Source organism: Kogia breviceps, chromosome 3, assembly GCF_026419965.1.
Source record: "Kogia breviceps isolate mKogBre1 chromosome 3, mKogBre1 haplotype 1, whole genome shotgun sequence".
Classification (NCBI taxonomy): domain Eukaryota; kingdom Metazoa; phylum Chordata; class Mammalia; order Artiodactyla; family Physeteridae; genus Kogia; species Kogia breviceps.
The window spans coordinates 60,412,808-60,484,896 of NC_081312.1; the positions used below are offsets into that span (position 1 = coordinate 60,412,808).

Consider the following 72,089-nt stretch of genomic DNA (forward strand, 5'->3'; position numbering starts at 1 on the left):
CTAGCTTCCCCTAATGTCAACATCTAATATAACTATTACAATGATCAAAAATATGAAATTAACATTAGCACAAAACATTAAACTATAGACTTTATTGGGATTTCCCTTTTTTTGTCCAGGGATCAAATCTAGTATACTACATGGTATTTAGTTGTCATGTCTCCTCAATCTTCTATGACAATCTTCTGTAACAGTCTCTTATTCTTTCCTTGTCTTTCATGATCTGGACACTTTCAAATATCCCTAGTTTGAGTTTGTCTGATGCTTTCTCATGTTTAGACCATGGTTGTAGATTTGGGGGGAAGAATAACACAGAGTAGTGTGCTCTTCTCATCACAGTCTATCAGAGGGCACACATGATATCAATCTGTCTAGTTACTGGTATTGTTAACCCTGATTATTTGGATAAGGTGGTCTCTACCAGGTGTCTCCAATGTAAAGTTACTGTTTTTCTCTTCCATACTCTATTCATTTGAAGGGAGTTACTAAGTCTAGCCTACTTTCAAGAGAGGGGAATTTAGCTCTACCTCCTGGAGGGAGGAGTATCAAAGAACTCAACAGTAAGTTCAACTGTAAGAACCTCATTATCTGCAATATATTTACTTATATGTTCGACCCTAGTATATATGCCAAGTAGTTCTAAAATTAGTAATCCATACCCTGTGATAAATGAATTTACCAATCAGACTTAGATGTTTGTGTACAAGTCTTTTGTCTATGGCCTTACAGTATCTAATCAAAACACTTTTTTCAAAGTTATTTAGGTGAGCTCCTTTCTTCCCCATCCTCATCAGTATGGTTATGTTATACATTTGCAATACAGTTAGATTTATTTGCCATAGCCTACATTCCATCTTGGGCTCGCCTGCCATTCAAGCTGATTTTTAAAAATTTGCGTGCAGTAAAAGTAATTATTTGTGGCATACCGTTCTATGGGTTTTGACAAATGCATAGTCATGTATCCATGACTATGGTACCACTGTACCATACAAAACAGTTCAAAATCATTTTAAAGTTAACATTTAAGCCAAAAACTTATTTTATCTGAATTATGTGGAGAACTCTTTTTTTTATTTTTAAATTTTATTTAGTTTTGGCCATGCCAAGTGGCTTGTGGGATCTTAGTTCCCTGGCCAGGGATTGAACCCACACCCTCGGCAGTGAAAGTGTAGATTCCTAACCACTGGACCATCAGGGAATTCCCTATGTGTAGAATTCTTAACTTTACCAATTCCATTCATGAGGCTTATTAATCTTTTAGCAAACTAGAAAGATACTGAAATATATAAGACCATTGAAAGCAAAATAAATATCTTTTAATCTTTGCAAAACAAAACTCCAATAAAGGTTACCTTTGAGACTTTCTACAAGTCCAAAGTTAAGAATGCTTAAACAGATGTATCCCTTGTGACTTTTTTTCTTTAGTCAGGGATTAAATCGATCACACAAATCTGACATTGAGTATACAAAAAGAAATGCAGAATCAAAATGAATTATAAGACTCATCAAATTTAATTAAAATACATTTGAAAACAAAGTAACTGAATTTTAAAATATTGTTTCTCACAAAAGTAATTTCCATGACCCATTCTAGCTCAAATACACTGCCAAACAACCTCACCTGCTTTTACATAACTGTCCTTCAACTAGGCTTGTCTCCTGATGAAGTGGTGGCATAAAGTTGAAGGAGGGAAGGAAGAGAGAAACAACAGGAAGGTTAAGAAGTGGGGGGAAGGGACTTCCCTGGTGGCGCAGTGTTTAAGAACCTGCCAGCCAATGAAGGGGTCACGGGTTCGAGCCCTGGTCTGGGAAGATCCCACATGCAGCGGAGCAACTAAGCCCATGCGCCACAGCTACTGAGCCTGCGCTCTAGAGCCTGAAAGCCACAACTACTGAAGCCCTCGTGCCTAGAGCCCATGCTCTGCAACAAGAGAAGCCACCGCAATGAGAAGCCCGCACACCGCAATGAAGAATAGCCCCCGCTCGCCGCAACTAGAGAAAGCCCGTGAGCTGCAGCGAAGACCCAACGCAGCCAAAAATAAAGTAAATACATTTTTAAAAAGAAGTGGGGGAAAAGCAGAAGCGTCAGTCTCTGCAGCTTCAGGTGAGGGCTGAATGAGGTGAGGTGGGTGTAGCCTGGCTCTGGGCCATGAATACTGGCCTCATCTGCCCCATGGCCTCATGGAGCAGAAGGACTAGAGATGGAATGGATCCAACAGGCGGTGCCCTAATTCAAGCACACATGTCTATCCTTCTACTAAGTCTGTATCTACAGGATAACACTCAGTGACTCACCACATACAAGCCTACTATTTAGTTTAAAAAACAACAGCACGGACTTACCTGGTGGTCCAGTGGTTAGGACTCTGAGCTCCCACTGCAGGGGGCACAGGTTCGTTCCCAGGTCGGGGATCCTGCACGCTGAGTGGCCAAAAAAATAAAGAATGAACAAGAACAACTACAAAAATGTACAGTCTAACCTCAAGAATAAGCGGATGGTACCATTTTAATTTATCAAACTCTATTAACAATGTACAGGGCTTCCCTGGTGGCACAGTGGTTAAGAATCCGCCTGCCAATGCAGGGGACACGGGTTTGAGCCCTGGTCCGGGAAGATCCCACATGCCGCAGAGCAACTAAGCCCGTGGGCCATAACTACTGAGCCTGTGAGCCACAACTACTGAAGCCCGCGTACCACAGCAAGAGAAGCCACCTCAATGAGAAGCCCGCGCATCTCAACGGAGACCCAGTGCAGCCAAAAATAAATAAAATTTTAAAAACAAACAAACAAACAATGTATAGCTGCTGATGAAAACAACAAGAAATCATCTGAGAAGGTTCTTTCCAAGACTTTGCCCACCAACCAGAATTAATCCACTAAATCCACTACAATTCTACTTCTAAATATACCCATCCTTTTAGCCTCAGGAGTCACCATGACTTGAGCTCACCTTAGCTTCATAGAAAGCAATCACATAACAAATGCCTCAAACATTTTGTATTACTATCACTTTAGAAGTTTATTTTACATTTCCTAAAGACAAACTATTTTCAAACACTGTTTACCATCTATGATTTATATGAGTCTACATTTTTCATTACAGCAGGATTTCACAGAACAACCTTCTTAAGTATATGTTTCCTCCACCAAATAATATTTTACTTTACATCAAATCAATAGGATCCAGGGCAATTTTTACTGATTTATAAAGCTTTTGTGGGGCAAGGTTGCTAGTTGAGATCCCAGAAATATGTGGCATGATGTCATCCAGGCCAGTGGATCTGAGAAGCCTGATAACTTGTGATTTTTTCCTGGATCATGTGGGATTATGTTTTGTTTGTTTCTTTATCTCCTACAATGTGATGAAAGAGATACTGGGAATTCATCTTCACATGTCACTCTATTTTGGAAATTTCTGGAATTATTTGAATGTTGTGATTATTATGGTTGGTTTATAATGACAAATTTTCTTTCTAGTTATAAAATTTAAAAGCGTGTTAATTATGTCCTTGTTCACTTCACAACATTGTACATCTTGATACCTCTGAAGGAAACTCCAAAGGGTCTCCACTATTATATCAACTTTACTGTTCTTAATAATTGTTTCATTCTACATGAGTTACCCCTCTGGACTAACCAGTCTTCTATAACTGGAGGAACATCTGATATCAACTCTCAGTCAACTTCATTAACAATGAGAATAATTGAGTAACAGATATTTGTATTTGGAACATATTATAAGATCCTGGGAAATAATTGCCATCACTTTTCTAGGGACATTTTTCTTGAACTTATATTAAAATGAATTTATATTCCTTTACACATGTGTGAACTGATGGCAAAAAGAACTATCTTGAAAGTAATTTTGGGGGCAAGCAAAATTTGGCTGGGATATTAAGTTTCCTGCAAATAACTACAAAAGTAAAAATTCACTTTACAACCATTAAGTACTATGACTAACCTTGATTCTATTTTAACTTCTAATATTTTCAAGATCTCATACCTATGCCATCTTAAATATCTCTTTTTTTTCTATTTTTTCTTTTATTCTCGCCATCTAAAATATCTCATTCCCAAAGGCAGCAGTGCAGAAATTTTGCACCTTTGCACATTTCAGCATTAGAAGCCCTTGTGACCCTTGAACTTTTAAGCATGTGCATTTTTAGAAACAACATTATGGGAGACCATGACATTGTCACTAATGTAACTATGAGGTGTATGATTCTGTGTCTCAGCTGGACAAGACAAAGTTCAAAGATATCCCTCTGAACTCTTGGGAGAGTAATGAATCACTCTACAAATGTCTTCTGTTTGATTATCATTCTTCATGGCCTTTATCCTTCCTCTTACCCTCACCCCACTTCCTCCTTCAAAAAAGTACAACTTTGGCTTTGTGATTCACTCACTGGTAGCCTTGATATGAATCTAGAATTCAAGACCAAATGTCATTTCTCACTACAGTTGGGTGATTACAATTCAAAAAAGGGTTTTTGTTTGTGTGTTCATAAAGAATTTTTTAAAAGAATAGCAGCTAACCAGTGGTTACACCATCTGGAATATGAGGTATCCAAGGCCTCAGTGATGGGAGAAAAGAGCTGGAGAGCTACATTCGATGCTGTTAAAGACCAGGTATGGGGCTTCCCTGGTGGTGCAGTGGTTGGGAGTCTGCCTGCCGATGCAGAGGACACGGGTTCGTGCCCCGGTCCAGGAAGATCCCACATGCCGCGGAGCGGCTGGGCCCGTGAGCCATGGCCGCTGAGCCTGTGCATCCGGAGCCTGCGCTCCGCAAAGGGAGAGGCCACAACAGTGAGAGGCCCGCGTACCGGAAAAAAAAAAAAAAAAAAAAAAGACCAGGTCTGCAAGTGGTTTATATTATTCCTTTTTACATTTTTTTGGCCAGAACTAAATACATGGCTCCACCTAACGGCAAGTGGGAGGAGGGGGGTAAAATTTCATCTACCTGTCAGCTCAGGAATAATGATTACACAGCATTGCCTCTGACAGAGAGAGAGAGAGCTTCTCACACACCAAAGTTCCTCAACAGAGACATGGACTGCTGGGTGATAACCTTACAGAGTCTGAATTCTGCGAGGCTCATGAAGCTTTCTTTACCATTCTCAAGGGGCAGTTTTTACTATCCTGGCCCCCTCTCACTTGACTATTTTTCTAATGTGTACTAATTTTTCATTTTATTTTCAATTGAAAATATGGGTCGGAGGTTAAAAACCATTCATTCAAACCTACAGAAACAAGGAAAATACTGAGGGAACAAACTGAAATCATAAAGATTTGTGATGGATAAGGTAGTGTTCCCTTAAGCCCTCCAGCCCAGTGCCTACAATAGTTATGTTTACTTTATACTGTAGTCTACTAAGTGTGCAATAGCATATTATGTCTAAAAACAATGTACATACCTTAACTAAAACTACTTTCTTGCTAGAAAATGCTAACCATCATCTGAGCCTTCAGCAAGTCATAATCTTTTTGCTGGTAAAGGGTCTTACCTCAGTGTTGATGGCTGCTGACTGATCAGGGTGAAGGTTGCTGAAGGTTGTGGGTGCCTGGGGCAATTTCTTAAAAATAAGAAAACAGTGAAGTTTGCTGCATCAAATGAATTTTCCTTAAGATTTCTCTGTAGTATGCAATGCTGTTTGATAGCATTTTACCCACAGTCGAACTTCCTTCAAAATTGGAGTCAATCCTCTCAAACGCTGCTGCTGCTTAATCAACTAAGTTTATGTAATACTCTAAATCCTTTGTTGTCATTTCAACAATCTTCACAGCATCTCTGCCAGGAATAGACTCTATCTCAAGAAATCAATTTCTTTGCTCCTCCGTAAAAACCAAGACCTCATCCATTCAGGTTTTATCATGAGATTGCTGCAATTCAGTCACATCTTCAGGCTCCATTTCTAATTCTAGTTCTTGAGCTGTTTCCACTACATCTGCAGTGACTTCTTCCACCGAAGTGTTGAACCCCTCACATTCATCCGTGAGGGTTGGAATCAACTTCTTCCAAACTCCTGTTAAGGTTGATAATTTGATGTCTTCCCATGAGTCAGGCATGTTCTTAATGGCAGCTAGAACGGTGAAGGTTTTCAATTTACTTTGCCCAGATTCATCAGAGGAATCACTATCTATGGCAGCTATGGCCTTACTAAATGTATTTCTTAAATAATAAGACTTGATGGGAAATTCCCTGGCAGTCCAGTGGTTAGGGCTCTGCTCTTTCACTGTCGAGGGCCCAGGTTCAATCCCTTGTGGGGGAACTAAGATCCCACAAGCTGCGCTGAGCAGCCAAAAAAAAAAAAAAAAGACTTGAAAGTTGAAGTTACCCCTTTTTTGGTGGGGGGGCGTGCCTTGTGGTATGTGGGATCTTAGTTTCCCGACCAGGGATCGAACCCCTGCCCCTTGCATTGGAAGCCCGCTTAACCACTTGGACCGCCAAGGAAGTCCCTGAAATTATGCCTTGATTCATGGGCTGCAGAATGGATGTTGTGTTAGCAGGGATGAAAACAACATGAATTTCATTGTCCATCTCCATCAGAGCTCTTGGGTGATCAGGTGCATTTTCAAACAGCAGTAATATATTGAAAGGACTCTTTTTCTGAGCAGTAGGTCTCAACAATGGGCTTAAAACATTCAGTAAGCCATGTGGTAAACAGATGTGCTGTCATCCAGGCTGTGTAGTTCCATTTATAGAGCACAGGCAGAGTGGATTTAGCATAATTCTTAAGGACCCTAGGATTTTCAGAATGGTAAATGAGCATTAGCGTCAAATTAAAGTCACCAGCTGCATTAGCCCCTAACACGAAAGCCAGCCAGTCCTTTGAAGCTTTGAAGCCAGGTACTGAATTCTCCTCTCTACCTATGAAAGTTCTTGATAGCATCTTCTTCCAAGAGAAGGTTGTTTCATCTACACTGAAAATCTGTTGTTTAATGTAGCCACCTTCATCAATTATCCTAGCTAGATCTTCTAGTGTTTCTACATCAGCACTTGCTGCTTAACCCTGCATTTTGATGTTATGGAGACAGTTTCTTTCCTTAAACCACATGAACCAACTTCTGCTAGCTTCAAACTTTTTTTCTTCTTCACCTCTCTCAGCCTTCCTAGAATTGAAGAAAGTTAGGGCCTTGCTCTGGATTAGCAGAAGGAAATGTTGTAGCAGGTTTGATCTTCTGTCCAGACCACTAAAACTCTCTCCATTACAACAGTCAGGCTGTTTTGCTTTCTTATCATTCTTGTGTTCCCTGGAGTAGCACTTTTAATTTTCTTCAAGAATTTTTCCTTTGCCTTCACAACTTGGCTGTTTGTTGCCAAGAGACCTAGCTTTTGGCCTGTCTTGGCTTTTGACAAGCCTTGTTCACAAAGCTTTTGATTTAAAGTGAGAGTTGTGGGACTCTTCCTTTCACTTGAAGACTTAGAGACCATTGTAGGGCTATTAACTGGCCTAATTTCAATATTGTTGTGTCTCCGGGAATAGGAAGGAGAGGAGAGAGACAGGGGAACGGCCAGCAGGTGTAGCAATCAGAACACACACATTTATTGGTTAAGTTCGCCATCTTAAATAGGCACGGGTTCGTGGTGCCCCAAAACAATTACAATAGTAACATCAAAGATCACAGATCACAGATCACCACAACAAATATAATAATAATGAAAAAGTTTGGATTATTGTGAGAATTACCTAAACGTGACACAGAGACATGGAGTGAGCAAATGCTGTTGCAAAAATTGTTCCAATAGAATTACTTGACGCAGGGTTGCCACAAACCTTCAATTTGTAAAAAGCACAGTATCTGCAAAGCGCAATTAAGCAAAGCACAATAAAATGAGGTATGCCTGTATACGTTATGCTTTATACATTGCAGTATTCAAGGCTCAAATTGTCCCAAATCTGGCCAATGTGAACTCCTTGAAGTTGACCCCTGTATCCACACAATCCCAGTGGTATTGATAGCATTCCTGCTTTCTGGCATAGCAAGAGGTATCAAGCTCATCTGGTACATTTCCTGCTCCAGACCTAGAATCAGCCATTTTTTTTCAAGGAATCCTTCTTCCTTTTGTTGAGAAATGGCTTTTAGAGACTATGATCAGCACTGGGGATGCTCACTTCTACCAGACTGTCATTATTTCTATGCCCTCTCAGTAAATAAAACTAGGAAATATGTAAATTTCAGAAAGAAAAATAAATCATGCATTCATATGGATATTTCCAATTCAAGTGAAAAATTAAATCATCAATTATTGGGCTTCCCTGGTGGCGCAGTGGTTGAGAATCCGCCTGCCGATGCAGGGGACACGGGTTCGTGCCCCGGTCTGGGAAGATCCCACGTGCCGCGGAGTGGCTGGGCCCGTGAGCCGTGGCTGCTGAGCTTGCGCGTCCGGAGCCTGTGCTCCGCAACGGGAGAGGCCACAACAGTGAGGCCCGCATACCACAAAAAAAAAAAAAAAAAAAAAAAATCATCAATTATTATATTTGTATCTCTTTGCTTCCACACTGAAAATCTTGGTTTTAATGACATTAACATGATTACATATTTGATTATGCATATACATAACATATATATATAATGTATATTATGCGTAAAGTAGTTTCAAAGCAACAATACTAGTATTACTACTAACAATAGAACTATCAATTGTGGGAATTCCCTGGAGGTCCAGTGGTTAGGGCTCCAAGCTTTCACTTGCATGCTTTCACTTGCACAAGCTGTGTGGTCAAAAAAAAAGGGCTTCCCTGGTGGCACAGTGGTTGAGAAACTGCCTGCCGATGCAGGGGACACAGGTTCGTGCCCCGGTCCAGGAAGATCCCACATGCCGCGGAGTGGCTAGGCCTGTGAGCCATGGCTGCTGAGCCTACGCGTTCAGAGCCTGTGCTCCGCAACGGGAGAGGCCACAGCAGTGAGAGGTCCGCATACCACAAAAGCAAAAAAAAAAAGAACTACGAATTGCAACTGAATATTTCAATGTGGTTCTTTTTGCTCTTTGGGATATATCTCACCATGGAGCTACATTAAAATTTGAGTTTTAATGTCATTTGAAATTTTTTTTTTTCTGTGTGGTTTATACTATCAATTTTATATACTCCTAGTTTCATTTGTATCCATTTGTTTCAGATTTGTAGGAGTTTTTTTTTCCTTTTTGATCCAAGTTTTTTAATTATATGAAATGTTCACATGGTTCCAAAATCAAAACTATAAAACAAGGTGCAGTCAGAGAAGCTTTTTAAACACTTTTTGTCCCTCCTTTTCACAATAAAGGTGTTTTTTCAAGGTTATGAAATTGGACTGAATTGTTAAAGAGAACCTGATACCAGAGAGAGATTCAACAGAGCACATTGTTAGTAACAGTTACAGGGGGGAAATTACATGTTAATGAAATAAGCCTTATTCAAATCAGTAAACATATTATAGATCCAAAATAAATTTTACACAAAAATAAATTTTCTTGTCTTACTGGTGAAGTACCTTTCCTGATCTTTTCAGCTAGGATCCAATCAACTATGGGGTGGGGGAGGGACTGGGGGGGTGTGGACAGAGACACAGAAGTCTCTACTTCAACAAGAGGAAAACAAAAGAGCTTCCTGCAAATTGGAAACAAAATTCCAAAATTTCCTATATACAACAACTAAGTGGAAATACAGAAAAGGGAAAAATTATTATTAAAAAGGATACCTGCACACAAATCCTGTGGCTAAACCTAATAAAAATGTGCAGGACCTGTATAAAAAAAAACTATAAAATTTTACTAAAATAGATGACAGAATAAATGGAGAGGCATACTAGTTTCTGTTTAGACAGACCCAATATTCCAAAGTTGTTGATTATTCCTAAATTATAAAGTCAGTGCAATCACAATCAAATTACAACTTTGGGGGGAACTTGAAAAGTGATTCTAAAGTTTTCATTAAAAATAAATATATATTTTGAGAAATTTGGAAAAGCATAATTGGGGGCACCCCATGAGTGTCCCTAATCCCAGCTGGTCTGCCTGAGACCCCCTGAGCGCCAGACCTGGCCCCCCCACAGGGCCCCATTTCCACTCCACAAGATGAAAGAAACTATCATGAACCAAAAGAAATTCATAGAACTGCAAGCACAAGTGAACATTGGTGGGAAAGGAACTGCTCACAGAAAGAAGTTGGTTCATAGAACAGCTACAACAGATGATTTAAAACAAACAAACAAACAAACAAACAAGCTTCTCCTTAAAGAACTTAAAGAAACTTAGGGGTAAACAACATCTCTAGTATTGAAAAGTTAGTGTGATGCACATTAACAACCATAAATTTCAAGTATCACTGGCAGCCAACACTTTCACTGTTATTGACCATGCTGGAACAAAGCAGCTGACAGAAATGTTACCTGGCATCTTAAACCAGCTTGATGCAGACAGTCTGACTAGTTTAAAACAACTGGCTGAAGCACTGCCAAAATAATCTGTGGATGGAAAAGCACTGCTTACTACTGGAGGGGATGGTGATGATGAAATTCCAGATTTTACGGAGAATTTTGCTGAGGCTTTCAAGAATGAGACAAACTGAATTGAGTCAACTTCTGAAGATGAAACTTGAAGTTACTGGGTGCTGCTATTTTACATTAAGACTACTTTTTAAAACTTTGTCCCTGGGTCTGATAAAATATAGATTTCTAATATTTTAAAGCCCAAGCCCCTTGGACACTGCAGCTCTTTTCAGTTTTTGCTTATACACAATTCATTCTTTGCAGCTAATTAAGTTGTAGAAGCCTGGTAATTAAGTTTGAAACAAAAGTGAATAAAGTTCGTCACTTAGTTTTTAAAAAATGCATAATTGGGGGAGGATTTACCATAGATAAAAGATATTAAAACCTACTATAAAATAACTTTAAGTAATATAATACAGCACTCAGTTGAATAGACTAGGGTCCATAAATAGATCCAGGAACACATGGTCATTTGCTATATGAGTGCATTTCAATATAGGGAAGACAAAGGTTATCCAATCAATTATACTGGGACAACTAACAGAAACTTGGGGAAAAAAAGTAGTTGATCCCCACCTGTTTTTTTAACAATGAAATAAATTTCAGATAAATTAAAAGTTAAATGTAATATATACAGTGGAATATTACTCAGCCATAAAAAAGTATGAAATAATGCCATTTGCAGCAACATGGATGGACCTAGAGATTATCATACTAACTGAAGTAAGCCAGACAGAGAAAGACAAATATCATATGATATCGCTTACATGTGGAATCTAAAAAAAAATGATACAGGGAGTTCCCTGGTTGCCTAGTGGTTAGGATTCCAGGCTTTCACTGCTGTGGCCTGGGTTCAATCCCTGGTTGGGGAACTGAGATCCTGCAAGCCATGTGGCATGGCCAAAAAAAACTAAAAAATAAAAAAAATTTTAAGATAAAAATAAAAAAACAATACAAATGAACTTATTTACAAAACAGAAATAGAGACACAGGCATAGAAAACAAACTTATGGTTACCAGAGGTGGGAGGATAAATTAGAAGTTTGGGATTAAAATATACATACTACTATATATAAAACAGATAACCAATAAGGACTTACTGTATAGCACAGGGAACTATACTCAATATCTTGTAATAACCTATAATAGAAGAGAATGTTAAAAAAGTATATATTTATATAGATTGATAACTGAATCACTTTGCTGTACACCTGAAACTAACACAACATTGTAAATCAACTATATTTCAATAAAAATTAAAAAAAATTAAAAACAGAACTACCATATGAAAATATATTAAATGTTAAATAAATTCCCCAATTATAAATGTACTAGAAAATATGTTTCACTCTTTATATTAAAGAAATACAAATCAGTACAAGGTTTTTATTAATGAGATTGCCAAAAAAAAAAAAAAGAATATAGTTGACAAATCTCAGAATTGATATGGATATAAGGAGAAAAACAATTTCATATATAGTTGGTAGGGGTATAAATTTGTTTAATTTTCCAATATGCCTCAAAGGTCTCATTGACCCATCAATTTTACGTATATGAATTTACTTAAGGTCAGTTTCGACACTGCCTGAGAAAACGGGTGAGGTTCACATAATAGTGGAGAAAATTTGTTTAATCATTGAGATGAATTAATTTGGGGTCACTCAATGACAGGCAAGCTGAGAAAGTGCCCTTGTTAAAAGATATTATAAAGTGATGAATCTTAACATGCTCAAAAAATATATTTTAAAAACTTAGTAAAAAACTTAAAACTTGACTCTTGGTAGTGGGAGAAGGGAAATTAGGAACACATTTTATTAGCTAGATAATAAGTTCACAGGTATTTGTTATGATTTTCGCTATTTTTTTAAATGTCTGCAGCATCATTACATAGTAAAAGGTATTTTAACTGGATGAGAGAAGGGATTAAGTGAATTCTTCTTTTTGGATAAAATTACACACTGCACTGACTTTTTGATTATTTATTCCTTGTTTGCCATATTTGATTTGATGATATCTAAGACATTTATTTTCAAAGTGAAGAAACTTTTAACAAGATATATGAAAATTTTGTGAACTTGGAGTCAACCAGAAAAAAATGCGTAGTTATAGCCAAACCTACTACAAGTAAAACTTCAGTGGTAGCTGGCAATGAGGCTGCTGTGTACTTGTCACACAAGCATATGCAGCTTATGTAACATTCTCTAGGAATACTTCTTATCATGAGTGAGAATACATATTCATACATCATTTAAATATTTTAAATTGGATTTTTAACAGATCGATTATAGATATATGTGTGTGTTTGCACACATATGCACATATATATGTACATAATAAACAAAATAAAATAATAGTGATTTGAACATCTGTATTTATAAAAGTTGATTCACTGAGGGGGAAAACATGTGATTCCATTACATGAATTAATGAACTAGAAGATTTATCTGAAGAAATTATCCATAATTCAGGATGGAGACACAGAGATGCAAAAGGTAGGTTCAAAGATACTGAGGAAAGACTGACGTCTAACATACATTTAAGCTGAACACAAGGAGAAAAGGGAGAAAAGGACAGAAGGAATATTTGTAGAGATATTGGTTAGGAATGTAGGCCCCATGAAGGTAGAGATTTTGTCTGTTTTTTTAAATACCATATCCCTAAACCTAGAAGACAGCCTGATATATAGTAAGTGATTAGTAAATGTATGTTAAATTCTATTTCCAGTAGTATGGGAAGGTAAACACCTAGGCCAACAATCCCACTGAAAGCCTTCAAAATGCCTGGGTAGGGGCTTCCCTGGTGGCACAGTGGTTAAGAATCCGCCTGACAATGCAGGAGACTTGGGTTTGAGCCCTGGTTGGGGAATATCCCACATGCCATGGAGCAACTAAGCCCTTGCGCCACAATTACTGAGCCTGCACTCTAGAGCCCGTGAGCCATAACTACTGAGCCCATATGCCACAACTACTGAAGCTCACGCGCCTAGAGCCCATGCTCCACAACAAGAGAAGCCACTGCAATGAGAAGCCCACGCACCGCAATGAAGAGTAGCCCCCGCTCGTCACAACTAGAGAAAGCCCGCGTGCAGCAACAAAGACCCAACACAGCCATAAATAAATAAAAAAATAAATAAAATAAAATAATAATTTTAAAAATGCCTGGCTAAAATATCAAATCTTAAAAGTATTTATGAGATCCCAAGGGACTTTTTGTTAAATGAGAGGCAGAAGATGAGATGGGTTTTTGCAGGGACAAATACCAAACAACTCAAACATTACATCTGAGAAAGGAACCAAAGAAAAAGAAATGAGGTCCAGAAAAATACCCCTTAGGAGAAATAAGCATTATATACATGATAGAGTTGATGGTTTGTTGGACCAGTAGAGTTGATGGACTGTTGGACCAGAAGAGGAAGAAGTCACCGGCACAGCACTTTCCATTTTAACTTAAAGATCAGGTGGCTTATATACACTACAAGAAATGTGAACATATGTATATCAAAAGACATGAACAAGTATGTTGTTAACAGTACTGTTCATACTGACTTCAAACTGTGTGGAAACCACACAAACGACCATCAACAATAGAATGAATGCAGAAATTATGGGATATTCATTCATGCAATGGAATAATACACAGCAATAAAAAAGCTACAGTTACAAGCAACAAAATTAACAAACATCACAAACCTAATATTGAACAAGTATAAAATAATCCATTTATATAAAACACAAAACAGGCAATAACCATTATCCTGATTTCTAACAATGTGTCATATTCATGGATTGAAAGACTCAGTATTTTATAGGGACCTAATTGACGTACAGATTCAAAGCAATTCAAATCAAAATCCCAGCAAGTTTTTTGTGGATATTCAAAGACTGACTCTAAGATTAATATGAAAATGCAGGTGGGCAGGAGAGTCAATTAAAACACGGTGGGAGAATCTGCTCTTCCTGATATGAAGTGTTAATATGAAGCTATGATATTAAGACAGTGGTACTGGCTCAAAGATAGAATCATAGACCAATGCATGAAGAACCTAGGGGCAGGATGGGAATAAAGACACAGACCTACTGGAGAATGGACTTAAGGACATGGGGAAGGGGAAGGGTAGGCTGGGACAAAGTGAGAGAGTGGCATGGACATATATACACTACCAAATGTAAAACCGATAGCTAGTGGGAAGCAGCCGCATAGCACAGGGAGAGCACAGGGAGATCAGCTCCGTGCTTTGTGACCACCTAGAGGGGTGGGATAGGGAGGGTGGGAGGGAGGGAGACGCAAGAGGGGAAGAGATATGGGGATATATGTATATGTATAGCTGATTCACTTTGTTATAAGGCAGAAACTAAAACACCATTGTAAAGCAATTATACTCCAATAAAGATGTTAAAAAAAATTATAGACCAATGAAATAGAATAGAGAGCCTAGAAAGAGAAACATGCATATATGGATATGTGATATAGGAGAAAGGTGGTACTGAAGAGCAGTGTGGAAGGCACAGACTTTTCAATAATTGAAGTTGGGCAATTTGACATTCACAAGGAAAAAAGAAATGAGACTTAATCCCCAACTCACACCATACACAAGAACCAATTCCAGGAAAATGATACAATTATATGTGAAAAGTAAGATAATAAAGTTTTAGAAAGTTAAAATAGGAGACTATCTTCTTGACCTTGAAATAGGGAGATACATTTTAAATAGGACACATAAATTATTAACCACAAAAATTGATAAACTGAACATTATAATCAAGAAATTCTTAATACCATTTAAAAAGTGAAAATCCCAGCTACAAGGTGGGAGATGTTTGCAATGCATACAGTTGCTCCTTGGTATCCCCAGGGGATTGGTTCCAGGACTCCTTTCAAATATCAAAATCCACAGAAATGCAAGTTCTTTATACAAAATGATGTAGTATTTGTATATAACCTACACACATCCTCTGGTATACTTTAAATCATCTCTAGATTACCTATAATACCTAATACAATGTAAATAGTTGTAAATACAATGTAAATGCTATGTAAGTAGTTGTCAGCATGTGGCAAATTCAAGTTTTGCTTTTTGGATCTTTCTGGAATTTTTTTCCCAAATATATTCTATCAGTGTTTGGTTGAATCCATGGATGCAGGACCTGTGAATATGGAGTGCCGACTGTATACTCAACAAAGGATTCACTTCCAGAGTATACACAGAACTTGTAAAATCAAGAAGAGAAAGTCCCCAAAGAGGATATCCAAAAGGTTTTTAAAAAATAGGAAAACATACTCAACCACAACAGCCATCTAGAAAATGCGAATTAAAACCACAATGAGATACTACTACGCACCAACCACAATGGCTAAAGTTAGAAGACTGACAATACCAAATGTTAGCAGGTATATGGAGCAATGGGAACTTTTATATACTGCTCGTGATATGTGATACAATGACTTCAAAGAACTGTTAGGTGTCACCTACTAAAGTGTGTTCTGTGTGTGTGTGTGTGTGTGTGTGTGTGCGTGCGCACGTATTTGTGTATAACTTACAACCTAGCAATTTCATTCCTAAGTATATATCTGTGCACATGCTTACCAAGTTCTATAGCAGAATTATTTGTAAAACCCCCAAATTGAAAAGAAACTCAATATCCACATACTAGTGATAGTTATCTACAGTGACATACAAGAATACGAATGAGTCACAGGAACATAATGTTGGGCAAAAGAAGTCAAACACAAAAAAATACATACATTATGATTTCATTTATGTGAAGATTAAAAAACAGGAGAAAAAATAATAATGTTTAGGATGCATTCATCACTTTTAAAATGATGAAGGAAATCAAGAAAGCAATTACCAGAAAGTCAAAATAGTGGTGTTAAAAGATAAACTGAGGAACATCAAAATTTTGAAGAGTGTATTTGAGCAAACATTGATTCCAATAAGAGCAACACCAAACTGAAAATGGTTCGGTACACTCCTGTCAGGAGTTAAGGGAAAGGCTTTTTGTATAGAGCAGATAGGAAACAAAGCAAGGAAATTATTTGATTGGCTATAGCTTAAGCAATTGCCTTATTTGGGAAAGCCTAGTTGGCTGTTTGTGACTGGTTGCTCTTAGATTTCAATTTCTTCCCTCAATGCATTTATGGGACTCTGCCTGAGGTTTCAGTTTGCTTTCTTAGACTGACAAGCATTAGGGCCACTCAGTCTAATGACTTCTTTGATTACTTTAACAGTGGTTACTTCTGAGGGTGGGAGGGGAGGGAGAAATCATTGGAAGGGGATATGAGAGGGGCTTCTTGGGCCCTGGCAATGTTGTAGTTCACCTGGGTGATTGCATAGGTGTTATCACTGTGATAATTCATTAAGTTGAATATGGTCTGTTTTGTATACTTTTCTGTGTGCTCTTCACAATGAAAGAGTAATCTATTTATCCATGTATGAGTCAGGTGGTTAGGGATAAGTCTTATGAAAGGTGAATAAAACCTTTTGGGGAAAGGCATGAAAGGAAATTTGAATAAATGGAGATATGCCAGTTTCATAGTTTGGAATACTCAATATTGTAAAGGTGTCGATGCTTCTCAAATTAATCTGTAGCAGTGCTGTCCAATAGAAACATAATGTGAACCGCAATTGTAATCAAATTTAATTTTGTTAATTAGCCACATTAACAAAAAGAGACAGGTAAAATTAATTTTAATAATGTATTTTACTTAATCCAATATATCCAAAATATTATTTTTAAATGTAATCAATATGAAAATTATTAATGAAATATTTTATTCTTTTTGTCATATAAAGTCTTTGGAATCTGGTGTATATCTCATGCTTACAGCACATCTCTATTCAGACTAGTCACCACCTCAAGTGCTCAACAACCACAGGGACAGCACAGATCTATCTAGACAATGCAATCTGAATCAAAGTCCCAACAGATTATCCTGTGGCATTTAACAAGCTGAGCTTAAAATTATATGGCAGTTCAAAAGCCAAAAATAGCCAAGTACCTACTGTACAACATGCAGATGTTTCCCTACCAGATATCATTTATTAAAAAGATTAAGTAATTAAATCGGTGTAGTACTGGTTACAGACATAGACAAATAGACTCAGGGAACTGAATAGAGCCAACAAACAGACCCAGCTGAAAAGGCCTTTCAATAAATGGTGCTGGGGTAACTGATAATCCATTTGTTTAAAAAAAGAAAAAAAAGAAAGAAACTGGATTCCTTATACCATACTTAAAATTCAAACTTAAGGATTTAAAGACTTAAATGTGAAATGCAAATATATGAAGCTCTGAGAATGAAGTATAGGCAAGTATGTACACAAATTCAGGGCAGGAAAGGATTTCTTAAGATGTAAATGATTTATAGCTTTGTGTTAAAATTAAGAACTTCTGGGAGAAAATATTTGTGATGAACATAGCCAACAAAGGACTAGTGTCTGGAATATATATGGAACTCCTACTACTAAAGACAAACAAACATACAACCCAATAGAAAAAGGGGCAAGAAATAGGCACTTCACAAAAGTTCAAATTGCCAAGCAAAAGTATATGAAAATATGCTTGAATGCTTTACAAGATACTAATAAAAAAGTAAAAAGCAGAGTAACAGGAACATCCATGCAATGATGGTTGAAATGTAAGTGGATACAATCACATTGGAAATCAGTTTGGCACTATCTAGTAAAGGGGAACATATCTAATAACCTAACAATGTCACTCCTAGGTTACTTACCCTAGAGAAACTCTTGCACCTTATGCAGCAAGAGATGTACAAGAATATTTATAAACAATATTTTTTGTAACAGCCACAAACTGGAAAGAACTCAAAGGATCATCACTATAAATTAAAAGAATAATTTTTTTTTTTCTTGCGGTACGCGGGCCTCTCACTGTTGCGGCCCCTCCCATTGCGGAGCACAGGCTCCAGAGGCTCTGGATGTGCAGGCTCAGCGGCCATGGCTCACGGGCCCAGCTGCCCCGCGGCATGTGGGATCCTCCCGGACCGGGGCATGAACCCCCGTCCCCTGCATTGGCAAGTGGACGCTCAACCACTGAGCCACCAGGGAAGCCCAGAATAAATTATTTTTATGTAATGGAACACTATACAGCAATGGAAAAGATTAACTACAACAGATGATTCTTAGGAACATAATTAAATGAAAGAAGCAAGTCACAAACAAGTGCAGTATGGTTTCACTTATATAAAATACAAAGTCAGGCAAAATTAAGTGATATTTTATTTTATTTTTTAAAAAATTAATTTATTTATTTATGGCTGTGTTGGGTATTTGTTGCTGTGCATGGGCTTTCTCTAGTTGTAGTGAGCGGGGGCTACTCTTCATTGTGGTGCGCGGGCTTCTCATTGTCATGGTTCCTCTTGTTGCAGAGCACGGGCTCTAGGCATGCAGGCTTCAGTAGTTGTGGCACATGGGCTCAATAGTTGTGGCTTGTGTGGTCTAGAGCTCAGGCTTAGTAGTTGTGGCACATGGGCTTAGCTGCTCTGCAGCATGTGGGATCTTTCCAGGCCAGGGCTCGAACCCATGTTCCCTGCAATGGCAGGTGGATGCTACTCTTCGTTGTGGTGTGCAGGCTTCTCATTGTGGTGGCTTCTCTTATTGCGGAGCACGGGCTCTAGGCACATGGGCTTCAGTAGTCGTGGCTCGTGGACTCTAGAGCATAGGCTCACTAATTGTGAAACACGGGCTTAGTTGCGCCACAGCATGAGGGATCTTCCCGGACCAGGACTTGAAACAGTGTCCCCTGCACTGGCAGGCGGATTCTTAACCACTGCACCACCGGAGAAGCCCACAGGTTTTAAAATTATAAAGAAAAGCAATGATTATCACAAGTCAGAATAATGACACTCCTTGGGTGGAGGACCCAATAAAGAAAGGATGGACATACAAAATGTTGCTAAATCATGGTCGATGTTCTGTATCTTAATTCATGTGGTGGTGACATGGATGCTCACCGTATTAACACTTCCATAGTTATATTTCACAGTGTATTAACATAAAATAAAAATATATTAAATTTTAAAAACCTGGATAAAGTGAGTGATAAAGAGTATCTCAGTGTTTGTTTGTTTAGTGGACAGTTTTTCAAAGTGTAATAATCTAAATCAACAAATGCAAGGAAAAACTGAATGTTTTAGTGCATATGAAAAGATTGCGCCTGTAAAAATGAATTCTGCATTTGGAATGAAGAGCTGACTTTCCTCTAGGGTCATTTAAAACTGTTAGTTCATTTAATATGGGAAGGAAATCACACTGCTGAGAAACTACAAGAAAATGATAAAAATTACAGCATGTGAATTTATATTAAAGGAATATCATCATCAGTCATCTTTCTTCTTTCAGAAAGTTCTTTCAGAATTTCCCAGATTAGAGTAAAAGAAACCAGCAGGTCAAAAATTCTTTCAATATTTAACACTTGTCTTCTCACTAGAAGGATACACTTATTGAACAGCTGCATGACAACCACACACTGTAATATTTCGTTGGCCAGTAATATTACAAAAAGTTCATTTGGGTTTTTCTGTAACATCTTATGGAAAAACCCGAATGAACTTTTTAGCCAACCCAATATATTTTTAGCATTTTTTTCTTTTAAAGCTCTGTCTCTTCATTTATAACATTTGTTGATAAGATAGGAAGAAATTACCAGGGAGTAAATTGCTATTTATTGGGTGAACCTATCACACACATTTTGTCCCAAAATTGATAACTTTTAATTGTCATTGATAAATGTTAAAAAGGAAACTTTTTGCTTTGGGCTCATCCTATGTTCCATTTGGGGGCATTTTTTTTTTTCTCTTCTATAGATAGGTACTTTGGAGAATAAATTTAAGCAGCACTGGCTATAGAATGTAGGTTGTTAAGATCTTTCACTTGACACACTATATTCCTACTCTAGTACATTCTTTTACCTCTTCTTGATAAATAAAAACTACAGTAACAGAAAAAGGGGGTAACTAGAAGAAAAAAATTTTTATTGAAGAACATAAACATTTACATTTTACATTTTAAAATATGAATTTTATTTATTCCTAATCTAAAACCTAACTTTAAAACTTCTAATAGCTTTACATTTATATGAGAAAATAATTCCATGGTCAAATCAATTTAGAATACAAAGTTAATTTGAGTTGCTACAGAATTTCTCAAGGTCTTTAATATGCTGATATACATTATAAATCTCTAAGGAAGGGATACACAGCTGTAATTTCCTAAACTTATTTAACCAGACCTTTTGTAGTTTTTAAAACTGAGGCTACTTTGAAAAATCATGTAGTATAAACTCCATAGGCTGTTTGGACATTTTGGACCACCTATACTATAACCTCAAACCTTTCCAAACCAAAACCAACTAAATATGTTCTATTAATTGTCCCTGAAACACTGTGCATTGCTAACATACGTTTTCCTGACTCCCTCAGAGCCAATGAATATTTGATTTGTTTAAAAAAATATATATATATATATGGTCTTTGCACTGGCGATTGGAGCCATTTGATCTTGCATACCTTGGTTGGAAACATAAAATGCCATTTCCAGGTTTAGCTCATATCCTTAGGATTCCTAAGTTTTCCACATTCTGAAGATATATACAGATCTTCCTTGGCTTACAACAAGGTTACATCCTGATAAACCCATTGTAAGTTGAAAATATCATAAGTCAAAAATGCATTTAAGGGCTTCCCTGGTGGCGCAGTGGTTGCGAGTCCGCCTGCCGATGTAGGGAGCGCGGGTTCGTGCCCCAGTCCAGGAGGATCCCACGTGATGCGGAGTGGCTGGGCCCGTGGGCCATGGCCGCTGAGCCTGTGCTTCCGGAGCCTGTGCTCCGCAACGGGAGAGGCCACAAAACAGTGAGAGGCCCGCGTACCGCAAAAAAAAAAAGCATTTAATGCAGCTAACCTATCAAACATCATAGTTTAGCCTCGACTACCTTACACATGCTCAGAACACTTACATTAGCCTACAGTTGGACCAACTCCTCTAACACAAAGTTTATTTTATAATAAAGTGTTGAATATCTTATATAATTTATTGAATACTGTACTGAAACTGAAAAACAGAATGGTTGTATGGGTATAGAATGGTTGTAAGTATATCTGCTGTTTACCTTCATGATCTCAAGTCTGACAGGGAGCCGTGGCTTGGGCCACTGCCCAGCATCACGAGAGTATCCTACCACATATTATTAGCCTGGGAAATTATCAAAATTTAAACTACAGTTTGGAAGTAAAAATTCGAAGTACAGTTTCTACTGAATACTACATACTGCTTTCCCACCACCGTAAAGTCAAAAAATCATTAAATCGAACCTCGTAAGTCAGGGACCACCTGTACACCTTTTTTTTTTTCCTTGTACCACCTATCTCCCAGTTAATTTCTTCCAAAAGGAAAAAAAATCTTAGACTTTTCCAAAAATTGCTCAGCACACAATAATATTTCTCATTGTAAGTACTTTTGTTCATTAAATGAACACTTATCACCTCAAAGGAAACTGATTCCATGATGTAACCATTAGAGTCTTAGTTTTGCTAAGTATTCTTGTGGGAAGATTGTGAAAAATCTGTAGAAGCTAAACCACAGTGCATTGTAAACATTTGAATCTTGACTATTCTCTAGGAAGCAGTGAGGTCTATGTGAATGCACTCCATTTCCAGCACCAGGTGTTGAACAGATGCTCAATAAATGGAGAGTGAAAGACTATTATCAGTCCTTAAGAGAGTCAAAGAAATCAGCTTAAAGTTCTTCTCTTAGTAATGGAAGGCAAGGACCACCACTCAATCTCTAATGCCCCAAATGTCTTCCCTTTACTTAATAAATAGGCTTTCAGGGACTTCCCTGGCGTTCCAGTGGTTGGGACTCCACACTCCCAATGCAGGGGGCACAGGTTCTATCCCTGGTCAGGGAACTAGTGTTCTGTATGCCGCATGGCGTGGCCATAAATAAATAAAGAGATAAAGAGATAAATAAAGAAATAGGCTTTCAATAAATGTTTACTAAATTGAATAACTCAAAAGACAAACTGAGATTGTTAACATTGATATGTTGAGAGACTAACTTGTTTGGGTTGATTTAGAAGTAGTAATGCACTCCCCTAGTGGAGCAGTGGTTAAGAATCTGTCTGCCAATGCAGGGGGCATGGGTTCGATCCCTGGTCCGGGAGGATCCCCCATGCCTCGGAGCAACTAAGCCCATGCGCCACAACTACTGAGCATGCGCTCTAGAGCCCGCGAGCCACAACTACTGAAGCCCGTGTGCTCTAGGGCCCACATGCCGCAACTACTGAGCCCACATGCTGCAACTACTAAGCCCATGTGCTGAAACTACTGAAGCCCAACACAGCCAAAAAAATAATAATTATAATAAAAGTAGTAATAATCTATAAGCATCGTTGAGATGGTCTTAAGTATAACAAAGGTACAGAAAAGTGCGCAAGTCATAAGTATACAGTTCAGTGGATTCCCACAAATATAACCATTACCCAGGTGAAGAAAGAACTTTACCAGCAACTTAGTTTCCTTCAAGCCCCCTTTCAATCTTTAACCTCTCCATTCTCCCTGAAGGCAGCACTATCCTGATTTATAACACCATAATTTCGAAAACCATAGATTAATTTTTGAAATTTGTCAATGGGATATTGGGTTGGCCAAAAAGTTCATTCGGTTTTTCTGTAAGATGTTATTGAAAAACTCGAACAAACTTTTTGGCCACCTCAATGACGTGTATTTTTACCTGGCTTCTTTTGCTCAATATTGTAGTTGTAGGAGGCATCATGTCGATGATGTAGCTGTGGTTCATTATTTCAATTGCTGAACAGCATTCCATGGTATGAATATGCTACAATTTGTTTATTCCAAATTTGTTAACACTGCTAGAGACATTATGTACATCTCTTGGTGAAGAGTCCATACTTTTCTATTGGATTTATACCTAGTGATAAAATTGCTTGGATATAGGATATGCAGAAAAATGTACTTCAGCAGATATTGCCAGTTTTCTAAGGTGGTTTTACAAATTTACCTTCTCACCAGCAATATATGAAATTTCTCTTTGCTCCATAACCTTATCAACAGTTGGCATTGCCACTCTTTAATTTTAGCTGTTGTGGTGAGCATCTATTTCTGGACTCTATTTCATTGGTCTGTTTGACTATACTTGCACTAGTATCAGTCTTAGTTACTTTAGTTTATAAAATAAGTCTTCACTTTGTTCTTCAAGGATTTAGTTCTTTACCTTTTCTATTTCCATATACATTTTAGAATCACTTGTCAATTCTTCTACACCCCACCTCTCCCTTCCCACACGCACTTGTGGAATCTATACTGGAATTGTACTGAATCTATAGATCAACTGGATGGAAACTGACTTTATTTACTTATTTTTTTTTTTTGCGGTACGCGGGCCTCTCACTGTTGTGGCCTCTCCCGTTGCGGTGCACAGGCTCCGGACGCGCAGGCTCAGCGGCCATGGCTCACGGGCCCAGCCGCTTCGCGGCATATGGGATCTTCCCGGACCGGGGCACAAGCCCGTGTCCCCTGCATTGGCAGGCGGACTCTCAACCACTGCACCACCAGGGAAGCCCCTCACATTTCTATAGTAGTCTTTTAATGACTGAATCTGGTACATTCTTTCACTTAATTCTTCTAAAATTTCTCTCAATAATCTTTTATAGTTTTTTTTTCCTGTCCAATTTTCCTACCATTTATTTTTTCTTCTTGCCTTATTGCACTAGCATTGTCTATTCGGCAAAATATTGAATAAAGGCAGAGAGAGTGATTATCCTGTTTTGTTCCTAATCTCAAGGGGAAAGTGCTCAACATTTTACCCCTGTGTATCATTTTTATACATTACTGGATTTGATCTTTCAATAGTTTTAAGGTTTTACATTTATGTCTGTGAGTGAATTGCACTGTAGTTTTCCCTTTCTTCTAATATCCTTGTGTCATATTGTTATCAGGGTTATATAGGCCTCATTAAATGAGCTACAAAGTGTTCCCTCTTCTTCTGCTCTCTGGAAGGGTTTGTGTAAAATTGATAGAATTCACTGATGAAATAATTGGGGCCTGGAATTGTTTCCTCTGCTCCCTGTTTCCTCCTCCCCTCGGGGGGAAAAAGAAAATACCCACCAATCTAGACTTCTACACTGAGCGAATAAATCCTTCAAAAATGAAGATGAAATAAAGGAATTTTAGGATAAATAAAAACAGAGAACTCATCACCAGAAGATCCACATTAAAGGAAATACTAAAGAATGTTTAGGCAGAAGGAAAATGATCCCGGATAAAAACTTGAAGGTGCAGGAAGGTATAAAAAGCAATGGAAAATGTAAATGAATACTGAAAGTATGAAACCATAACAATGTGTAGTGAGGCTTAAAACATATATAGACAAACTATATGAAAAAATTAGCATATAAATGGAGTAAAATTTTCTAAGGGTCTTACATCATGCATGGATGCATGTTGTAAATTCTAAGAAACCTCTTAAGAAACAGTAAAAGAATGTACCAAGTTAATAGAGGGGGATAATAAAATATTAATAATTATTCATTCAGTTCAAAAGAAGTCAAGAAAAGAAAGAGAAACAAGAATAAGCAAGAAAAATAGAAGGCAATTAGTAAAATGCTAAGACTTAAATCTAAATATGTCAACAATTAAACTTAGGCAGACTACTCCAAATAAAAGACAAAGGCTATCATATTGGTTTTAAAAAAATATCTTGCTTATAAAACACATCTTTAATATAAGGATCATGGAAAGCTTGAAAGTAAAAGTGTGGAAAAGAAATTATGCCAACACTATTCCAAAAAAAGCTGGAGTAGCTATACCAATATCACATAAAGTAGACTTTAAGACAAAAATATTGTCTTAAAATATTGTTAGAAATAGAGACGTGAAAATTCTAAAATGGTCAATTCACAAAGAAGAATTTTAAATTTATATGCACTACAACAGCCTCAAAAATACATAAAATAAAACTGAAAGGAGAAAGACAAATCCGTGAACTTAGTGGGAAGTTATAACATGCCTTTTGTAACTGATAGTCAATAAAGAAGCAATAAGGATATAAAAGATTTAAGCAATACAACCACTAAAAAGGACCTAATTGACATAAACTGCAAATAGCTACAGAATCAATACTTTGTTCAAGGCCATGTATGATAGTTACCAAACTAATCATATGCAAGGTCTAACAATAGCAATTCTCAACAAAATTTAAACAATTGAAATTATACAGAATATGCTCTTTAATGACAGTGGAATTAAACTACAAATCAGGGGACTTCCCCAGTGGTCCAGTGGTTAAGACTCTGTGCTTCCACTGCAGGGGGCATGGGTTGATCCCTGGTCAGGGAACTAAAGATCCCACAGGCCACGCAGTACAGCCATAAATAAATAAATAAACTACAAATCAATAATAAAAAGGTAACTAGAAAATTCCCATACATTTGGAATTTGTATTTGGTTTTTCAGAAGTTTTACCATGCTCGAGTGGTTTTATTTATCCCACTTGAGGTTCAAGACTATGGCCTTATTGTGTTTCTTCAGTTGTGCAAGATCCTCAGCCATTATTCACTGACCATCTCTGATCTATTGTTAAATTTGGCCACTGAATTCTTAATTTCAAAAAGTGTTTCTCAGTTCTAGAATTTCCATTTGGCTCTTTTTTAAAACTAGTTTTCCATCCTCTGTTTAAATTCTATTCCTTGTATATATTAAAGTTATTTTTAAAACATCCAGGGTTGATAACACCATTATCAGGATTCCCTTTTGCTCTATCATCTTTGTATCTGTTGTCTTTCGACTACAAGGTCTTATCTCCTTTTATTCTTAGCTATGTTTGATCATATATGAAAAATTGCATATAAACTTGAAACATTGGTGATGTCATCTTCATACAAAATTTAACTTTGCTCCTGCAAATCCCAGATAACAATCCAACAGGTTCACTCAGTCCCTTTGAAAGACTGGTCTATTTCTGGTTCATCTTATTCCTAGAGTATATATAGCACTTTGGGGTTCCAACCCAAAGCCTGGGGTGTGGGAGGCTTAAAAGGGCTCCCCTTTTTAATGGCTGTTAAACTCAAAATTTTGTCTGCCTGGCAACTTGATTCTGTACAAAGATCTTTTTTCAGCATCTCGGCAGCCTCTTCCATAACAGGATCTAGGGGAAAAATAACCCCAAACACCAGGCACCTGTTTGGGTTTCCTCCTTTCTCAGATTTTGGCCCTATAATTCTATAGTACCTTAATGGTTCTCTGAAGGCTTCAGATTTTCGTATCTATACTTCTACACACACACACACACACACACACACACACACACACACACACACACACACACACACACATCACAGTTTTTCTAGTTCTCAGTGGGAGGACTGGTCCAATTTAACTTTAACTGGAAGTGATACATATCTCCAACTCTCTTCAATCATTTTACCCCCATCACTCTCCCGAATCTGCTTTTTTTAAAAAAAATTATGTTATTCAAGTATAGTTGATTTAGGGACTTCCCTGGTGGCGCAGTGGTTAAGAATCTGCTTTGCCAATGAAGGGGACATGGGTTCCATCCCGGGTCTAGGAAGATCCCACATGCGGCGGAGCAACTAAGCCCATGGGCCACAACTAATGAGCCTGTGTGCCACAACTACTGAAGCCTGCGCGCCTAGAGCCCATGCTCCACAAGCGAAGCCACTGCAATGAAAAGCCCGCACACCGCAATGAATAGCCCCTGCTCGCTACAACTAGAGAAAGCCCACACACAGCAATGAAGACCCAGTGCAGCCAAAAATAAATAAAAATTTTTAAAAATTATAAGTACAGTTGATTTACAACATTGTAATTTTTGCTGTTCAGCAAAGTGATTTAGTTATACGTATATATACATTTGCATATTCTTTTCCATTATAGTTTATCACAAGACATTGAATATAGTTCCCTGTGCTATACAGTAGGACCTTGTTTATGAAACTGTTCTTCTGAAGGTCACTAATGACCTATGGTGCTAAATTTAGTGATTGTTACTCTTCATTTTCATTAACCCATCAGTATCACTTCACATTATACTGCTTCCTCCTTGAAACACTTCCTTCCCTTACCTTCAAAAACACCACTCTCTTCTATTTCCTTATTTCTCTGGCTTCTGCTCTTTTGCTGGTTCTTCAGCTCCCCATCCTCTTAAAAAGCAGAAGTGCCCAGGGCTGTCATTACAACTCTTCTCTATACTTACTCCTTCATGGTCTTACCATTGATACACTTAGAACTCTCAAATTTACATTTCCAGTAAAGTGCCTCCTGAAACCAAATGATACGTCTAGCTTCTTTTACTTCGCATCTTCACTTGGATGTCTAATAGGAACGTCTAGCTTCTTTTACTTCGCATCTTCACTTGGATGTCTAATAGGAATCTCAAACTAAGTCCTTGACCCACTCACCTTCACTATCCTCAAACCTGTTTGTTCATCCTGGTCTTTCCCATTTCAGCTAATGGCAATTCACGTCTAGCTGCTCAGGTAAAATCTTTAGTCATCCCTGACTTCTCACACAACATAGTCCACCAGAAAATTCCTTGGGGACTATCTTAAAAATATATCCAGAATCTGATAACCACTTCTACTGCTACCACCCCGGCCTAAGTTACTACATTTTGCCTAATTATTACAATAGTTCCTTAACTATTTGTTCCTGCTCTTGGTCCCATTTAGTCTTTCCTCAGCACAGCCCAGAGTAGTATTGTTAAATTCTATCATTTAACTCCCCTGTTCGAAACCCTCTAATGGGGACTTCTCTGGTGGCAGAGTGGATAGGAGTTTGTCTACCAATGCAGGGGACACAGGTTTGATCCCTGGTCCAGAATCCCACATGCCACGGAACAACTAAGCCTGTGCATAGCTACTGAGCCTGCCCTCTAGAGCCCGTGAGCAACAACTACTGAAGCCCATGCACCTAGAGCCCGTGCTCCACAATAAGAGAAGCCACAGCAATTGAGAAGCCCGTGCACCGCAAAAACTAGCCCCCACTCACAACTAGAGAAAGCCCACACACAGCAGTAAAGATCCAACGCAGCCAAAAATAAATAAAATTAAAATTAAAAAAAAAACCCTCTAATGACTTGCCATAAATAAAAGCTAAAGGACTTAAAATTGCCAGTAAGGCCCTGTACAAGCTGGGCCTATTATCTCTCTTAACTACTGTACTTTTCTCTCTGCTTACTCTGCTCCAGGCACATCTCCTTGGCTCCAGCCAATGGCTCAGCTGTTTCAAAGCATTATCTGGATGTGATGGAAGAGGCAGTGAAAGTTGGAAAGACAATCACAGATCAAATCACACAAACCACATTAACGGCCCATCACAATTTATTCATGATATTGCCTATAACACACAAGGCCCTATCCTAGGTATCTGAATTACACCAATGGGATTTAAAAAAAAAAATGACTCTCATGGAGCTTGAATTCTAGTGGGAAGTACACAGTAAGTCAAAGTACAATATAACTACATAATGCTGTGCTATGAAAGCAAATAAAGCAAGCAAACGGGACAGTGAGGGAAAGTGTTATAAATTTAAATAGGGTACTGAAATGGCAATGGGAAGCAGAGTTGTAGGCATCTGAGTATCATGCCAAGTGAGAAGAGAATAGTTCAAGAAATTTTCAGATACTTGAGGTTTATTTTTGCCAAGCTGCAATCTTCCCCACTGACTTCTTAGAGAAAGTCCAACCATGTAAATAGGGTACAGGTTTCCTGGGCTAAGTGCTTTAATGGCAGTATCTCAAGGAAAACTAGTTAAGACTTTGATTCAATGATTTCAAGATTTTTAAAAAATTCATGTTAAGAAATTAAACCCCAAAACATTTTAGTGACTTATTCTGAGGGCATTGGTCCACATTACTATGCCATATAATCATTTAATTCATTAGTTTACAAACGCATTCAATTGCTGCTTTAGTGGGTTTTGCTTGGCCCAAATTACTAGAATATTCATGTGTACAGTTAACAGAGGTCTAGAGAGTGCGTAGACAAGCCCTAGCCTGGATACAGCTCACTGAAGATCATACTATTTTCTAACTTCTGTGGCCACACCAACCTTGGAATCTCAGAGCAAATGAAGTGTTTCCTAAGCAGCCCCTTAAATGTCTTTAATTAACAGAGCTCCAAACTAATTTCAGTCCTTAGTCACTAGCTGTATCCCTACTCAGCTTGTAAATTTTCCATAAAAATAAGTTCTAATAGGACCCCTGTACGTCTTTTTCTCCTAAAAAGTTTCATTACTGTTAAATTCTAACATTCCTTGTATCTTCGCAAGGAACCAATTACACGATTCTCTGAACATAAATTCCTTAAAATATCATTTCCGTTGGCTAGTGGGAAGCAGCAGCATAGCACAGGGAGATCAGCTCGGTGCTTTGCGATGACCTGGAGGGGTGGGACAGAGAGGTTGGGAGGGAGGCTCAAGAGGGAGGGGATATGGGGACATGTGCATGCATATGGCTGATTCCGCTTTGTTGTGCAACAGAAACTAACAGTATTGTGAAGCAAATATACTCCAATAAAGATTTTTTTAAAAAAGGATCATTTCCAAGGATAAAGCAAAACTCAATTTAAAAAATGAAACCTTCCAATTTATAAATGCATACCACTAAAGTCAGTAAAATTCAAGTTATTAGAATTCTTTCTATATACTTCATCAGTAGAGCTTAACTAAAATAACTGAAAATTGTTCTGCATATTCCAAAGATCTTTTCCTTTTTTTCTCCTCATGCATCATAAGCCGAAAATAATCTTTTGTATAAGCATCATGACAACTGTTCAAATTTTCCGGATAAAAATGAACAAAACTTAATTTGTACAAGATCTTAACACATACAATTATTTTAGATTCATCAAATAAAGACTTCTTTAAAAAACGAACCAGGTTTTACAGTCATCCCTTTTAAGTGTTTAACAACCTTTTCGCCATAATTGCACACAGGAAAATAAAATTTGTTACTGCATGCTGGCAAGTATTAAAATTCCTGGGTGAAGTGACTCCTGGTATAAACAACTGGCCCAGGGATGCAGGTAGCTAGCTCTGCAGTCTGAGAAGTTCTACTCCTTTACTATTTAATAATTGCTCCAAGAAATGATTTTTTAAAAAGATTTCTTTTGACATGTTCACTTACATTTATACAATGCTGAAAATGTATGTTCACATTTTTACTCTTACCATTTACTTATCAAGGGAAGGCATAATGAATATTCAAAGTCAAGCCTAAAGCTGTAGTCACAACGTTAAATTATGAACTCAAAAAAGGCCGTTTGCAATTTAAGGGCTCTCTTGTACAAAGCATCAAAAAGTTAATACAAGTACTAGTCTTAAGCAGTCACACAAGTCTAAGCCACATTTATTTGCACATGTATAGTAATGGGCAACAGATACTCCAAATTCATACAAATTTATAAAACAACAAAGTTAATAATCATTTGGTACCACTTGCGTGTTATCTTGCTTACAGATTCAAGTGTAGATGAACTTCCTTCATTTTGTAAACTTTCATACAATACTTACTAAAACAAAAATTCTTGAAAACACATTGGCATGTTTCAGTTACGGCCAACACAAAAGTTAAGACAAGACCACAAACTCAAAATCCAAGCTTAGAATATACTTTTCTACCTCTCTCCCCTAGAAAGTGACCTTTTTTCTTTAACAGATGTATATGCTATATCACACAAGTAACCCAGGAGACAAAAAATGATGCTCCCATAATCGTAAAGAAAACTCCAACCAAATCATACTGTTTTAAGTTATCTACCAAATATATGGTTTAAATAGAAATGGGGAAATGCTTAGATTAAAATAACAAGGGAGATTAGAAAAAAATGGTAAGTGATTTTAAGGAGAACAAACTATGTTCCCAACAAAGCTGCAAAGATCTTTGACAACTCAAAATAACTGTCTAAGGCAAATAAATGTGAGGAAATCTTCAAAAACACTCTAATCACGTTCAATATCTAGTGATAAAAGCTGAAAATGATATCAAGAGAATACTTATTATACAAGCGTCAACGAGGACATCCCAAAACTAATGAAAGAAATGCACATTTATTTCTACAAAAGCAATGTATGATACAGAAGGGAACAGACTTAAAGATTTACCTATTAAAATATACAGATTCTTACTGAAGAGTATAGGGTATTTAAAAAAGATGACAAGGGATGTTAATTTTTTTTTATTATTATTGTTTTTACATATTTTGGAACCTCACATAATTTTGATAAATAACTCTTACAAAATTATGCAAAAGTACAAGAATGTCTGGTAAACAAACAGTCTGTATTTTCCAAAAAAATTTTTACAACATGCAATTCTTAAGGCAGCATTCTCCTTACAAGGAAAGGTAATCCTTTTACTCATCAAGAAATCTTCTGCTGCAAAGAATAGGCTAAGAAAGCCTGGCTTCTTCCATTAACGCCTTTTGTCTTTCCTGTCTGATTTTCGGTCTCTTTCACTTCTTGAAGATCTTTTGCCTGACCGACTACTCTCTGATATAGACCTCTTTCTGTCAGACCGGGAATTCTTATCCTTTGATCCTTTTGTATCTCTACTACTACCTCCTTTGGAAGATTTGTGACTTCTTTCTAGTCCTGAAGCATCCCTTCGCTTCCGATCCACGCTCCTTCTGTGCTTTCTATCTCTGTTATGTCCCCGGCCCCTACTCCGACTTCTACTCTCACTACTACTAGTAGTGCTGCTGCTACTGTCTCTACTGCTGCTGCCACTTGTACTGGAGCTGCTACTGGAACTACTTCGACTACTGCTACTGCCACTGCTGGAACTGCTTCCACTGCTGCTACTGGTTGAACTGCTACTAGAACTACTACTGCTACTGCTTCGACTTCTACTCTTGCTTGCTTTATTTCTAGCTCGACCTCTACTTCTGCTCCTCGTTTTGGTTTTGCTCTTGCTCTCTGAATGTACAGTCAAAACTGGTTCTACTATCACCTCAGTGAGTTTTACAGAGTCTACAGGAAACTCCTTCCTCTCAGGTGGTAAATGCCCTTGCTCCTGAATAACCTGAGGTGGTGGCTGTGGAAGAGCTAATGGCAAAGTCTCAGGCTGAGAGAGAGGCTGGGGCTGGAGTACTGGTTGGGACTGGGAGTGGGACTGGGAGTGGGACTGGGAGTGGGGCTGGGGCTGGGCCTGGGGCTGGGGCTGGGGCTGGGGCTGAGGCAGGGACTGAGGCTGAGCCACAGGCTCAGGCTGGGGCTCAGGTTCTTTTTCTTCTTTTTCCTCAGGCTCATTTTCCATTTCTAGAGCACTAGCATTCTCTTTTGCAGGAGAAAGAGATTTACATTCTTTATCTGGCTCAACTTCAAATTCCATCTCTGGCTCCAATTCTTTGCTAGTTTCATTTTCTGAAGGTTCTATGCTTTCAACTTGGTTGATTTCCATTACCTCCTGCTCAGCAATTACATTTTTGACACTCTCGACCATCTCCAGCACATCCATAACTTCTTCAGGCTGACTATCCTGCTGCTTCTCACTTTCCCTTACCTCAGTTTCCTCCTCCATCTTAACTTCCATTTCCTGCTTTTGTTCCTCCTCTTCCTGTTCTTTCTCTGCATCACTATGAACTATACCTATTTCCTTTTCCTCTTCCTCTCCTGCTTCCTCTATTTCTACATCATTGTGCTGATTACCTGTCTCCTCCAACTCTTCCTCTCGCTGAGCCACCTTACCCTCTTCTTGTTCCGACTTCTGTTCTTCATTACGCACCACCTGATGCTCTTTTTCCTTCATTGATTGTCTTCTAGGCCTAGCCTCCATTTTATTTATTTGTTCTGCAAACTCGATGCGTCTACCTTCAAATAAAGCTAAAGGATAAAAATTTACACATGTAAAATTTACTATGATTTAGAAAATTCAAAGTCACAATTTGACACCTGGTCACAAATCGTCATTGAGCTTATCTAAATGTCTTTTTTGTAAAGAGATGACAAAAGACTGATTACAGCATGTAAGTAATTACAAATTGATATAAGATGACAAAAGCAAAGATCCACTGGAAACCTATACACTAAGAAATTAGCAAAACCACACCACGTTCTAACTGATGGAAAAACAGGATAATCTTTTGCTATTTTACTTCATACTAAATGAAAAAAAAAAAAGCTTTTTCTAAACAATCAGTTTTATGGTATCATATCATGCATTAATTTTTTTGATTCCCAAGGAGAGACAAATCATCTAATCACCATATTAGTAGTGTCTACCCTTCCACGTGTGCTTCCTCTATGGACTACATCAATATTGACTTTTTCTTGATTCATCAGCATTTGTACCTGGCTACTAAAAGTATCAAGCAAAAGAGAAAGCTCACTCAAATGCTTAAGAAATAAACATGCATTAAGCACCACCCAATATCCAAGTTTCCAGTTAATATCTATCACGAAACAAATGCTCCTGTACTCCAAACACATTAGCACCTTAGAATATCTTTCTAAAAAATTAACTATTGAATCACAGATGTCACAGGAAACAAACACATATGTATTTGTGTGTTACCTTACCCATTAAGAAAATTTCAAGGGACCTCTTCATTTACACTTACCATTCATTTTTCTCTGTGACTCTTCTATTAGTTTTTGGGTAGCTGGACACATTCTTCCAGGAATATAGAACAAATGGGGCTTTGTTTTAGTTCTTATATATTTAATTATCTTGGCATTATGCTCATTCCATTCTTCTTGCTAAAGGAAACGGTAAAAAGGTCAGCGCTTTTGTCAACATGAAGGATTACCAATCTTAGAATTTCAAAATATACTCACCAGCTGCGCAAGCTCAACCTTCTGTTCCAAAAGCCGCAGTTCTGTCTGTTTAGCACGCCTCTCTTCAAACAGTTCTCTCCTCTCATTTTCAACCTGCTTTCTTTCTTCTTCTGCCTGCACTTCAAGTTTCTGTTCAATTTCCTGGCGTCTCTTTTGCTAAAGATAAACAATAATCTTTAAAAGCTTATTATACATTCTGATTATGTGAAATATCACAATTTTACTGTTGTCTGCAAACATGTTTCACATCTGCAATTCAGGACACCAGCTAATTCAAACTTGGCATTTGAGGTAGACTGCAATTTCCCTTCCCAGAAATGGGGACTGAAGCCTTTTCATGTAAAAATCTAAAGTGTAAAGCCATTAGCTATAATATCAGTAACCGTTTTATTCCAACATAATTTATGAAAGAACCTTACCTAAAAGTTAACCTGAAAGAGAAGAGTACTGTCTTTATAGGTTAGCTTCAGTTATTCTTTCCAAAGCAAAGAATTTGAGACAAGTGATGTCCTAGTGAACGAAGTAACTAACAAACTAGTCAACTCTCTTTCTAAAAATCAACAACAACAAAAATCTACAGACATTCTTCAAACTTTGATGCTTTAAGTTTTTATATTTTCTAATAAAGTTAACATATGAAAGCTGAAATAAAATAACTGAATTGTTATCTTTCACTACAGTTCTCCCGAGAAGCAGTAAGTTTGTGTTCAACTCCAAGGACACAATTTTGTAGCTTTAGTAAAATAAAAACTTCCAGAAAAATGACACAGTTAAATAAACTCTGGAGGGCAGGGAACATAATTTATGCTGTTGCTTCTGGAGTGCCTCTGAGTGTGTAAGTCTTAGAAATTATAATTATTTAATAAATTATGATGATTAGTAAGTTCAACTTCCTGTTTGAAAGAAGCACTCTAAGGCCTAAAGAAATGAAGAGATGTGTCCAAGACCACAAAATGAGATTGTTATAGAGCTGAAACTTGAATCCAGGTTCTCCTGAATCAGACTAGGCTCCTTGAACCACAAAGCAAAGTTCACAAAGTTACTTTAACAGCACCTCAAAAAGAACCAGTCAACAGTATAACAACTTGAGAAAGTTTTAAAAGTTTTTCCTTAGCTTCATTTTAGGCTAGCAATTAAATCTTTTTCTTCTCTTTTTTTTCCCTTAGGAAATATCAGTAACGTGCTTTATAAAGCTTGCAGTTAAATCTTGAGAACTTCTCAGTGTTTAAGAAATATGTAATCAACTACTTTGATAGCTTATAAAGGAAGCAAAGGAAAAATTGCATAAATACCCTTTCGGTAGCAACAGTGGATTCTTGTTTAAATTTCTGAAGGGTGCCCATCAACAAGCCAAATATTCGTCGGTTCCTAAAGAACAGAAAAAGAAAATCCAATTTCAAAAGGTTCCACTTCATTTAAGCCTGCCATTTCCTAAAAGAAGCATAGCATAGACACCTGAACAATTCCTTAAATTTTCTTAAAATTGCACTATTTGATAAGAGTTGTTTTCCTCCAGAGAGATACTTAAGATACCTTTGCTTTCCCTTTTCATCCATATTTTGATCCTGGATAAGGTCTCTCCGTGTGCGCTCTTTGGAGGTAGCTACAACTGAAGACTGCAAAGCTGGCTGCAGGAGAAAAGAAATTTCAGTAATTTAACTAGCATACAGTGGCACTCCTTTAAATGTACTAAGGTGAAAATACTATATTCACCCTCTATGAAGTTCTTTTAATCTCAATTACCTTCTTAACATCATCGTCCTCTGGGTCGCTTTCTTGGCGTGATTCTCTCCGAGTCCGACGCTCCCCGCCCAGCCTGACAAAGGAAAATGAATTTCAAAATGAATTTAAAAGGACCAATTCAAACTCTGATCTCCTATACCTCTCAAGCCCGTTAAGTTTTTGTAGTACAAGTCAGAAAAGTAACCCAAATTAACTATTTTCTCAATATTATTCTTCTCATGACCTTTATTTTGATAAAATTTCTGTTATTATTAGTGAAGAATTGAGTTTTGAGGGATACTGGCTGTCTCAGTTCAAATACCAAGGAAACAGACTCAGGGTAAGTGGTATACTACTCAATTCTAATACAACTTAATTCAACAATATTTATTAATTTTTTATATTTGTATGCTACCTCAGAAAACAGAACATACAAGTATGCCTTCAGAAAATTGTCTTCTAACATACCTACTGACTGCCCCTTCAAGGTCTCTCTGTTTGGCTGGGGGTCCTCCTCCAATATCTGAGAATCCACGCCTGCAAAAAAAAGGCCAACATAAAGCATTTGTAATTTGAGAAAAATGGTATTTCCATTTAAGGAAGATAATTTAGTTGCAATTAAAAAAAAAAAACCTTCCAGTTAAAGTAACCTTAAATGGGCATTTACTTCAAGACGCTTTTGTAGTATTTAAAACTATGAGAATAAAATAAGTTTGCACATAGCCGGTATAGTTACTATATTCTTCAATGTCTAGTTTTGAATGCAAATGTAATTCCTGGATAACTCTACAAAAAACTACAGCTGATCACAGCTTCAAACAAACCAAACATTTCTAACATTGCCTCGACCACGAAATTCGTTTAAACCGTTTCATTAATTTAGTGTAGTAAGTACCAATGAATTAAAATCCTAAGGAAATCTTACCTCAGCAATAAACTACCACGTCCTCTACCTCCACCAGGACCAGAAAGGGCCAGCAATCTGGCTTGGATGGGCCTACAAGATATTTACAAATCAGTACAAAAATCGTTTCCAATAGCATCAAATACTTAAACGGGTACGGTTCATCACCAAAAGAAAATAACCAGAAAAGTTCAAAGATGATGGTTTCAAAACCCACGTGTTTGAAACAGGACACGAAGTACTTTAACTTCCTGATTTTTCCAAGATCAGTATTACAGAAATTATATTTACCTCGATGCCACTACACATTAACAACCTTGAATCAGGTCCGGATTTCGCCAACCCAAAGGAAGTTGCACGTGGGCAAGAGCCGGGGGGCAAGGCGGCCGGACCGTGTCCCGAGAGGGTCTCCGGGCCAGCCCCGAATCGGGTGGCCCCGGGAGAAGGAAGGCTTTGTGCTGCAGTTCCGGGCCTGCAGGGCCGAGGGCGGGAATCGGCAGTCTGGGCCTTCCCACAGGACGGGAAGCCATCCTGGCGCACCCAGGCCCCGCTCTCCTTCCTCACGCAACTGAGCCCCAGGACTTACGGTGGGAGCCTTGGAAATTCCCACCTCACCGAGGACGGGGTTCCACGGCTGCTCCGGGAACAGGCCTCGATGTTCGAGTCCTCTCAGGGCTGGCCGCCCTCCCCGCCCCAACTCACCCCGGCTTCGTGGCTGCCTCTCGGAGCCGGCACTTCCCATCCGCCCCTCACCTCACGTCATTCGGATCCCTCCCGGTGAGCTTGCGAATATTCTCATCCACATTCTTTAAGCTCTCTTTGGCCTTTTCTAGCTGCTCCTGCAAAGTTCTCACTGCGACCGCCATCTTCTCCCTGCAGCAGGCTCCGAGACTGCTCTCCAGGCCACTCCTGCTTGTGTCGCGCCGCGAGACGCGAGAAGACTGACAGCCGGGCTCAGCCAATGGAGATAGGAGTTGTATTTCGGCCTCAACCACTCAGCAACCGGAAGGGGGAGAAGCTGCCGGCCTTTGTGATTCTGGGCCAATGAAAAGTCCTCCAGGCGGTCGCTTCCCTCCCCGATTAGCTGCGGGTGGCTGGGCTCCACTTCTAGCGCAGAGCCGGGGCGGATTTGAGAGTCTCTGGTTGCCGGAGTCGTGAGTTCGCGGGCCGGCTCTTCTGGCAGGCAGAGTGGAGTTTTCCAGCCCTTTTAATCTGTATATGACGGCCTCTTATCGTTTTACTACCTGTTCCCCTCAGAGTAGGGTGCATGCGAGTCTTTTTTCCCTTTTTCCCGGGTAAATGATTTGATTAGGACAGGGTGCGGCCGTTTTGTTGGTGCGCATGCCCAGAGAGGCAGTGGGCGGGGCGCAGGCTTTTCTTGACTAGGTTAAGCTCAAATGAGCTGAGGGAAGCGAAAAGTGAAAGGAAGAGGAAAAGCCATTCATCATAATAGCTAACACTTGCTTTGTGTTGTACTCTGTGAAAAACTTTACGTGCCTTATCCCCCACAAACCAAAAGCGTGAATAAACTGCTTGTTATTACTGATAAGGAAATACCGTAACTGTCGTCAGGTCACGCCGGCCCAGAATCATCATACGATCGATCAGACTGTGCAAGGCTTTACTACAAGAAAAAAAGCGATGGTGAGACAGACGAGACGGGCATTAGCCTCTACACCGGTCTAGAGCTGGTTGGTTTAAAATAGGGTCTGGGGGGCGGAGCAGCGCTGTTAGTGTGTGTGTCGTCCACCTTCTGGTTCTGCTCTACCCGCACTGCCAACGTGAGAACCGGTTTTGTTCCAGAAATGTAGTTGTAAATTGTAGCTCAGAGAGCATTTTCCCACAGAAACAATATTATCAATAATCTTTGTGTTCTCATCCTCCGTCAGCAGCCAGGCATTCCTGCACCAAGCATTAGCAGGCCAACTATATTTAATCCGAGTTACCATTTTAATTCATCCAACACTCCTTAAAAGCTCTTACTGTGTTAAGCTAGACTCCGTGGAAATAAGCCTAGAACAAGATTACTGTGGTTCCTGCTGCCGTGGAGTTTGTAGGCTCCTCAGGGAGTAAAGATCATTCACGTACTTATTCATTCAACAAATATTTATGGAACGCCTACTTTTTGCCAGGCACTATTCTAGGCACTTGGATAGGCAGTGTACGGTAGATATCTGCCCACAAGGAGCTTGGCGGCAGGAAGAGTAAGGAGACAGACGATAAGCGTAAGGAAATTACATAGCATGGTAGAAATGGGTTAAGTGCCATACAAAAAAGAAAAAGTAAAGCTGGATAAGAAGGATGAGTGTTGATAAATAATTATATGACTCTGGGACTTCCCTGGTGGTCCAGCGGTTAAGACTCCGTGCTTCCACTGCAGGGGGCTCCGTTTCGACTCCTGGTCTGGGAACTAAAATCCTGCATGCAGCGTGGTGTGGGAAAAAAAAAAAAAAATTTACATGATTCTGATTGTGAGCATACTTTGTCTCATTGATCCTTATTACAATCCTGTGTAGTAGGCAGTACGTGAAACCTGAGAATGTGGTGATGGTACAATTAGCATTTTGTGTAGTGTAGTGTAACAATGTTTAGTGTAACAGTGTTTCCATGGGAGATGCTTCTAGAGTTAGCCAAAAACGTAGGATCTATTCTTACTTCCGTAGACTCTATTACTAAGATCCTGGGAAATTTAACATAGTCTAATTTATGAGGGATAATCAGTAGGATGCCACGTTCAACATTTAGTGATGCTCAATAAATATTAGTTTCCCCTTTAGTCTCTAAAATATCCAAAGAACACCATGTTACTGTGGTTTGAGAAATTGACCTTGGTAAGTTGCCAGTCTTTTGCTTAATCTTTGACCTTGATGGTGGTGATGAGGGAGAATGCAATTGGGACATAAAGGACCTGATTTCTTTCACATATGGGAAATTTTAGTGCTGGAAAAAAAGATTAAGATTGCAAAATACTCTTCAAAATTAGTGTTTCTCTTCAAAGGGTTAGGTGAAACTTACATGCTTGATTTTATGAGGTGATGGAAAAAACGGATCCAAACATTAGAAGGGGATATGAAAGGGTATGAAGAGTTGAGAGGTTATTGTTAACAATTTGAGAAGACTCGACATATTACTTCAAGGGAAGCAATGAATTAATTGGGGGGAAAATCTGCTTTGTAAATTACTAAGAAAAGATCTAATCATAGGCTAAGCATCACGTTTAAGACAAAGTTTGCCAAATTTAAGACGTGCATATGATCTAACATATGTATTCGCATGTCTGTAGGGGTTAAGTCCCACATCCACCATAGATTCTTATATGAACTCCGTCCCACAGTGACGTCGCATTTCTGAAGTCTTTAATTTGTATTTTCTGATGCAAATTACCTTGTTCTTTGCTTACTGCATCCTCCTTGTCCCTTGTACCCTACTCCCAGTGAACCTCCTGGTGGCCAAAACGGCTCTAAATCTTTTTGTACACCCAGGCTTAAAAATGGATTGGGATAATCCCTCAATATACCTAAAGTTTATAGCCTGAAAAATGACGATTTATTCACTTTAAAAAATATATTTATTTATTTATTTAGGCTGCACCAGGTCTTAGTTTCTGCATGCGGGATCTTTAGTTCCGGCATCCAGACTTAGCTGCGGCATGCATGCGATGATCTAGTTCCCCGACTAGGGATGGTAGCCCGGACCCCTCCATTGGGAGCTCGGAGTCTTATCCACTGGACTACTAGGGTAGTCCCAATATTCGCTTTTTTTACAACTTTTCATATTAAGCAACATACGGCAGAAGTGGAAGCTTTTGATGAAGCTAATAGAAATTCTTGTCAGTTCTAACATAGCTAATTAACAGAGATGGCAGCGGGAGGTCCCGTCTTATTTTACCACCTCCCCCGCCCGCCGCCTTCGATGTTGAAGGTGGAAGAAACCTTCCTCCGCTCTGGGCGCCGGCGGTTCACCCCGCGGAAGGAACTCTGTGACCATAGAGCTGGCGGAATGCCGGGGTAGAGGGGACCGGAAGTCGGTCCCTTCCCCCCCCACCCCCCCCCCGCCAAGGGCCGGATGGGGTGTCCGGGGGCTGGGTTTGGTTCATGTTGCTGTCAGACCCTTATCGTTCTGCCCAAGGGCTTAGTGGCCCTGGGGTGGGCTTGCCCGGGGCCCCGGCTCACTCCAGTATCAGCCTTCGGGAAACTGAGTGAATTTATCGGTCTCCTAGCAACGAGGGACGGGCTGCGGACTGAGCGAGCGGCGGCGGCGCAGCCCAGGCTGCCCAGGCGCTAGCCGGAACCCCGAGACCGGCCCAAACGGGAGCCTAAACCCGGAGCTTGGAAGAATAAGCAGGAAATGGCGGACGAGGCGTTGTTTTTGCTTCTGCATAACGAGATGGTGTCTGGAGTGTACAAGTCCGCGGAGCAGGGGGAGGTGGTGAGTGCTGCCACACGCCCTTGAGGTCCTTTTGCGGTGACACTCCTTGTTTCCACTCAGTTTTCTTTTAACCCCCGTCCCATCGCCACTCATCACCTCGAAGTATAGGCAGATTGGTCCACCTTCAGGTATCCTAAGCCTTAGAACCTGTCAGCTGGCTTCAGTCTTTCATCCTTGTCTCTTTCGTATCTTTTACTATTTGATACCTTTTTGTCCAGTTCCATATCTGTGTGTGGCACGCCACAGATTTTTTGTTTTGTCCCTTCCGTGTGTTGTCCCTACCATGATTTGCGTCAGAGTTAACTGCTGATTTTGGCACCCCTACTTAATTCGGCTGTCACTTCCAACACTTCCCAGTCGTCCACTGGACAGACCTCTCCCAGCCTGAGAATCCTGTCCCTCCCTCCCCATCCCTAACCCTCAGTAACACTCCAGGCAAGTCAAAGAAAGAGGGCTAATGAGATTTGAGGTAGAAGCAAAGGAAACTTTGCAGGTGTTACTATAATTAGGAAACACTAATTAATTTAAAAATATTTAGTGTCCGTTATATGTCAGAGCTAGTTGCTAGGAATATAGTAATGAGCGTAACAGTGGCCCCATCCTCCTGGAGGTTACTTCTAATGTGTGGTAGTCTTCATTCGCTAATTGATTCATTCAGAAAATATATTAAGCGTGTATTGTGGGCCTGACATTGTTAGATGAATAAGGTAAAGTCCTTGCCTAACAGTCGTTGAGGAATAAGGGTTCAATGAATAATTAATGTATTGGGTGATAATTAGATATGGAATCATGGAGTTGTAGGATTTTATAAATGAAATATTACAAAGTCATGCTCAAGTCAGAAGCCCTAATTTCTATAATGCTGTTGATAAAGAGGGGTGGAAAGTGAGGGCAGGAAAAGCATAAAGGTATGCTAGGCAAAGGTAAAGTCATAGAGGTATGAAAAAGTGCAGTGCATTGAAATATGCTTGAGTATTTCACTGTGACTAGGTTAAATAGGTGGAGAGTGAGAAGTTTTGAAAGCTGAAGCTAGAAAGAGGTCTGTATGATTAAAACACATGGACCTTCTCAGTGGAGGATTTTTAAGGAGGAGAATGACATGCTCCATTTGCATTTCAGAAAGATAAACCATTATTTGGGCTGGAGAGGGAAGGTCCTTGTAGTGAGAAGACCCATTATTGCAGGAGTCCAGGCAGGAGATAATGAAGATATGGATAATGAGAAGAGGAGAGACGGTTTGAGAGATAGGAGGTAGAATCTCTAGGACTTGATTAGGTATAGGAATGAGAGTTGAAAAATTATCCCCAGGTTTTTAGCTTGAGCCACTGGGTTGGATGGAGAGGGAATAAAGAAGAAAGAGGTGATGATAATGAATTATTTTGAACAGGTTGAATTTATGGCACCTGTAGGACATCAAGGAAGAGGCAATGTCAGTTTGTAAACTATAAGAAGGATACTGGCTGTTTTGGGTACTATAACAAGAATGCTACAGACTGAGTGGCTTATAAACAACAGAAATTTATTTCTCACAGTTGTGAAGGCTGAGAACTCCAAGGTCAAGGCACCAGCAGATTCAGTGTCTGGTGAAAGCCTCCTCCTGGTTCATTTATGGATGTGTTTTGGCTGTGTGCTCACATGGTGGAAGGGGCTAGCTAGCTCTCTGGGGTCTCTTTTATAAGGGCACTAATGCTATCCTTAAGGGCTCCATCCTCATGACAGAATCACCTCCCAAGGGCCCTACCTCCTAATACTGTCTGGGAGTTAGGATTTCAACATGCTAATTTTGGGGAGATATTAATAGGAAGACATCAGGAAGAGTACTGGAAATGAAGCAAATTCTGTTCCTTGTGTTTTTTGTTTTTTTTCTTTTCTGGCTGTGCCTTGCTGCGTGTGGGATTTAAATTCCCCGACCAGGGATTGAACCACTGGACCACCAGGGAACTCCCGAAAATTCTATTCTCATTCAGATCCATCTGTAATAGAGATTTTTTCCAAGTTACAAACTTTTGACTTTATCATCATCCACAAGCAATAGTTAATGTTTTGCATCTGTGCTAAATGCTGAGTAGCAGACATTTGCTGTTTGTGCAAAGTCAGCTTTCCTTATACCCCTTTCCCCAAAGAATAATTAGCAACATACCTTTTTTTAATCACAAAACCTCTGCTTCCCCACCCCACCACGTGTGCAATCAATTCTTTTCATTCTACTCTTTCTACTTTCTTCTCCTGTTCCAATTCTTGCCCAGGAAAACCTTTTCTAAAAGTCCCTCTCTTTTTTTCCCCAATGGATTAGCTAAAATAAAACAGCTATTCTAATCATGACTGACAATTTTGAGACATGTGCTAGTCCTATAAGAGAAAGGAAATCCATAAGTTTTGAATCATTTAAACTAAAAACAACTTTCTTTTCCTATTGCAATTTGTATATAGTGGGGAAAAAATTTTAAGTCCATATAAGCAAAAGGGATTTTTTTAAAGTTATATGGTAGTCCACAGGGGCAAGACGGCAATAAAGACACAGATCTACTAGAGAATGGACTTGAGTTTACGGGGAGGGGGAAGGGTAAGCTGGGACAAAGTGAGAGAGTGGCATGGACATATATACACTACCAAATGTAAAATAGATAGCTAGTGGGAAGCAGCCACATAGTATGGGGAGATCAGCTGGGTGCTTTGTGATCACCTAGAGGGGTGGGATAGGGAGGGTGGGAGGGAGGGAGACGCAAGAGGGAAGAGATATGGGGATATGTGTATATGTATAACTGATTCACTTTGTTATAAAGCAGAAACTAACACACCATTGTAAAGGAATTATACTCCAATAGTTAAAAAAAACAAAACAAACAAAAGTTATGTGGTAGTCTTGATGATTAGAATCCATATTGGAGTCCAGGTGTATGAGGGTTTGTTAGTGTCTCTACTTTGAGTATGCTTCAAATTTTTCATAGTAAAAGTAAAAAAGAGGTAATCCTATCATTCAGAAATGGTTTTTGTATATCTTTTTAGACATAAAGTCATAAGTGTAAGTGAAATAAAGGAAAAAAACCCAATGTTCTCACTTTCCCAATCAATGATTTTCAAACTGCTTGAAGAGGAATTAAATCTAAAAACTGAATAATTGGACATTTACCAATTTATGGAGAATGGGTTTTTTTTTAAGGTTAATGGATAAAATATTCTTAAGTTTTTCTTAAAAATTTGGTACTTTACTGGTGAGCACTCACAGATGCCAAAGTGAATGAACAAGTGCAGTATCAGAAGTTTTTTCCTGGGGCTTAATTCAGAAGCTCATGTGATCAATAGCTAAGATTTGAGAATGTCTGCATATAAGCATATTTCCTGCTTATCAATATGTTCCTGGGTGATTCTGTGGATACGAAGAGCAGGTGGTTCTACAAAGAGCATCATGACTTACAGGTACTCATCCTACCTAAGCAAGTTTGGGAATGGGTATGGAAATTAACAGAATGATGCTGAGTGGTCCAGTAGAGAAACAACATGATTTGGTTTTTACAAAGTCTATACCAGAAATACAGAAGACAATCAAAGGAAGAAAAGAACTAGAGATGAGATGAGTTGGAAGGCTCTAACTGAAGACCAGGAGAGAAATGAATGCTAAGAGCTACTTAAGCCATCAGGAGAGAGAAGATGGATTTTGAAAAACATATAGATAATAGGCTCCACAGGACTGCAGTGTGTGTGAAGGGCTGGGAGCAAGGAGGTGAAGAAAATGGAAGTTTTCTGGTTGTAACTAGATAGATGGTGGTGCCATTGATGAAGTTAAAGAATTTTGGAGGCAGAGCAAGGAATGTTAAGATAATATCATTTGAATAGGCCTAATTTGAGGGGTCTGTGGGACCTCTGGATGGCTGTGTACACTAAAGTCTGTACTAGAAATACAGGTTTAATAGTCAGCCCCATCAGTAGCGTACATGGTTCCTTAGAAGAAAGTTCAGCAAATAATGAGGCCTGTGGTGTTAGCGCGAGGCAAAGGCTTCAGAATACATAAAAATTCTTGCCCTTTTGGAGCTGTATTCTAGGAGAGGGTGGGGATGGAGGGACATGAGCAATACAAAATTAGTAAAATGTACATTAGCTTAAATGGTGAAAGAAGTTCCTTGGAGACAAGCAGGGAAATGAGATAGAGCATCAGAATCAGTTTAGGAGGGGTTCTTAAAACACACCTTGCTGATGCACACCTACAGTTTCTGATTCACTCAACTGGGGGTGGGATTACAGAATTTGCAGTTTTTACAAGTTCCCATGTGATGCTGATGTTGCTAGTCTTGGGACACAGTTTGAGAATTACAAGGATAGACAGTTTCTGAAGTGGAATGATACTGTACTTTTAAAAGGTTGAAATGAGCCTCATTGAGATGGTGACATGTGAGTGAAGACTTAAAGCGAGTGAGTTGGTCATGTGAATATCTGGAGGAAGAGCTGCCTATGCAAGAGCGCTGAGGTTGGAGCCTGCCTGGCATGATTAAGAACAGCAAGGAGATCAGTGGAGCTGGATGGAGTGAGTGAAGAAGAGTAGAAGGTTGAGGCCAGAGAGGCACAGGAGTCTGGATTGTATAGGGCTTTGTAGTTCATCCAGAGAATTTTGAGTCTTCGACATAGGGGTGGTATTTAAAGCCTTAAGAGTGGATGAGATTGTCAAAGGAAGAGTGAAGCAATTGCATGACTCCAGGCATAGGAAGGTGGGGTCATCAACTAAGACATACTGAGAAATGGAAAGCTTGGATGACTCTAAGAGACATTTTGAAGCAAGGGACAATAGAACTTAGTGAAAGCACAAAGGGAATGACTGACAGAAAAAAGTCAAAAGCGATACCATGACCTCAGTTTTATAACTGAGGAGAGAAGAAGAGTTGAAAATGGAAAAAGCCAGGCAAGATGGGAAGACTAATTGGCAAGGGGCTTTGGCATTTCTGAAAAGTAGTAACAGTTCCCTGTTTATCTTATTGCCTTATGAAAATGATTAGTACTAAGAAAATTCAAGTATGACTTGTAATTCATTTTTCTTACAATGTTTCAGTGAGAAAAGTATAAATATTTACATTCTAGCATTCTAAATTTATTCAAAAGTATTATTTTTTTAAATAGGAAAATGGACGCTGTATAACTAAGCTGGAAAACATGGGGTTTCGAGTGGGACAAGGATTGATAGAAAGGTGAGCAGTATGGATTTGAAAATTTTCTTCCAGGTAGGTTATGAACAAAGATGATCCATTTCAAAAGACTGAATAAAACTTGAGATAATTTAATTTTAATTCCCAAATTTTATTTATTCTCTGTTCTTTAATTCATAGATTGAAATTTCTTTTTAGGTCTGATGCTATTTTAACTCAGTTATCCAACTTTCATATTTTAATATTTAAAGAAAATATGTATCTTCTATGTTTTAGACTTTTTTCCTGAAAACTTTGGTATGCTGAAACAACCATCTAAAATCTTACTGCATTTCCTACTTAAGATCTAATATGTTCTTTAACCTAAATGGAATTTTGTTTAAATGCATACCTTAGAGTCTATTTATGCATGTAATAATCTTTCAATTTATAGATCAATTTTTTTTAGTATTCCTTTCTCACTATCTGAAATAGCTGAACTCTGATTATATTTTATATAACAATACCATGATTATGCTCAGCTTTTTTTTTCTTAATGTGCTAATTGTACCTAAAATTGCTGCATACTGTTAGACTAATACACCTTTAGACTAATTTTAGCCCCCAAGTTATATAACAGAATGTGAATCCATTGAGATGGGATCTACTTTGCTTGGTGCTTATCACTTTATGACTGTCAGTAAATGTTCAGTGCTGTTGTGGCATTTGGAAATTAGGTAATAATCTGCCCCTCTTGCTTTCTTTGGAGGAAAAGTACTGTGTTACTTCTAGTTGATCTTTTTAGGTTTACAAAAGATACTGCAAGGTTCAAGGATGAGTTGGATATCATGAAGTTCATCTGTAAAGATTTTTGGACTACAGTCTTCAAGAAACAAATCGACAATCTAAGGACAAATCATCAGGTATTTAGATAAATTAAGACCTATTTTTTAAGTCCTTTAACTTAATATAAATGTATTTTAGTGATTTACTTATTATGTAAAACAATTTCTCATCAACTTTGGAATGTCTCCTATATGTTATTAATACATCATAATTTTTTGTCTCTAATAGGGTATAGTGAATAAAGACCAAGAGACAATTATCAGTAGTTATAGCTGTCCCTTTCCCTCAATTAAATTTTAAGTTTTAAAAAGTAGCAGATATCAGAATGATAAAGGTTTTATTATTTCATTATTATTACTTAGTGGTGATAATATGCAGAACCACAAATATATCACATTTGTCTGAAGGCTAATTTATAGAGCATATTTAACTCCTAAATAACTCTTGCCTGTTTAGTTGCCGTCATTATTTCTTATTCTTAAAATATTTTGTTAAAATAAAAATAGGTTGCATGGAAAATCATGCATAAAATAGATTTATTTTATAAAACTCAAGGAAATATTTGTAGTATATTTGGCATTTTAATAAATATAAAAACGAAAATAATGTATCTTGTAGCTACCAATAGAATTCATTTTTTCAGGTAACAGTATCAACCTTAGCTTAAAAGTACCTGAAATGCTAGGAAGAATAGGAAGAAGTGACTATGATTTTTGGCTTTCTAGGTATGAGTTAATAACATATAGCTGCTAATTTCACCCAGACATGTATTTCTGATTCTTTTGCACTAGACTGTGTTCTTTAAGGATAGGAACTGTCTTAGGTATCTTTGTATCTTAGGTATCTTTGTATCTTCAGTATCTTAAAGCATTCAATAAATATTAATGTTATAAAATGCTGAACTCTTCAGCTTGAACATTATTACAAAACTTCTTCATATAAAGAAAATTTGACCAATAGAAAGAAGAGTTTTAATAACTTTAAAAATTTCTTAAATTGTTTTGAAGGGAAGAGTACAGATTACATTGACTTTGGATGTTTTTCTATTTTTGGAACAGGGCATCTACGTACTTCAGGACAACAAATTTCGCCTGCTTACTCAAATGTCTGCAGGAAAACAGTATTTAGAACATGCATCAAAGGTATTTAATGAACAGAAGATCGGGGTTTTTTTATTATGAAAAAAGTAGAACCATAGGGAAAAGTACAATGCCAATCACAACAGACTTTTGAATTCAAAATATGTTTTTAAATTGTTCCTTTTGTTTAAACACTTTTCAGTGAAATAGGAGGTGTTCATCATATTGAAACAACTTACATTAACCTGTAGCTAAGTAGGCTTATGATGAAGAAACACTATAGTTTAAATGCATTAAAAATGTAGATTAATGGTAGATTCTCGAATATAGCATGGATACATCAGAAAAGACACTCAAGCTTAAAAAAACTGGTAGTAGCTATGCAGAATTATTCACTTCAGAGTTCATATACAATCTCCATCAGTAAATTACAAAAATTTTTTAAATATAAGTAACATTTGTTTCTAAGAATACATGTTTTGTGTTAAGTGTATCTGTGTTTCTGGGTTTCATGTATTTTTTTTCAGTCTCAGGTAGGAATCAATAAATAGACCAGATGTATTAAAGAAAAGCTGACAAGTTTTAATGTAAGGGTTCCTTTGAAGTGGTTAAAATATCTTGGGCAAGCGTAGCTCCAGTGGCGCAATCGGTCGGTTAGTGTGTGGTACTTATAAAATATCTTGGGCAGTATGTATAAGCTGCTGTTTATCTGTAAAATCTGTCCATACCTAAATTATCTAACACAAAGGCAGTTTGGTGTAGTGGAAAGATTATGGACTTGGGACCAAATAAATCTAGATTTTAAGCTAACTCCACAACTTATAGGTTTGTGACATTGGTAAGTTATATAACCCCTCTGGACCTTAGTATCCTTATTAATAAAATTGATTATAATAATACCTATATTATAAAGAATCTCTAGGTTCTCTCCCAGCTTACAATTTCATGACTCCATATCTGATTACTTATCAGTACCCATTTATTTATATTAATCATAAAATATTCTGTATTATTCATAGATACATAGTAGTGTTGCTGAATATCATGCAAAATGTGGATAATAAAAAATTTCTTGGATTATTTGATTTTTGGTTCTCATTTTTGTCCTGGCTGTCTCTGCTATGGCATAGTCCCATTTCCCTTCCTTGTTTCCATATGACAGGGTTTCTCAACATTGGCACTTTGATATTTTAAACTAGGTAAGTCTTTGTTTTGGCAGGCTATAAGTCTCGAACAAGTCAGGATTCTTGGTTGTAGAAAGCAGAAACCAATTTTGATTGAATGGAATAATAATTAGTTAGCTTACAGAACTGATGGGAAGGCTCAGAAAACAGGCAAGAACCATGGGAGCAGGAGTTCCCTCATGGTCTAGTGTTTAGGATTTGGGGCTTTCACTGCTATGGCTCAGGTTCAATCCCTGGTCGGGAACTGTGATCTCTTAAGCTGAGCAACATGGCGTGGCCAAAATTAAAAAGAACCATGGGAGGTTAAAGCAGCCAGAAAGCCCATATCACTCCACAAGGAGGGTCTATTTAGAGCCCTTCAGGCAGCACTGAAGGTAGACACAAACCATCTCTGCTGCCTCTGGAACTAATTCTAACCTGTTTCCAACTTGTTTTTGTCACAATCAGAATTTTCAATGATTTGAAAAATTCTTCCACAACCCTTTCTTAAACAGCAATGACTTATTAATATCAAGGTTTAACTATCATATTTATCGATAGCTTTACTATCTTAGTAAATCCTTAATATATTTTACACTTGTTTTTCTTTTTAGTACTTAGCATTTACATGTGGTTTAATCAGAGGTGGCTTATCAAACTTGGGGATAAAAAGTATTGTAACAGCAGAAGTATCTTCAATGCCTGCCTGTAAGTTGAATTCACATTGCTTACAAGTGTTTTTAGCAATTATTTTTCAGGTCTGGTGTGTTTTTTTTTTGTTTCCTGTTTTTGTTACTTAGAGAACATTTAAAATGCTAAAACCACTTCATTTTACTTTTATCAAATTTTAACATTTAATGTAGTAATATGTAGCATACTTATATTCATAGTCAATGATTTTTAAATTCATAATAGACAATGATTTAAGAAAATGTGCTAAGGAAATCCAAATTTATAAGACAACTTAAGGAATGATTCTTAACTCTTAAAGGAAAATTTTCTGCAGTATTCTTTTAAGATAGCAAATTTCCTTATAGTGTTGAAAAAAATTTTTTATAGCTAAATAAAGCCAACTAGTCTTTTATTGCTAAACTCCTTTCCGAAGATCTTTCCACCTGAGCTACCAACCAAGAATAAAATTGGCTTTGAGCATCACTGTATTTCCTTTCTATTCACAATAATTAGCAATGAAATACCTAAAATGTAGGAATCACAGAGAAACAAAAGTAGTCATTCACAAACCAGATAATCATCTCATAAAAATGAAACTGACTTTATCAAATATTGTGAAGAGTGTGAAGAGTTGTTTGATATAGCAAGTTTCTTGATTGAAACTACTTACTAAATGAAGCAGGAAACTGATGTTTAGGCCTGTTTTCCTTGTACCTAAAATCAAAGAATGATTTTTCATGTTTTCTTTTTTAGGTAAATTTCAAGTGATGATACAGAAGCTATAGAAACTACTGAAATGCAAGGCTTCAATAGTGTAAAGAGATAAATTATTCCTGTATAAAGTATTTCAAGTAGCAATGATTTAATTACATTGTTGGACATTTGTATTGATATAAGCTATTTGCTAATTTATATAATGAAAGATGCACTCTTAAGCAGGAGTAAGGGTATATTTTATCAATTTAACACAGACCTTAAAACAGGTAAAGAGACATTCTACTGTAACATACACTTTACTGAAACTATTCAGAATGAAAACCTAATTTCAAATAAGTAAACACCAATGCAGGACCCTTATTTAAACATTCTTATTTGCTTAGAGTGATATGTATTTAACCAGAGATGAAGAAACAAAACTCAGGGTTTGGTAAATTAGCATAAAGAAAGTATGTACCAATCAGAATCTTTTCGTTAAGAATGAACAAATTTTGGTTTTGTTTTATGAATTTGTTTTAGTTATTTTAAAAAAGCAAAGAGTACACTAAAATTTAAACTTTATTATTTTATTGCTTATAATTTATTTCTATTAAGAATCTTTATGCTTGTATAAGGATTTCATTATATACATTGTGTGTTTTGTGTATGATATATATATCATATTTAACTGCCTAAATTGCTTAAAAACTTTATTTCACTTTAATAGAATTCAGTTCTTGAGAGCTCCATTAATGTAATGAAGTGAAATATAGATCAAGATAAAGTGAGATGTAGATATGAATTCAGTGACTCCAGGGCCAAAGAATATTAAGTATTTGAGGAAGGAATTTTTATACTTACTCCTGTCCTGTTACAGTCTTGACTTTCAATTTCTCTCTCCATGTGTGGAAGTGCTGGTGAAGATTCTAACATCTTTATCTTTTTTTCCCCTTATTTAGTCTTCCCCAAGGGCATAGGGGTGGATGATTGGATTAGTCACACCAACATTCATGGGACCATATCTTCTCAGTGGGTTGGGGTCAGTGCTCATCTAGTGTATCTCTCACCTCCTCTCCCATCTGATGACCATGAAAGGACAAGCATGGAGATGAAAGCTATCATACTGAGGATAGCAGGGTACACAGGCAGAAAGTACCTGAATTGTGCTTCTGAATTAACCAATCCTGGAATTGCTTCACCTCTGGACTTTTTGTTATGTGAGATAATAAATTCCTTATATTGTTCAATCTACGTTTTGGTTGTGTATTTTGTTACTTGTAGCCAAAAAGAAGTCTCTCTTAGTAGAGACAAGGGAAAGTTAGGTTATACAAAAAACAGTATGGGAATATTGAATTCCCATTTTTTCTGGAGGGGGAGGGGAAGACATTTAAAGGTTTACATTTAAAACAGTAAAACCATAAAGTGCTAAAGAAAATATGAGGTTAGTTTTATGATCCTGTAGTAGAGAAGGACTTTTCAAGACATGCAGAAAATCATAAAGGAAAATAATAGAAAAAAATAACATATCTTCAGCAAATGGTACTGGGAAAACTGAATATCCACATGCAAAAGAACAGAACTGGACCCTTACACCATACACAAAAATCAACTTAAAAGTGCATTTACGACATGCAGAAAATCATGAAAATAGTAGAAAAAAATAACATATCTTCAACAAATGGTACTGGGAAAACTGAATATACACATGCAAAAGAATGGAACTGGACCCTTATACCATACACAAAAATCAACTTAAAAGTGTTTAAGACTTAAGACCTGAAACTTTAAAACTCCAAGAAGAAAATAGGAGAAAAGTTTTATAATATTGGTCTTAGCAATGATTTCTTGGATATGACACCAAAAGCAAAGGCAACAAAAGCAAAAATAGACAAGTGGGACTATGTCAAACTAAAAAGCTGCATAGCAAAGGAAATAACAGTGTAATGGTAGCCTATGGAATGGGGAAAATAGTGCAAACCATGTATCTGGTAAGGGGTTAATACCTAAAGTACATAAGGAACTAAAACTCTAGCAAAACCCCCAAATAACCCAATTAAAAAATGAACGAACCACTGAAATAGACATTTCTCTGAAGAATACATACAAATGGCCAACAGGTATACAAAAAGATGCTCAGTATCATAACTAATGAGGGAAATGCAAATCAAAACCACCATTAGTTAACACTCCACACCCATTAAGATAGCCATTAAAAAACAAACCCCCCCCAACCAGAAAATGAATGTTGGTAAGGATGTGAAGAAATTGGAACACTTGTGCATTCTCAGTGGGAATGTAAAATGATATAGCCACTAGGGAAAAGAGGATAAAGATTCCACAAAAATTTAAAACTAGAACTACTATATGATCCAGCAATCCCACTTAAAGAGTATTCAAAAGAATTGAAATCAGGATCTTGAAGGGTTATTTGCACTCCCATGTCCACTGCAGCATTATTAACAATAGCCAAGAAGTGTAAACAACCTAAATGTCCATTGTATAAGGATTTGCACTATTTGGTTGTGTTCACTGATGGCACTTGATTTGTACTGGCATGCAAGGAAATGCTGTGTAGCCAGTAAAAAGGATGAAATAGATCTACATGTATTTGCTTACATGGAATGATGTTAATTGGTATTAAGAGAAAAGTTTGTTACAGGATACTGCACATGCAATATATAAAATACACATTATGGGGACTTCCCTGGTGGTCCAGTGGTTAAGACTCTGTGCTGTGCTCCCAATGCAGGGCGCACAGGTTCGATCCCGGATTGGGGAACTAAGGTCCCACATGCTGTAGTGAGGCCAAAAAAAAAAAAAAAATATATATATATATATAATATATACATTATGAATATAAATATGATTGTGAGCATATCAAAAAGACTTGAAAGTTACAAGTAAATTGTACATTAGTTTTAAAGTAATCCCATAATAAAGATATTTTTATTTGGGTACCCTTTTGTACAACTTTATATCTTAATTATAGTCATCAATAGTCCTAAGTGAATAGTAAACTTGTGTTGAAGAGCAGATGTATGTTTCAAAGTAAAAACTACACTGTACGAATGACAAACTATGAGGACAGCATTTATAAACTATTTAGTCAGTGGCCTATGCTAACCATAATGACATAGTTCAACCCCCTGTGTCTACCAGTCAAACCTCATTAAGGGAATTTAAGCCTGGAGATGTCATCAGAACCTGCCTTGGTCCATTTGGGCTGCTATAACAGAATACCACAGATTGGTCAGTTTATGAAACACAGAAATGTTTTTCTCACAGTTCTGGAGGCTGGGAAGTCCAAGATCAAGGCGCCTGTAGATTTGGTGTCTGGTGAGGGCCTGCTTCTTGGTTCACAGACAGATGTCTTTTGACTGTGTCCTCACTTTGCAGAATGGAACTAGCTAACTCTCTGAGGTCTCTTCTACAAAGGCAGGAGGGCTCTGCCCTCATGACCGAATAATCACTTCCCAAAGGCTCTGCCTCCTAATACTATCACCTTGAGGGTTAGGATATGAACATATGCATTTTGGGGGAACACAAATATTCAGTCCACAGCAGAACCCAACATACGATGACTAAAGGGAAACAAAATCCTAGAGCCAAGGTTACATAGTGAATTGTTTTCTGAGTCCTACTAGAATATAGCTGTAGGATGGGAGTTCAAGCCTGGGTAAGCACCAAACTGATTACAGAAACTGGGATTGGCACAAATTTTGGGGTCAGCAAAGTTAAAGAAACTGGATAGAACCTACTAAAGTTTTTCAAAGTGCTCTTTGAAAAATGAGTACTGTGATCAGATACATTTTATTCATCCTCCTTTGTCAACTTTATTTAATGCACATGAATGGCATGTTACAAGTTCTGAAAAATCAATCATCAGCTTAATTTTGTTTAATCTAGTATTTGATTAAAGTACTATTTTTTTCAAGAAACACTAAAGTTCAAATAAATCAATATTCTAAGGCGTATTATTTAGGAAACATTATTTTTAAAAATCTGGTGGGAATTTGGTAATATGTATAAGAAAATATAAACTTAAAATGGACACAGGTCAACTTGATCCTTCTCAATAATTTCTAACACGTTTTTATATCTTTGTCCCCAGGTGGCAAAACCAATAACCTGAACCACTTTTCATCTAATTTGGCCTCTAACTGGCTCATTCTGCTAAGAGACACAGATGAAATCATCTTATTTTAAAAAGGAGAAATGAATACAACTTTAATAAATGCATAATGTCCTCCTGCCCAAAAGAAGTAATGAATCTTTTACGTGAAAACAAATACAGGTGCAATCTAATTTACTTGGTCCATGCTCGCACAGACCTGATTAAACTACCATTTGGTAGCTATTATTTTCAAAATAACTACCTCTAAATTCTGTATTTAAAATGTGTAATTTCTCAATGAACTTAAAGCTTTCTACCTGTGATAAGAGTTGGAAAGATTTTCCTCTTCAATTTCTCATTAAAATCAGAAGATACTTTTAATTGTGAAAGGCTCGATAAACCCTAACGCTACTGATATATTGGTAGTCTGCATATTTACGATTACGTTAATGGTTTATAATATCTTTTGTTTGTTTCTACATTCCTGAAAAATATCCTTATGCCAAGTTGAGTTACTAGAAAAATAATTCTCAGTTAAATATTAGAGATCCTACAGCTTGCTGGAAAATAGAGATGTAACTGCATTCAAATAATTTCTTATACCAGTTGTCTTCTGTACATGCAAAATTGCCTTCTTTTTTATGTTTCTAGTCCTCAGGAATGTTAATTCTTCTGTGTGAGTAGTGAACATGCTCAGCCACTAGCTATTGAAGAGTTATACATAAGTTAAAACAATAAACTGACACTTTACCTTTATTAAATCAGTTCCTAGCCCCACCCCCTGAAGATCAAATCAGCAAAGAATATGAGGCTATAACAAGGCTACTTGTGGTATTGGTTGGAAATCTAAACTCTTTATGGTAGACACTGCTGGCTGCCTACCCAACAGCCCCTCTCCCCTGTTTTCTAACAGAACCATCTTTGGTAGGAGTGCTCACCTAAAAAATTACATTTTCCAGCTTTCTTTATAAGTAGAAAATGTCATAACTCTGGTAAATGAACTATAAGTTGAGGGTTTCTTGTAACACTTTTCTCCCCTGATAGAACAAGAAGTGGTGGTACCTTTTTATACTCCCTGGACTGTAGATTCGAAGTAAGAGATAAAGCAACCAGATCATGACTAAAAAGATGAAAGCTATACACTAACATTGATGAAGGAGAAATCTGGCTGCAGCCTAGGCTATTTAAGATATTGGACAGCTGCTACACCAGCCCTGAATTTCTCAAACCAGATCAGAGAAACAAAAATAAATCCCTAATTTTTAAAACCTCACTTAAGTCAAGTTTCAAATGCAATATTAACTGATAGACTCATGACTTGCAACCCAACTCCTGGGAACTTACGGTCAAAGTAAGGTAAGAGTTATGTACATACAGGTATTCACTGTAGCATTTTCTATATTGAATTAACACTGAAAACAGATTAGATAACCAACCATGAGAGAATGTTTAAATTATGGTAAAATACAACTTAGACTACTAGGCTACCATTTAAAAATCAGCTTTTTGAAGACATAATAGTAGAAAAGATTCAAATATAAAATTACATCCGTTCCTTTCATAAATAGCGGAAAAACTATTGGTTGCCTGATCAACAGTTATTCCCAATCCCCTTTTCCTTTTCCATCTCCCATTAGAAAGACTAGAAAAGCTTACAATTTCATTTCCCCACTTTTCTTGGGGCTAGAGGTAATAATTTTATACACTCATGGCCAACAGGTGAACACAAATCCACTGTGGATATCTGGAGAAGGTCTTGCTTTTATGAGAAAAGGAACAGATGTGGAAGGCTCTGCCTCCTTCCCCCCTTTTCCTGTCTTGAATACAGACACATTGCTCTGCACTGCAGTGGCCATCTTACCATGAGGGAAAAGCTAAAAGACTCTCAGAGACCTTGGTATTGTGGAGTCATTGAACCAATGCTACTTCCTCTAGACTTCTTGTTATGAAAGAAAAATAAATCCCTATTTGAAAAATCATTGCTACTTGGATCTTCAGTTGCTTAAAGTAGGAAACATTCCTACATGATATAGAAATAGGTAAACTGGGACTTCCCTGGTGGCGCAGTGGTTAGGAATCCACCTGTCAATGCAGGAGACACGGGTTCAATCCTTGATCCGGGAAGATCCCACATGCTGCGGAGCAACTAAGCCCATGCGCTACAACTACTGAGCCTGTGCTCTAGAGCCCACAGTCCACAACTACTGAAGCATGTGCACCCTACAGTCCGTGCGCTGCAACTACTGAGCCCACATGCCTCAAGTACTAAAGCCTGTACACTCTAGGGCCCACGTGCTGCAACTACTGAGCCTGTGTTCTGCAACTACTGAAGCCGTGCGTCTAGAGCCCATGCTCTGCAACAAGAAGCCCAGGCACTGCAGCAAAGAGTAGCCCCCACTTGCCGCAAGTAGAGAAGGCCTGCATGCAACAATGAAAACCCAACACAGCCAAAAAAAAAAAAAAAAAAAAAGAAATAGATAAATTGTAAGTGATATGAATAAAAGATGTTGAGAGGAAAATTAAAACAGTTGACCTTTTAGGGTACTACTGAAAATTACTTGTAAAGAAAAAAGTTTTGTTTATACAAGAAGACATTTAGGGGCTTCCCTGGTGGCACAGTGGTTAAGAATCCGCCTGCGTATGCAGGGGACATGGGTTCAAGCCCTGGTCTGGGAAGATCCCACATACAGCAGAGCAACTAAGCCCGTGTGCCACAACTACTTAGCCTGCACTCTAGAGCCCATGAGGCACAAATACTGAAGCCTGTTCACCTAGAGTCCACGCTCCACAACAAAAGAAGCCACTGCAATGAGAAGCCTGCACACCGCAACGAAGAGTAGCCCCTGCTTGCCACAACTAGAGAAAGCCCACGTGCAGCAACAAAGACCCAATGCAGCCAAAAATAAACAAAAAATTATAAAAAGAAAGAAAGAAAGCATTTAAAAATATAAGTATAGAGCTTAAAGGGAAAATGTTATACTAATTTTGCTGCTGACTATGAATACACGTGCCATATAATCTAGATTATCTTAATTCTAATACTAAGGACATTTATCCATTGTCTTTTGTTTTGTTAAATAGTCAAACAAAATTTAGTAACCAGAACACATTTTCAATAAAATTTTATATGTGTATATGTGAATAAACAATGAAACAGCACCAACGACCTCTGTACAATTTCGTCATACAGTTTCTGTGCAGGATGCTTCACCAATAAATCATTCAATTTCTTTTAAAAGCATGTGATTATAGAAAACTAAACTGTTCAGCAAAAACTGGGTAACATCTTTCAAAGATACCTCAGATACTTATACCAACACAATCTATCTTCTGAATATCCACTTGAGTTGCACAGGTTAAAATGAAGATGCTTCACATAGTGCTGAAGATGTGATGCAATCTGTACTTGAACTGGCATTGCACTGCCTCAGACTTAGGCTGTCTTCATTACAAATATCTTCTATCCCTGAGAGATCAGCTATTATCAGGATGGCTCATCAGCTAAGTCACGCTGGTCAAAATACCTGGTGAAAAAAAGGAATTTACACAGCAAAGGAAATGATAAGCAAAACAAAAAAACCTATGGACTGGGAGAAAATATTTGCAAATGATACGACCAACAAGGGTTTAATTTCCAAAACATACGAACAACTCATACAAGTCAATAACAAAAAAACAAACAACCCAATCAAAAAATGAGCAGAAAACCTATATATACATTTCTCCAAAGAAGACATACAGATGGCCAAAAGACACATGAAAAGATGCTCAACATTGTTAATTATTAGAGAAATGCAAGTCAAAACTACAGTGTGGTATCACCTCACACCAATCAGAATAACCATCATCAAAAAGTCTACAAATAACAAATGCTGGAGAGGGTGTGGAGAAAAGGGAACCCTCCTTCATTGTTGGTGGGAATGCAAATTGGTGCAGCCACTATGGAAAACAGTATGGAGGTTTCTTAAAAATCTAAAAATAGAGTTACCATATGATCTAGCAATCCTGCTCCTGGGCACATATCCAGAGAAAACTCTAATTTGAAAAGATACACATATTCCAATGTTCATAGCAGCACTATTTACAATAACCAAGACATGGAAGCAACCTACATGTCCATCAACAGATGAATGGATAAAAAAGATGTAGTGTACACACACACACACACACACACACACACAAATGGAATATTAGCCATAAAAAAGAATGAAATATTGTCATTCGTAGCAACGTGGATGTACCTAGAGATCATCATACTAGGTGAAGTCAGACAGAGAAAGACAAATACCATATGATACCACTTATATGTGGAATCTAAAAAATGATACAGGGTTTCCCTGGTGGTGCAGCAATGAAGACCCAACGCAGCCAAAAATAATAACTAACTAACTAAATAAATAAAATAATGATACAAATGAACTGATTTCCAAAACAGAAACAGACTCACAAATATAGAAAACAAACATAGCTACAAAAGAGGAAAGGTGGGAGAGAATACACTAAGAGTTTGGGATTAGCAGATACCAACTACTATATACAAAATAGATAAACAAGGTCCTACTGTATAGCACTGTGAACTATATTCAATATCCTGTAATAAACTATAGGGGAAAAAATCTGAAAAAGAATATGGATAACTGAATCATGCTGTTGTACACCAGAAACTAACACAACATTGTAAATCAACTATACTCCAATTTTAAAAAATTTAATGTATACTTAAAAATATTAATTGCAGCACTACTTGTAATAGCAAAAGAACACAAACAACCCAAATATCCATCAATAAATGGACTGACTGAATGAACTACAATACATCTACACAGTGGAAGACTATGAGGCTTTTATATATAAAAAATATATATATCTGCACTGCTACCATGTAATGTCCAGGATCTATTAAGTGAAGAAACAAGGTACAGAATGGAATGCTTAGTATGTTATGTTTTGTAAGCATGTGCAGGAATGCAGATATATTTATATATATTTGCTTATATTTTTTAAAGGAACAGTGAATGGAAGGATAAATCAAAAATTAACAATAAAATGAATAACTACAAAAGGGAGAAAAAACGCTACAGAGGATAAAGGTGGATTCTAAAATTTAGCTCCAAAATGTACCTTGAATTATAATTTTAACTTTGGAACAATGTAAATATTTTATGAAATTATAAAACAAGATTAAATAAAAACAGAAAATCACCAAATGAACCTTCTCCTATACTAGGTTGGTGGCATAACCACACAGAGAAGAATAATTTCAAGTGATCTTAAACATGATGTTCTGATATCCCTAGTGAGATACACCAGTGACAAAGAAAACTGCGAAGAATTTTTTAAATGTACAGAGTGAAGTCAGAAAAACAAATATTGTACACTGATGCATATATGTGGAATCTGAAAAAAATGGTATAGATGATCTTATTTACAAAGCAGAAATAGAGACACAGATGTAGAGAACAAACGTATGGATACCAAGGGGGAAAGGGGGGTGGGATGAATTGGGAGATTGGGATTGATATATATACACTATTGATACTATGTATAAAATAGATAACTAATGAGAACCTACTGTATAGCACAGGGAACTCTACTCAGTGCTCTGTGGTGACCTAAATGGAAAGGAAATCCAAAAAAAGAGGGGATATATATATATATATATATATATATATATATAAATATATACACATACATATAGCTGATTCTCTTTGCTGTACAATAGAAATTAACACAACATTGTAAAGCAACTATTAAAAAAAGAATTCTTAAACTGATTTCAATAGTTTTATTATCAGTAATATTGTTAGTATTGTTATTCTGAAACTATTATGTGAGTATTACAGGATAAAGCCAAAAATTATGTTAATATTATTAGAAACCAGAATTTTGAGCGTACAAGAACAGAAATAAAACATTAAAGAAAAATCAAGTAGTCTTAACTTAGAACTGAAATATTAATTTGAACTCATGATTTTATTTTTCTCTTTCTAAAAACTACATAACTTCCTAGCTCTGTTCAGTGAAAAGGTCTAAATGCAATGACCAAACTAATAACAACTACCTTCCCTAATGTCCAAATTGTGGACTCTAGACACCATTTTCTACTTTAAAACAGAAACCAGCACTCCCAGGAGAAAAGACAAGACTGATTCCAGATCTGGAGCCAAGTGTCCAAGATACATCTGAGTCATCTTGGCATACTAGAAAGGAAGAAAGCCGTAAAATAAAAAAGACCACTAAGGTTATGTAACAAAAAGCATAGGGGGCTTCCCTGGTGGCGCAGTGGTTGAGAGTCTGCCTGCCGATGTAGGGGACACGGGTTCGTGCCCTGGTCCGGGAAGATCCCACATGCCGCGGAGCGGTTGGGCCCATGAGCCATGGCCGCTGAGCCTGCGCATCCAGAGCCTGTGCTCTGCAATGGGAGAGGCCACAGCAGTGAGAGGCCCGCGTACTGCAAAAAAAAAAAAAAAAAAAAAAAAAAAAAAAAAAGCATAGGAATTGATCTGAGGGGCTCCCACTGTCCAAAGATGGAACAATTTGAGCATCAAAAAGAATAATGACTGCAATATCCCTTTACCTGAATGCGATGGTCAACTTTATCACCACTAAAAGTGGGACAACTAGACATTATATGCTTCCTGATGTGACACAACAGCACACACAGAGTCTTGTCAAACAAACATACACATTACATATAATCAAGCCTCTAGACCTACCTACCAGTTTACAGAAAATACAGAGGATAGATGAACCATTAAATACCATCATGAAGTTAGCTGTCAAAACCAAAATGTGGGAAATTTTACAAGTCAAAGGACTCGGTTTCTTCAACAAAAAAATGGCAAGAAAAACCCAAGAGGTTGATGGGGATACTTCAGAGACATATTAGACAAATGTAATGAGTGCATCACATTTGGATCCTGATTTGAACAATTCGAATGTAAAAAGACATTCTTGGGACAATTAGGGAACATGAAACATGGACTGGACATCAGACGATACTATGGAGTTATTCTTAAATTTATTAGTTATTCAATAAATTTGTGATACAAATACTACAGTCATGTGTTTTAAAAGCCCTTATCAGTTAGATACACTAAAACAGGAGAAATGACATGTCCGAGATTTGTTTAAAATACAATAACAAAACAGTTGAAGCTGGGTTATGGATTCATCTTGGGGGTTTATTCTACAACATTTTTATGGTTTAAACAACTCCATAATAAGAAGCTTAAAAAAATAATTACCATTGGTAAAACAATTAAGGCAGCTAACAGTTACTGGATCCTTTTTGAATGGGATCCCACTCATCTAACAAGGTATTTCTATGAATTAGCAGTTCTTGCCTTAAAGATACCCAAACAAACAAAACCAACAATAAAAAACCCTCTTGGGTTTTCTGTCATAACAATAACAGATACTTACATTGAAGCTGTTACTGCAAAGAGTCAAGGCCTATGTTATCTTTTTTCCAAGCTTGCTATAACCTTCTATAAGTTTTCCTAAGTGAAATCTATAGACCTTTCCTAGAACTCTGTCCTACAACTTTTCTGTCCTAGAACTTTTTCCATTTTTACCTAACTTTCTGAGGAAAAAAAAAAATCCTGACCCAATACACTTGGACATTTCTTCTCTCATAATAGTATAATATTATAAAATATCAGTCAGATGATATATTTAAGTTTCTGGTTCCATTAAGTACTAGCTTACTGAACCATCAATTATCGATACTTAATCTTTATGAACTGGTGTCCTCATCTGTAAAGGAAAAAAAACCCTGAGTTGTTTTAAGAATTAGAGATACAGTATATTTGCGCCTAGGGCAACACTGTATCCTCTCATTTAATCCTTACTACCAACAGATGAGGTAGGTATTAATTTTGTTTGTGATCAGCATAGTTAAGGGCTTAGTTCTGGAGTTTGGATCTTAGCTCTGCCATTTACTAGTTCTGTGATGGTAAGAAAGTAATTTAACCTCCCTCTGCCATGGTTTCCTCATCTGTAAACTGATAATAGTACCTACCTTCTAAGGATTAAGTGAGTTCCTATTCTGAAGCACTAAGAAAAATGCCTGGCACAAATTGCCAAGTGAGTGTTATTTATCATCATTAGCATAATTACTGTAGATAAAGAAATTATATGCTGAATGTGTGTACACTCTAAAAAAGTATCTTGTCTGGGGGAGGGAAAAATGAACACAGGATTACTTACCCTCCCAATATTAAAAATACTATAAAGCTTTGAAAAGTTATTGGCATTGGAATAAAAACACTGACCAATGAACAAAAATATCAAGTCCAGAAAGAGACCTAAAATAAATGTGTGTGTGTATGTGTGTGTGTATATATATATATATATATATATATACACACACACATACACACACACACAAGAATTTAGAATATGAAGACATTTTCAAATAAATTCCAGGTGAAATTTTAATGTAAGAAATAAAATCAAATATATACTAAATAAAACATGCCCTGACTAAAAATGAACAAAGGACAGTAGCAATTAAAAAAAAACTGCAATAAAAAAAAAAAAAAAAAAAAAAAAAAACTGCAATAAAATAAAAACATATTCTACCCTTACTGATAATCATACAAAAGCAAATAAAAATAATTTGTATCTTTTTATTATCAGAATGGAAATATTTATATCAACTGAAAACGCCCAGTGCTGAACAGGAGACGGGCACTCTCACTGACACTTTAGTGGGAACACAGAGTGGTATGATCTTTCTGGAAGGCAAACTGGCAATAAATATATCGGTTTTAGAAGTACATGCAAGCCCTTGGGACTTCCCTGGTGGCACAGTGGTTAAGAATCTACCTGCCAATGCAGGGCACACGGGTTCGAGCTCTGGTCTTGGAGGATCCCACATGTGGCGGAGCAACTGAGCTCATGTGCCACAACTACTGAAGCCCGTACGCCTAGAGCTCATGCTCCACAACAAAGAGCAGCCCCCTCTTGCCACAACTAGAGAAAGCCCTCGCGCAGCAATGAAGACCCAACACAGCCAAAAATAAATAAATAAATATAAATTAAAAAAAAAAAAAGTACATGCAAGCCCTTTAACTTATTTCTAGGAATTTATCCTTTGGAAAATATAGAGCTGTATGTACAAGGATCTTCAATGCAGCATTATTTATAGAAAAAAACTAGAAATAAAGGGAATTGTGATAACACAATACTGTTTCCTTATACCTCAACTTCCTCATTGTAAAATGGAAACAATACTCTCTACCACCATTAATAATGCTATCATAAAGCAAGAAGCCAAGGATTACTTACCTGCTAACCAAGCAGATTAACAAATTCAAAGCAGGAACCCTCTCATCATCTTTGCTGTCCTAAAAAAAAGAAAAAAGAAAAACTTTAAAATGTAGTCTGTTATTCCTTAATATATATATATACATTTTTTTTTTTTCTTTTGTGGTATGCGGGCCTCTCACTGCTGTGGCCTGGGCTCCGGACGCGCAGGCCCAGTGGCCATGGCTCACGGGCCCAGCCGCTCCGTGACATGTGGGATCTTCCCGGACCGGGGCACAAACCCATGTCCCCTGCATCGGCAGGCGGGCTCTCAACCACTGCGCCACCAGGGAAGCCCCCTTAATATTTCTGAAACAAGTTTCCTTTCAAGATGGAAAACATAAGCATTTTATTAGAGCATAGTAATAATCACAGGGAAACAGAAAATATCAAAGAAAAAGGAGAAACTGTAGAGTTAATGATTCCTTGGGAAACATCTAAGATCATCTTTTAAAGAAAGGTCCTAAAAAGAAATGAGTTGAGGGCTCTAAGGATAACTTGGGAGAGATCTTCTTCCTGGTTCCAAGTAAAGGAGCAAAAAAACCCTGTGTCCTAACTGGGCACGAAGGGAAAAAAATTATATAAAAATACTTTAAAGAAAATATTCCAGATCAGAGTTCTCAATTACGATGGAAGTAGTTCCTGAACTATACATTTTATAAAGTTCACTTTAAATATCTGTTAAAATGACAGACCTAAGACACATGGAAGGTAGTCTTACAGAGTATGAAATTTATTTTTATACATTTCAAGGAATAGTCACAATAATAGTCACTAAGTAATGTTATAACAGACATGTCATATATTATTCAAACTTGGGACACACTTCGATGATGTCAGCATATTCAATTCCTTTATGTGCCAAGAACTTAACAATATGAATAAAACATACTTCCTGCTGATAGCACAGAAGAGGAAATATCCATATCAGATTTAATTAAGGGAAAAATGTGTTAAGTGTCATAAAAAAGATACAAAGCATACTGGAAAAACAGAGAAGAGATTCTTTTTAATTGTGAGGATTAGGGAAAGTATCACAGAAAGTGATAGGATACGAGCCAGACTGTGAAAAGTAAATGGTATATAGATGCAGATTAGAAGAGAGTGAAAAGGCACTTCTAGAGAGAGAATAAAGTCTAGGAACATAGCTTAGGGAATATTTAATGAGTAACAAGTACATTTTGCTCAGAGTACAGGCCACATAAGTTAGTTTGTGCCATATCATGGATATTTAATGAAAATATTTTGGAGTAGTCAATGAAGAACAAGTATACATTTTGTGGAGGAAACAAGAGGTATTAAAAAAAATCAGAAGTAGACTTAGTCTGGCATCAAATTAATTTATATTGTAATGCTGCAGGTATGAGTTAGAGGAAGGGTCTGATTGGAGAAATTCAAAACAATTATTATGCCAGAAACTGTTAGTTGACCACTCTGACTTCTTGACTCCCCTTATTATTTAGCAAATGAATCTCATTTTTAGCTGGGCACACTGTCACCCAACTAAAGTAAACATTTCCCATAGTTCCTTATGGCTATGTGACTAAATTCTGGCCAATGAACTATTTTGGCCAGATGTACTTGTAGAACCTCTGGGAAGGCTCTTTGGAGGGGATGACCTTCTTCTCCTCTTTCCAGCTTCCTACAGTGAAATATAATGGCTGAAGCTCCAGCAGCCATCCTGGATTATAAGGTGAGCTTGAGGATGGAAGCCACATGTGGCAGAACTCAAAGGCCTGGGTCGCTTCCATCTTAGATCTAATCTGCCTACCTTCAGACTCCCTTTGTCTGAGAAAAGCACTTACATTTTATTTAAGCTACTGTTATTTTGGACTCTTCTACTATGTGACTAAATCTAATCCTGACTAATCAAATATTCCATGTTTTCCTGTTTCATTGAAATCATTCTTTACCACCACATAAACTGGTGAGTACTTCTGATTTGAAATATTAAGTTTGAACTTACCACTAAAAGCCTCACTTCAGAGCACCTTCTTGCAAGCTGCCGAATCAGTGAATGAGCCTCTGGTAATAAAGGTTTTTCAAGACAAGCCAATAAGGCATAAAGCCATCTTCCCTATATAGAATTTAAAAAAGTAATAAGTAAGCAAACTGCACCACAAGTTTAACTTATAATCACTGAATTGTACCTCAGAAAGGTCATATCAAATTATGTTTCCACCAGCAGTATATATGACTGAGTTTATTCTGAGCAACACATCACTTTAGGGGAAACCTGAAGAATATTAGAACAAAGTTTAAATAGCAACTTGTGTAACACACTAAGTTAGCTCCTCAGGCAACCCCAAATCAATAAGACTTTTTCTTAAAAAGATTCACATCTGGGGGTGGGTGGGATAAACTGGATGATTGGGATTGACATATATATATATATATATATATATATATATATACACTATTATGTATAAAACAGATAATGAGAACCTACTGTACAGCACGGGGAAATCTACTCAATGCTCTGTGGTGACGTAAATGGGAAGGAAATCCAAAAAACTAACACAATATTGTAAAGCAACTATACTCCAATAAAAATTAATAAAAAAATAAAATAACATTAAAAAAAAAGATTCACATCCAGGTTTCTTTTATAAAGAGTGAGCAGGACTCTCTTCTACACGAAAAAAGCTAGTATACATTTAAACTTGACTCAAACTTTCTGGGATAAATTTACAATATAAAGCTGGCATTCAGGTATTCAAATGGCCTCTACACTTAGAAGGTGCTTAAATCTCTACTGATTGCCTAAGATGTATCTATACTGAAAGATTCCTTTTCTCAAAGTCAGTGAGCACACTGTGACAATACTAAAAAATAAAAGCAAAACTAAATAGCTGAAAACCTTCTTTAATAACATCACACTTAGCTGGCAAAATAAGGTGGTATTTCTCAAAAAATATTAGACAAGTAATCCCAAGAAATAATTAAAAGGTCCCTTTTTCTTTCCGCTAGTTTATGATAAGCAAACTTCCTGTGACACAAGTTTTTTTTTTAAACATTGGTCTTCTCAGTACTAGAGTTCTAATGGTATGGTTACTTAGAGGAATTGAACACTGTTGATTTAAAAGACAGATTACTCAAAATAAAACTCAAAGGATTAATCAGGTTAAAATTTAGTAAATCAGCTATCACTGGTTCAGAAACACTTTAATGGTTCCTCTGGCAAACACAGCCATGCTTTTTCGGTAATACATTTTCATTAAATTAACAGGAAAAGCCAAAATTATCACCCTCTTGAGTGAGTAATCTTTAAAAGCTAAAAAAAAAGTCCCAAAAATCTTACAATAGAGTTAAAAAAATAAAGACTAAAGGAAGAGAAGGAAAATACATCAGATAAATAATACTGCTAAAGGGTCGCCGCTATCAGACAGTAAGAACTGATATAGAATTTAAAGCTCAATATCTAGATTCCAATGAAAAAGTAGCCTAAGAATATGAACCAAGTTATCTATTGAAGATGTAACTAATATATCAACTCATGGAAAAAGTTTTGCTTCACTGATAACGAAAGAAACATAAATTATATTTACTTTGAAGTACTACTATATATTTACTATTGAAAAACCAAAACAAATTATAAAGTGATAGCTTAAACCATATGGAATTGTTGAAAATCAAATGTTTCTAACCTACAAAAAGGCAATTTCATATGGTTCAACTTAAAGTGGGGTTGTAGGGAAGAGAAATTTAAGAATCCATTGCTGACGTCATTATACACGGGTTCAATTCTTCTGGAAAGCAAGCAGGATGTAACAAAAGCTTATAAAACCTTGATCCAATAATTCTATTCTAGAAATATCCTGAGAAATAATAAAAAAGGAAATCAGTATAAATGTTTATAATTTAATCATAATTGTAAAATATAAGGAAGAATCCAAATGGTCAATAATGAGAATCAAAGTAAACCACAACTCACTCTTAAACTTGTCATTGAGAAGTGTTATATGTTTGCATTACATTAAAAATTATGTTTCTAAAAACTCCTATGATGATTGAGAAGTGCTTCTGACAATTGATACAGGGCTTTTAAAAATAGGAAAACAAATTGTGCATAATCGTAACTATGTAAAATAAAATTTAAAACAACTTAAAAAAAAGTAAACCAGACATTTAGACAACGGCAATTATGTGAATTACATTATCATATAGAAATATATATGTGAAATGTGAGCTAAAAAACCAGAATATATATATTAGTAACAACTATGTAAAAGACATGTCTGACCACTCAATTGAAAACAGTGATTTAAGCATGGATTTTTTTCCCCTTCAAAATTACATGTTATATGGTAGAGATTTAAAAGAATGAAAATATGAAAATAAAAAATGAAAATCTAGTGATAAAGAATATAATCATTACACTTATGGAAGAGACTTATCTAAGCCACCTGGCTGAATGGCAGGCTGGGAAACTTATACACTGTACTGTAATGTTGCTTTATCTGTCTCTCCCAGAAGACTAAGCTTCTGGAGGGCAAAGATTATATCACCTATTTTGACAGGAAGTTTTGGAGCCTCAGATACACTCTTTTGCAAATATCCTCAATTGTGAAAAATATTTGTTTTTTAAATTAAATCTAACTCCAAAGGATGATAAAATTTCTTATTAGGGGATGAAGTGGGTAATTCATTTATATAATGTCTACCAAATTTACCCAATTTTGAAGGTGAAAAGTAAGCTGTGAGTATAAAGCAATAAAATAGAGGGGTAATACAGCACAGTTGTTGAGAGTATAGCCTGACTGCCAGGGCATGAGTCTCAGTTCTGTCAGTTATAATCTGTGTGATCTCAAACAAGTTACTGAATTCCCATGTGCTCCAGTTTCCTCATCTGTAAAGTGGAAATAACAGCTCATAGGTTATCAAAGGATTCAAGGAGTTATTATATATAAAATCCTTAGAACAATGCCTGGCACATATATTTGCCATTATTGGTATTTCTGATATTCTTTTGTGAACTGGATTTCAAAGCCATTTTAGAAAATGCATTTCAAAGTTCTTTAGGTCAGTGCTATTTGAAATGGGGTCTGCAGACTGGTAGCCAGTCTGTTACTGATCTGTGACAAGATAAGCAGCTTCTCCCAGGATATAAATCAACTATTTAGTTGACTTTTTTCCTCAATGCAAGACTATCTCAATGAAGGAAGCAGTATGTTGATTTACATTCTAGTGTAATTTCCTTATTTTACTGCAAACAACCATTGCTTGCATTACACATATAGTTGTATGTATATATATAATACATATATATAAATAATGTAGAGCCATGTCTTATATATAAGTATATAAATTTTGTCTGCATTATGAAAAGAAAAAGATGCAGTACTACCAATTCTGGAGTAAAGTCTCTTTCTCCAAACCAATTACTCAGATATTCCAAGACACTAGTTACTGTTGCCTAAAAAAAGGGGGGAAAGAGATGAAAGAACAGTATTAGTAATACAACACTAACAAGTTCAACCTGAGTTTCATTAAGTTCAGTTAGAAAGCAACTCTTATGTTTAAAATGGCCTCATTCTTTAGGCTTCCAGAGAAACCTGTGACTATTTAGTAATTTGATTAGATGGCACATTCAGTGAGAAGAGGCTTTGTAGACAAATATTCTTATATACTTTCAATTTTCAATACCTTGGTTTAAATCCTAGGATTTAGTTTGTAACTACTAATTTAGTTTGGAACTACTTAAAAAAATATTCCACATACTCTTAAAAAAAACCTTTGCATAAATACCTTCAGCTTATTTTCATTAAATCAGAGTACAAATCTAAAGACAAAGTTAGCTAGAGAAAGATCAGTTTTAAGCTATATAGAATTATCAAACTGGTGAAAATATTCACGGGCTTATTCAAATATAGATGGACACTTACAAATATCACTCTCATCAAATTTAGTATAAGTACTACAGTACCTTAATGTAAATGATCAAGTAAGTAAAATTGTCAGCCAGTATATGATTTACAACAGAGTATGACTGTTATCTTCCAAGGGTACCCAATGCTATGTGAATGCAAAACAATCAAAGTTTTTATTTGCTCTTTAAATGGATAACAGAGTTCCTAGTTCTGAAAGACTGAAGAACCAAAATCCATATTTCTCCCCTTTTGATCCAAGAAATTCAAATTTAATTCTTAATGAAGTGTGTAGGACATCTGGAACTAGAAATAGCAATCTAACCTTAGTATTTATTTCAAACCCCAGAATCTAAGACTTAAAACTGAAATGTATACCTGTGAATAGTTTAGCACCATGATCAAGAGCATGAGTTCTGAAATCAGATCCACCTGGGATTGAATTCTAGTGTTGCCATTAAAACTTGCTGAAAAAACACCTGCAAGTAACTTAATCTCCAATTTTGTTTCTTCCTCTATTAAAAAATGGATATTAATAATAATTTCCCATATAGGGTTGTAGTGAGGATTAAATAAGAACTGTTAAAGAGTTTAGGACAGGGTCTTGCATACTGTAAATATTCAGTAAATGTATTCAAATACCTTAACAAACATTGCAAACAAAAGAATGCATAAATTCTTATTAGATTTTACCTGATTCATTCTGCTAACAATACTAAGCAAGGGAGGAAAACCAATCTGAAAGAAAAATGAGACTGAAATTTACTAAATGGTATCAAGTGGGCAGGGGGTGCATTTTTTTCAAACTGGTGAATTTCTCAACACAGTTTTTTAAAAACAAAAAATAGATAAAAGTAAATTCTTTCATTGTCCATTACAATAAAACATTCCATGAACTATTACGTTGGTAATGCCCAAGAAAATAATGTCTTGAAATTTGAATATGTAAATTTAAAAACAATGATTTTAGTAATTAGGATGTTAAAGCATGAGATTGAAAAAGACGATACTATGATATTAATATGTTGTACACATTTTTAAAATCTTTAGCTAAAGCTAACATTTTCAGGAATTAAGGGCACTTGAATGAATTCTTTCAAACCTAATCTGCTTCAATTAAAAAGTACTTTGGAGTTTAATGTTGGGAGCCTTGATTATGAAAACAGTACTGACTTGTGAGAAACTTAAGAGGACATGCATTAAACTCTTGTGTCCTTAAATGGTGCTTTCATGTAGTATATATTTCATTTGTATGTATTCTGTAATAAAAAACTAAATAAATATATATTAATTCTTTGTCAAATTAAAACATTTTGAAATGTAACATACATTGGGATATTATACAAAAAACAGTGTTAAATTAGCTCATTCAGGGATCTGAATCTGTCTACACTCCCACCACCATGTGTAAGAGGGCCCATTTTCCCAGCCCTTGTTAACACAGTGTGTCAAACTTTCTTTACCAGTATGTTATCTGAAAAATGCCAGCTCAGTGGAGTTACAAGCAATATTTTTATTATAAGTGAGTTTGGGCATCTTCTCATATAAGAACAATTTGTTATTTCCTTCTTGTGAGATGTCTCTTTATATCCATTGACTTTTTAAAAAAAACTGGGGTCTTGGTCTTTTTTAGTGATTTTGGAGGTTTTACATTTGCGGGACAAACTAATTTTAAATGGGAAAAACACAATGTAGCACCACACAGAAAACAATAAATACCTATTCAACAGAACAGAACGACATAGTATAGGGAGTTACCAGTAATGCAGATGTGTGCAGTGGGTTCCATAAGAACATCTGCAAACTTGAGGGCAGGTGAATCCTGAAGGACAAGAAGCAGCTGGCCACATAATTTATGATTAAAATAAAGCCATGTG

At 37.1% G+C, this 72,089-nt stretch overlaps 3 protein-coding genes and 2 pseudogenes across 6 annotated transcripts in view; 2 read left to right on the plus strand and 3 right to left on the minus strand.

The window, feature by feature from the left end:
* Window positions 1-5,447: 5,447 nt before the first annotated feature.
* LOC136793886 (tigger transposable element-derived protein 1-like) lies at window positions 5,448-7,433 on the minus strand (annotated as a pseudogene).
* Window positions 7,434-10,055: 2,622 nt separating this feature from the next.
* LOC131753603 (transcription factor BTF3 pseudogene) lies at window positions 10,056-10,548 on the plus strand (annotated as a pseudogene).
* A 20,306-nt stretch (window positions 10,549-30,854) lies between these two features.
* Window positions 30,855-37,864, minus strand: PNN (pinin, desmosome associated protein). The gene is made up of 9 exons (XM_059059128.2): window positions 37,678-37,864; window positions 36,946-37,017; window positions 36,489-36,557; window positions 36,042-36,114; window positions 35,832-35,926; window positions 35,591-35,666; window positions 34,299-34,454; window positions 34,082-34,220; window positions 30,855-33,344 (listed from the first exon to the last, which is right to left on the minus strand). Exons 1-9 carry the CDS (start codon window positions 37,788-37,790, stop codon window positions 31,936-31,938), a joined length of 2,202 nt encoding a protein of 733 aa, XP_058915111.1. The 5' UTR covers window positions 37,791-37,864; the 3' UTR covers window positions 30,855-31,935.
* Window positions 37,865-40,892: 3,028 nt separating this feature from the next.
* On the plus strand, window positions 40,893-52,166 carry TRAPPC6B (trafficking protein particle complex subunit 6B). The gene is made up of 6 exons (XM_059059135.2): window positions 40,893-41,352; window positions 46,459-46,526; window positions 47,269-47,386; window positions 48,368-48,451; window positions 50,166-50,259; window positions 50,977-52,166. The coding sequence occupies exons 1-6, from the start codon at window positions 41,272-41,274 to the stop codon at window positions 51,006-51,008; spliced, it is 477 nt and encodes a 158-aa protein (XP_058915118.1). The 5' UTR covers window positions 40,893-41,271; the 3' UTR covers window positions 51,009-52,166.
* Window positions 52,167-58,138: 5,972 nt separating this feature from the next.
* GEMIN2 (gem nuclear organelle associated protein 2) overlaps window positions 58,139-72,089 on the minus strand; it is a 19,489-nt gene continuing 5,538 nt past the window's right edge. For 2 of the 4 annotated variants that reach the window (XM_059059131.2, XM_059059132.2), the window contains exons 6-10: window positions 70,906-70,950; window positions 69,693-69,761; window positions 66,312-66,422; window positions 64,328-64,386; window positions 58,139-58,557 (exon numbers count right to left, since the gene is read on the minus strand). In XM_059059131.2, coding sequence (XP_058915114.1) covers window positions 58,518-58,557; window positions 64,328-64,386; window positions 66,312-66,422; window positions 69,693-69,761; window positions 70,906-70,950 — 324 coding nt within the window. In that variant the 3' untranslated portion in view covers window positions 58,139-58,517. The remainder of the gene's footprint in view (window positions 58,558-64,327; window positions 64,387-66,311; window positions 66,423-69,692; window positions 69,762-70,905; window positions 70,951-72,089) is intronic. The other 2 variants (XM_059059133.2, XM_067028558.1) reach the window with 2 other exon arrangements.

Bases quoted from the DNA above. Each gene is read 5' to 3' on its own strand.
- PNN (XM_059059128.2), bottom strand. From the start codon at position 37,790: ATGGCGGTCGCAGTGAGAACTTTGCAGGAGCAGCTAGAAAAGGCCAAA. The intron at 34,455-35,590 runs GTATTTATGCAA...GTTTATCTTTAG, and splicing joins CCACTGTTGCTACCGAAAGG to CAAAAGAGACGCCAGGAAAT. The intron at 34,221-34,298 runs GTGAGTATATTT...CGTTTCCTTTAG, and splicing joins AGGTTGAGCTTGCGCAGCTG to CAAGAAGAATGGAATGAGCA.
- TRAPPC6B (XM_059059135.2), top strand. From the start codon at position 41,272: ATGGCGGACGAGGCGTTGTTTTTGCTTCTGCATAACGAGATGGTGTCT. The intron at 46,527-47,268 runs GTGAGCAGTATG...TGATCTTTTTAG, and splicing joins GGACAAGGATTGATAGAAAG to GTTTACAAAAGATACTGCAA. The intron at 50,260-50,976 runs GTAAGTTGAATT...TTTCTTTTTTAG, and splicing joins AGTATCTTCAATGCCTGCCT to GTAAATTTCAAGTGATGATA.